Source organism: Salarias fasciatus, chromosome 6 (genome assembly GCF_902148845.1).
Source record: "Salarias fasciatus chromosome 6, fSalaFa1.1, whole genome shotgun sequence".
NCBI lineage: Eukaryota > Metazoa > Chordata > Actinopteri > Blenniiformes > Blenniidae > Salarias > Salarias fasciatus.
In genome coordinates this window covers 6,821,578-6,882,525 of record NC_043750.1, presented here as the reverse complement: position 1 = coordinate 6,882,525, position 60,948 = coordinate 6,821,578, and the positions used below count along the sequence as shown (strand labels likewise).

General features: G+C 42.4%; 1 protein-coding gene and 1 long non-coding RNA gene across 2 annotated transcripts; one reads left to right on the top strand and one right to left on the bottom strand.

Annotated features, from left to right (window-relative positions):
• The first annotated feature begins 2,000 nt into the window (after nt 1-2,000).
• Nucleotides 2,001-14,843, top strand: LOC115390132 (uncharacterized). Its single transcript, XR_003931647.1, has 3 exons — nt 2,001-2,013; nt 8,605-8,607; nt 14,750-14,843. It is a non-coding gene; the product is annotated as an uncharacterized LOC115390132 (long non-coding RNA).
• A 7,403-nt stretch (nt 14,844-22,246) lies between these two features.
• Nucleotides 22,247-28,713, bottom strand: LOC115390131 (protein phosphatase 1 regulatory subunit 29-like). The gene is made up of 4 exons (XM_030093841.1): nt 28,226-28,713; nt 26,739-26,888; nt 25,245-26,239; nt 22,247-24,798 (listed from the first exon to the last, which is right to left on the bottom strand). Exons 1-4 carry the CDS (start codon nt 28,427-28,429, stop codon nt 23,175-23,177), a joined length of 2,973 nt encoding a protein of 990 aa, XP_029949701.1. The 5' UTR covers nt 28,430-28,713; the 3' UTR covers nt 22,247-23,174.
• Between the last annotated feature and the right edge of the window lie 32,235 nt (nt 28,714-60,948).

Sequence of the window (60,948 nt, the reverse complement as noted above, 5' to 3'; positions counted from 1 at the left end):
CTGTGTTCTGGTAAATCAACTGGATGTGCTGCATCATTTTGTGATGTTCGGCCATGATGCGGAAGGTTCCAGCAATTTTATCAGTGACGTTCACAGCAAAATTCACCCGCCAAATGACCTGCACATGAAGTTACATATATCAGTTATATTAGCTGTAATTATACCAAACACACTGCTGCTCCATCATTGAAATTTCAGATTTCTGTAATGACCTCCACCATCATCCCACACAGAGACGCATTTCCACCACCGCCGGGGTGATTAAATGTTCCCCCTCTTTACGCCGGACTGACACTCCGTTTCCTCTGACAGGACAAACGTAAGGTGATGCTTTTTATCTGCTGCTAATTTTCTCCAATAGAGCTTTCCAACCTCACATTTAACTCCCGAGAACTTCACCTAATCATTGTGTAGACGTCTGCTTGTCTCTGTGAGAGGAAAAGAACCCGGATGAATGCTGGGCTATTTATGGAACACAATACATAGAAGTTTCTTATTCCCAGAGGGAATTTCTTTAAACGAGAACTTGATGTCAATGTAAAAACAGAAAGGCAGTAAACAATGTAGTTAGCATATCAGACAGCAAATTGGTGCGGTTGTTTGGTTTTGTAATGAAACCACACACATCCGTATGGACTTATGTAAAGAAGTGATTTAAGAAAAACAAATAAGTACATTTAAAGGTGCTGTAGGCAGGATTTTGCTAGTCAATGCTAATTTTTCTGCGTTTTCTTTGGATTAAATGTTAGAGTATCCATTGATAATCCTTTAGGAGTGTAGTATCATTGCACTACCGCGAGGGCACAGCGTTTCCATCTGTCTCTGTTCTGAGCTGAAAAGGAATCTCGACAGCTCCAGGTATCTTTGACCAATCAGAAGAGCCCATGAGGCTCTAACCGTGATTGGTCGAGGGGCGTTCATCATACGTTCTTGTGGGAGGGGCTTAACTTGCGTAAGGGCATGATGTCAGAGAAAACAGGACAGGATTGGCTGTGCTGGGTTTCAAATCGCCATCTTAGATGGGTCAAATCGCCATCTTGTTTAGGTAACCCTAAGCAAGATGGCGGAAATGTGGAATCCTGCCAACAGCACCTTTAATGTCTTTAGTCTGGATATGAGTTATCACTTTGACTGACAATAGCGGTGTTGCACATAGATGTGTAATTACAGTGTTGCTCACACAGATGGGATAAACTACCAGCATGCAGAGTGCAGTAGTGAATGTATTTAATGCAGAATAGGTGGGAAATCCTCCATGTTCCTATCAGGAGAGCAGAGTTAGTCCGACTTCTTCCTCAGTAAGCTGGACTTGAGTGGAAAAGTAAGAGCGCTGCAGGGTTAATGTGACAATTAATATTCACAGCGGCGACTGTTGCAGTTTGAGCGGTTCACATGTTGAAAAAGTCTGGGTGCAGTGCGCATTTAGCAGCCAGGAAGTTAAATGGGAATCATAATTTGTTGATATATTGGAAGGAACGCAGTGTCGATGCAGATGGCCAAGCATTTTCGACACGACACATAAAAGTCAACATTTTTAATTACACTGAGCAAACAGAGCTGGCCGCTGAGGCGACAAACTCAAGTGGCACAATCATAATTTCTGGTAAATGTTCGACAGTCGGCTGTAATTTGAGACGACCCCAATTCACAGATGATCCAAACAACTAGCAAGGTTTACTGAACTTGAGATTCAGACTTGTTCATTCAATCCTCACCAAGTCGGTTCGTGGCAGATGTTTGTGTTCAGTCCAATCCAAATTGAGCCCTTGACAACCTGACACACGATTTCTAAGTGCTCCTATTTTCAAAAACGTCAAAACAAACCCTTTTGACACCTCTCTGAAAGACAGAGTGCTTCATTTAATGCAAACTGGTGTTATCGGCGCAGTTGTTGCTCGTGGTTTGAAATTATTATTAAGGATTATTTTTCATGCCAGAATCAGAGTAACTGCATCTAACCTTACTTCCACATATTCTCAGATACGTGCTGGAGATATTACAAACACAACAAGTGTTCCTAAAAGCCAACAGGTGGCCGGTTTGGCAAGATGAGTTTTACAATATGGATGCCCGCTTTCATTTGGCTTAAAGACGACAATTTTCAAGTAAAAATGCGAAAGTTTCTTCAACACGACGACGCTTGGAGTCACTGACAGTGCCGTTTTGAACACAGCTCCCTGGGAGCAACTTTTTGAAAATGACTCGGTCTTTGTTAAAACAGGGGAAAATGCTACCTTTTGAAAATGCTCTAAATGCGGTTGTCTTCATTACAACAAAAAACAACACCCAGTTGTCTTCCTCCCTGAAAACTACACCGTTTACAGCATTACTGCCCTTTCTGTGTAAACAGACGTTTTCAAAACGTTGCTTTGTAAACACAAAACTTTCCAGAAGTGAAAACACCAAAACAACGCATTTCCCCTTGAAAGGTCACGTGAACAAGGACTGAGGGTTGGTTGCTTTAGCTTCACATACGGTCAATAATCTATTCATGCCGATAAAACTGGTTGTGAGCATCATTGTCGAGGCAGCAGCGAGATACAGGAGATACAGAAGAGCACTCGCCATGTGAAGGGAACATCAATCTTTGTCTTGATAATGGATGTCTAACATATATTGTAGGGCTCTTAATGACTTTCTTTTGCAAATGGTGAGAAATTATCTTCTTGGTTGCTGCATTTGTTTGGTCCTCATTTAAAGTTTGGGTCAATCAGCAGCAGGAGCGTGACACTGCCAGGAAATAGCAGGGAATGGTGAACGCCAGTATCTATCGCGGTCACTCACAACGGCGAAATTACTCATGAATACGAGTTGGTGGGGCAGAAGGCTCCCTTTGGACAAGCGGCAGGAAAGCAGCCGATTGGCCGGTTTGTCAAACGATCACTTCAGTGAGACTATTGTTATGCATTAATTGAGATGGGGATGATATCTCAGCGGCGTGAGAAAACGCCATGAATTTGAAATCCGCCAGTGAGCCACCTGGGGCTATTGCCATGGCAACAGCTGGAGATGTAAGTACGAAGGAGATCGATTAGGCTCATATGATTAAGGTCATGCAACAGCTCATGAAACACAATCATGGGAGAGTGTTTGGAGAATTGTTTTGTGTTGGAATGGAAGACATCTGAGGAGAAAAATCATTTAGCTCATGTGGAGCAATGTTCATTTCTCGAGACATCAGTGCTGTAAGGAGAATTCATTTTTTTTTTCCCCCCTTTTTGACTCCAAGGAGCTGAACCACCAGATTCCTGATTGTTTGTGCCGCAAAGTTATTCACGTCCATAATGCTAGGGGGCGTAGAAGGATTGGTAACAAAACTGCATGAAACTCCCTCGAAATGTTCACTTACAGGTCACAATAAATGATTTGGCTCAAAGGTCGACAGTTATGTTGCAGATTTTAGCTTCCAGTCCAACAGACTGTAGAGGTGAGCTAGCTTCCTGCAGAGTGTCAGCCATGTTGTCGGAGGTGTGCTAAGCATTTCAGACAGCTCTGCAACCTGAATTTTTTGCCCTGCCCTGGGTGGAGTGTGTTGTTCAGTCTTGAATTCATCAGCGCTTCATCAAGAAAGTGCATTTACTGCACGATCTAGTGTCTTAATATGTCCCTTCACGCCTTTGTGGTTTCCATATTACTCCATACTCCAGGATTACTATTGCAACAATACATCATCAGGAGGGTGAATCTAACGTGTCTCATGACGGCTGCTTGCTTTTTGTGCAGCGTCACACAGAACGTGACACAGCCTTCGTGTACTATTTGCATTTGGAGTAGATTCCAATTAAACTGAAGGACTGCGAGGCTGTTTCATCATGCGGAAGTTGAAAGACAACTGATTGGGGCGACTAGAGAATAGAAATCAAATTATTTCCAACAAACAGCATTGTTCCCATAATAGCAAAGATATCTGGCCCTTTAGTTCTGGCGACATTGGCTGTGTTCCACCTCCTGTCAAGTTTCTGTTGTTAAAGGAGTGAAGGAACAGGGACACACTCGCATGTTTTGAAAACACAGTGCAAGCCATCATTGTGTTTTGCGTGCATATCTTCTGGTTATTTTAACTGTCATGTCAGTAAAATGTAATTTCACACGCTGTCAGAGGCAGAGGAGCCCGAGAGAGGCCATCACGCATGGCGTGATCCCAGTGGAGAGCTGAGAGATCGCATCTTAACAAGACGTAGCTGTGACTGTGGGTAACACACTTAGTAATGACCTAGACAGCCAATTTACTTCAATTTCAGGCTGCTGTGTTTGCTCGATATGTTTGGTTTACTTCTCTTATAATAGCCTGAATGTCTCTCGTTTGTATCTTTGCAGGCTTGCTAGCTGTCCTCGGTTTTCTCTAAAGGTATCAATTTGTTTGTTAGCCACAATGCAGCCAAACATCCAATATGAAACAAAACACTTTTAGAATTTGACGACCAATTTAAAACAATTTTTTTAGCTCGATTTAACATCATTGTAAAATTTTACAGTTGTTCTCCACATTAATCTAATTTTAGAGGCATATTCCCACCTCTATCAGCCCTATGAAGCCCAAGATACAAAGGTATAATGTACTTTTCCTTATGTTTTTTTGATCACTGTCTGGTTTGATGTTGGCTCTACATAAGACATCATTGACTCACTTGCTTATCAGAAACACCAAATATACATTTTAAAGTCAAGTCTTTCTGGTGGCATTTCGCAGAAAGAGTCAGCAATGGGATCATGTTAATTCATGAAAGAATAAAGCATGCTGTGCCATGTTGACGATTTGATTTAAATGAAATGAAGTCATATGTTGAAGAGATTGGTTAGTGTGGATATGCTTTGACTGAATTCACCAAATGCACCAACCGGAGATCAAACGTTAGAGGTCATCCCAGTGCAGCACTAAAATCGAACTAAAACTGGACCCGAGCTGTGAGCTCTGCACCCTGCAGTATGATTCCGAAAGCTGCAGGATGACTGAATGTGACTTCAAGAAGTTCTCCACCTTCCATATGAAAAAACTTTGTGATTGTAATGCAATGAAACGTCTTCGGGTAGAGGCCAAATCGAACTTGTCAACTCCTTTTAGAATTCTTTCTTTGCTAATATTGATTCCTCATGACAATCATCGAAAGCCCTACATCATTGGTCAGTATTTCAATAATGGATGGAGTCATTCAATTTCAAAAAGGGTAAATTATTAAGTATTTGAAATCAGAGAGAACTCCACCAAATTTGGAAGCATTAAAACAATGAGCCGAACGACCGTAGATGGTCCGTTTTTATCTCTCCGTCTCTCAGAAACGGGAGTGAACATTTTGTTTTGAAGACATCACTCAGCACTCTCCACCTCCTGTCCCTGAACAACCTTTATTGATGGACTGGCCTGTCGTCTACAGCACGCCGCCGCCCAGCGGTACGACCAGCGTCTCCAGAGCGCCTCTGCCTCCGCCACTCTGTCTTCAAGCCAATCTAAACAAGTGGCTTTGAAAACAAGCTTTGTGTCAGGATAACGGGGCAGATCGCTGATCAACACACGAGCACTCGTAAAACAAGAGGAGAAAACTCGCAGCACAAAAACACACACGGCTTTGATGTTACACACATTAGAGGAATAACTGCTATGCTATCAATAAACAGCTCAGGGCAGTGTGTCTGTCTGGAGGCAGCCATAAATTAGCCCATGGGGATGAGCCAGTTTATATGGCTGCATAAAACCAAAGCGTATCTTTTGATATGGCTGTCCGTCCAGCTTTACAGTTCTTTATCTCCTCAGACATGCCAGAGACCTTCAGCTGAAGCTCCATAAATATCATGTAATTCCAGTATCTGGAAGAAACAAGGGATGGAAGAGAATGAGAGAGGCAGGACAGACTTTTACAAGTGGCTTAATGACTGTCCAGCAAACATATGAGGCAAATGTCATTGCATCAGAATATTTAGTCTTGTCAAAGTGTCTTGCTTTGAAAAATAATTGGAAAAAAAGAAAATCTTTACTGGCACAAAGAACTGTAATTTGAGATGTGAACAGTCAATTCATGCTGTTTCTGCCAGAAAAGTCTATGTGAAGAACTAAAAGTGAAGAACTAAAAGTGAAGAACTAAAAATGTAAATATTGGTGGTAGAGCTACTAATACTGCAGTTATATGCTATTCTTCTAGATGGCTCTGAGTGCTGGAGAGGAACGAAATGAGAAGATCGATCTCTTCATAACAGCCGCCTCTATAAGATCTGCAATATCCTCCAGACCAACAAGATCACAAACGAGGAACTGTATGAGAAGACGGATGGTATGAATACGTCTTCAGAAATGAAGGATTACAGGCCGCTTGAAGGATGTCCAATGACAGGACAAGCAAAGCTGATGAAAAGAGCGAAGGAAGAGCTGGACAATGTTGGGTCTATCGGGCAAAGTGCAAGCCGATGCTCAGTTACTACGGCCTCATGTTCACAACGGGATGAAGAGGTTGAGAGTGAGTCAAGTCTGTTAACTAGTCTGTTAAATATATATCTTTTGATATAACAACTCATCGTGGTCACGTGAGCCCGCATGAAGAAAGTTCCACTCCAGAACGGCTCACTCTGCAGAACCCTGATAACCCCCCCGTGGAGGATGCACGTCCCGTATCTCCCTAAAGGAGGAACAAGGTGGGCTGCCGGGGCTTATCTGCTGGCCTCAGCCGTCTGAGGACAATGTCTTCTGATGAAGAGACAGTTTTGGAGCGTGAGAAGCGCACCGCCCCTAAGAAGATATAAAGTCTCTTGCTCCCCGTGGGCTGCTTGCAGGCACAGAGCCACAGAACACATCTCATGTGATTCTGTAATTCTGCAATAAATGTTCTCAAACTGAAGGCAAATCTGATCAAAGCACCCAGAACGGTCAAATTCTAGACTTGGTACAGGTAAGAAATGTCCACATAGATTGGATTGTTCAAGATGTAGAAAGGCAGACTGGAATTAGAAGATGGAAGTCAATGCCAGTGCATGTGAAGCAAATAAATTGGTACCTTGAAAATGATTTGCTTAAAGCCAAATAGAGTAATTTTCCCAAACAGAAGAAAATAGCTTGGAGTCAGAATCTAATCGAAGAAAAACGAGTCCTTGTGACTGATGACAGAAATCTGCACCGGTGCTGCTGGGATCAGACGACGTCCCTCTTCTGCTCCATGTGTAACGAAATCCTGATCCGACAGAGGATGTCTTCAGTAACGCATTTCATTTAGGAGGAAAGTTACCATGAATCTTGACCTTGCATACTTTTATTTGTCCAATGCTCCACAGACTAAAGAAACGGTAAATCAGGGATTATTGTGCTTCAGCTCTGGAGCAATCAATTGTCTTGTTTCTTATTTTGCTGGGTTTTCTCTTAATAAACTTTGATTTGATCATTATTTCTCTTCATCTGCCAGAAAAGTTAATCTCAGCATTGTGCATGGCAGAAGATTTAGTCAGATAAATCACAGACTGGCTTTCAAAACCTTTGTGGCGAACAGACGGAAGAGAATGGACATTGATTTATGTGAAAATGTCACAGCTACTTGAACGTTTCAATCTCTTCAGTCATAGAAGGAGCTTAAAGGTTGGTGACAGTGCTGATGGGAGATAACAGCGGAGAAACAACCTGCCAAAGAAAAAAACAAAAAACCTGTCATTCTCACACTTTTTAAAGTTCACAGTGTGACACCAGTGGCAGACTGGGATACTCCGTTCTGCCTTGATTGCTGATTGTCACATTTCTTCATGAGAAGCTAAGACTGTCTCTCTGCTCAGGTCTAATCAGACATCCAATAAGATTCCAGATGAGTCTCACGGTCACATCTCTGAGTTCCTCGTCCCCTCCTCCACTCTGCGTTTCACACAAGCGCTGCAGATAAGCCCGTAGCTTCCTCCCTGGTGATTCTCTCACTATGCTTACAATTGCACCGGATTACTCTCTTCTCGATTCACAGTGATTCCGATGAATGTCTCTCAACAGCGTCCTGTATTTTTCTCATTTCATTTCCCCTCATCCAGTCCTTTGTAAGAAGCTCTTCATTCCTTCATCTCCCTCCCCCAACACCACTTCCCTTTCCTTCCCCTACAGGAGGCAACAGTCGCTGTTTGTTTTCTTTGATCCAAACTACAGGTCTAACAGTATACTCCTTGAATTTTCTCCTATTTGATCTGATCCGAGAAACTAGGCCTTGTAAATAAAAGTTTTAGAGCGTCATGCCGAGCCCAATCGACTTAACAAGTAAGCCTAACTCCCCTGAGAATGCCACTTCTATCCAGACGCACCTATTAATGTTTGCATCTACAAATGAGTGTAACACCATAAAGTGTTCTCCAGAGAGATTCCACCAGTGTGAGCACGGTTAGCTTCATCTGTATGATTTAAGCTCCCGAGCAGACTGAAACCTCTACTTTCCAGTCTCTGCTTTATTGGTGAGTAAAAGCCAATTGGGCAGCATTTACTCCAGAGTCGTAAACAGAACCTTTTCTTGAGTCCTTTCATTAAGCTCTCCTTTCTGTCCGTGACTTGGGGTCTAATTTCTCTCGGAGCATAAATGTTTTATGAGCATTCATTCAGTCACAAAGCAGCACTGAAGACTTCTTCTGTAATAAACGGTGTGATGGCTGGTTTGTTCCCAGCAGGTTGTTTTTAGACGGCTGTATAGTTGTTCCATTTTCCAAGAATTGAAGGCATAATGCTTTCTTCTCGCATGGTTCAGGTTTAACAGAAGACAAATGTCAACCGCTGCCGATTTGCTCTGTAAAGTCCTGTCTGGTGCAACGACAAATCCGTATTGGTTCACCTGATGAAAGCTTGAAACAAAGACTTCCTTTCAAAATGAAATGACTGCTGGCTCAAACTGTCAGCAGACCCGATGTGAAAGATGACGGTGAGGAGAAGAACCTCACTCACTACTTGGTTATCATTATAGAAGCAGTGATGCTCACATTTCATGAAGGTCAAACAGATTTTTCAAGGATGGGATTGTCCAAGGAGTTCAAAATGTTTTCCTCTTTCAGATTATGAAATCATTTGTCCAGACAGGACAAACTGCATCCACTAGAGAAACATGCTTCGTTTATTGTGTGTAAATGTTTAATTTCTTTAAATGTCAAAAAGCCCTCCTCTTTTTATCATCTCCACTCCAGCAGATTTCTTCCTCTTAATGCGTTCAGGGTATAGAACCCCCCCCCCCCCCCCCCACTGTTGCTCTCCACTCTCTTGCTCTCTATCTCTAATTCGATCCTTCCTCTCATGTGTGCACATGATAGATGCTACTATAGAAAGGTCATTAAATATTAGATCTGACTTGCCTGTAAGGAATGCATGTGCCGCGCATGGATTTGCATGAGCGCTGGAGTTCGAGGCTGCATACCACAGCAATATCCGCCGCAGCAGAAGGCAATTAACGAGCGGCTGTGTTCTTATCTGCTACCTAGCAACCTTGACTGTTCCACCCGTCGCCCCCGGCAACTGCTGCTGCAACCTGTAATCGATTGTCGGCCCGACGCCACCCTGAACCGCTGACCTGCAGCCCGCCGGGGGGCACAGAGGCAGAATGTCTCCGCTGTAATCTACATATATGATGCCTTGACTTCTTTTTTCTGTCTTACGAACAAGTTTGTTAAAAAAAAAAAAAAAAAAAAAAAAAAAAACATTCACAGGAGGCTGTCAAACATAAGGCCCACGGACTAAAACCAGCCGGTGAGAGGCTGCAGTCTGGACCCCAAACCAACAAGAACATTTCTTAAGAGTGGAAGACTCAACAAAACAATGAGACCCGAGCTGAGATATCAGGGACGCTGCCATGAAAACTGGCAAAAACTGTACCTCAAAGCCAAAATGCCTGGCTGAGTATGAAAAAACACCCACAATGCAACAGTGTTATGAGAAAGTTTTTGGACATTTCATTGTATGTTGCACCATAAGGCTACATTATAATTGCCGTTTTGTCAAAATAATTGTCATTTTTGGTTGTAATTGTGAAACTACTGATACTCAATAAACAAAATTCAACAAATAAAACTTTAAAGTTTAAATTTAAAGGTTAATATGGCACCTTTTTTTTAATTATTATTATTATTACTGGTTCGACCAACTCAAGATGAAACTGGACTGCATGTGACCCCTGAACTAAATGGTGATCCGGCGCCAGAAGTCAAAAGAGCAAGGTCCTTTTTAAGGAGGACCTGCAAGAATTTCCAACATATTTACAGCTGCAGTGGAGCTGTGGGTAAAACAAACATCATCCTCATCAGGACGCTTCTGCCGTTTAGATGTAAACGAACATCCTTTTCAAAACGCGAAATAAACAGGAAACTTCACGGAAATGCGGAAACGATGGGTTTTCACTGGAAACACTGGAGCATGAACAAAGCCTTGGCTGGTCTTGATGCTGACCTTGGTAAAAGCACAAATTAGCCAAGACAGTGTGGCTGTTTAGAGCTGAAGTGAATCGCACCAGTTTATTAATGTGGAAAATGTTGAAAATATTTCCTGTAAAAAACAGAAACACATCGCATAAAACAGGATTTTCCAGCTAATGAACTCAAGTGCAGATTCTTCTGCAGGGGGTGCAAAGTAATTCTGAGATTTGCGGGAAAATTATTGATTTTAAAAATGAAACAAAATGCAAAAACCCTGTGAAGGAAACAAGGTTATCCAAAACAGAACGCTCAGTTCTAAACATACAAAATCTGTCTGCTTCTTAACACGCAACCAGAAGAACTCCTTAGTCTTACGCTCACTTTCAGCTCTCTCTATTTTGACTCCCTGTTATTAAATTTTCTATGTCGGTTTGCCCCGGGGGGCGCCTGGAAGCGTGAACACATTTTCCTCAGATCGTGTTCTGGAGTCGGTAATTGCCAATGCGATTGTTATTTAACTGATGCACGAGGAAAAAGCTGCATGTACCTGCTGCTGTTTTCATTACAGCTGTTAATACTAAGATGTTCTGCACTTCTTTTCACCAGGACTGAACGGATCCAGTGTTATCAGACCACAGAAGAACGCTGTGGGGTTTTTTTTTTTTTTTTGTGGTACTCTGGGATATCATTAAAGGATTTGGCTGTCACTTTTTTAACAATATCTCAAGCAAATGGACTGATTCAAAGACAAAGAGGAACTCCAGGGGACAAATCAACACGGCTGTGGCTTCAGAATCTCATATTACGAACTTGGATATCTATATATCATCAGATACCCATAATTCACTTGTCTTGCTGCAGCCGTCTTGTCAGGTGTCAGTAGTGAAACCCTTAAATGACTGTACGAGCTCAAGATGTCTTAAAAGAAATGTCCTCAGATTTGACAGCATCGCTAATTGAGACAGTTTGATGTTGGTGCAGATTCATTGAGAACCTTTCCTGGTTTGTTTTAGGAATCTTGCGCTGTCGTTAGCTTTGTTCAGTTTTCATGTAGAAAACTGTAGAAACTCAAGAAAAGATTTCTTGAGAAGAACATATATTACATGTTTGTTGAAATACCATAACATTTTTAGCACCATCCTTGTCCGGACAGCATTCTTATCGGATTTCAGATTGTTTTTAATTGTGGTAGAATTGTCAAAACATGAATCAAATGTTTAATAACCGAGTGCTTCTGCTCTGTTTTCCCCCTAAATGAATGTAAAATTTTACTATTTTATTGCAGCGCTGTGAAGCTTGTGTTATAAAAGCTGCTGAATCTGCCTCTGACTTGAAAGCTGTAATTTGGAAATCCTTGTGGCGACTGGTCTGTGCGTGAAAAGCTCTATTTTTCTGCTTTCTGGTTATTTTACATTTTTGGAGATATAAATTGTCTGAAAGTATAAAAACCACTGGTAAATATGCCAGATTGTGTCATGATGAGTTTGTTTTTGTTGAATGAATGCTTTAGCTAAGTTAAAACAAGTCAAAATAAACTTGAGCAGGTTTTTTTTTTTTCGGACATTTTCACAATGCTGGCTCATAAAGTTTTCTTGTGGCGGGTGGCCACATCGGGGCGTCGCTCTGGGGAGCTGATGAGGGTCAAAGGTCTTGCTCAGGATGCTGCTCAGCTACTCTGCACCACCAATGCCACACTAACTACCATCTGCTGGCAGGTTTGGGGACACTCTGAGATGGTCAGTCGCACCTAGAACCCTCCGACTGAAATACGACTCTGGTAACGAAGTCACAGCTCAACCCAGAGCGCACACTCTCCATGTGTCACTCTGCTCACACTTAGGGGTTTAACAGATGAGCGTCTGGTCGAACACAATGCTGAAGTGCTACTTTGTGGACTTGAGTCAATTCCTCCAGGTGCAGGATCATCTTCTCTTCTTGCACTTTTTCATTGCTGTTTGTCTCCTGCTGTTTTTCGTTCCAGTGCCTCCTTTCTTTCTTTCGTTTCTTTTTTTTTTTTTTTTTTCCCCTCTTGTTGAACCTAAAGTCAGCCAGCAGCTGTGAGACAGCCTCAGTAACTCTTGGACTTAACCCAGCTCTGTGTGAGATATGACAACATTTATTTTGTTGCTGCCTCCCACCGTGCGAGTGCAAGAAGTCAGGGCAGCTGCCACGGCACTTCGGTTATGATCGTGGCGGCGAATCGGCTGTGCTAATGCTAATGAGGCACCCAGAGGCCAGAGTCTGCAGAGATGGAGGCGCTGATGGCTAGACGCTGCCCAGAGACACCTTTTCTTTAGAAACAGTCTCTGTTCTGTGGAAATCCCTCCATGGTATTTCCTTTTTGTCACATAATTTCAGTGTGATTTATGGGTTAACAATATTTGCCTCGTCACGACCCGGGATTTGGGAAGCGGTGTACGACATGCTGACTGAAAAACAAGGGAACCGAGTCCCGCCGTTTACCCTGGACTGTCTGACAGTGATCTGAGGGCCGGACTGGAACAGTGAGAGATGCCTGCCGTATGTTATCGAAGCGCGAGAGCCAACAGTCAGAGCCGGAGTGAGACATAAGTTGAGCTGATTGCTGACACTGTGAATGCAAATCTGCAAATGAAAAGTGTGTATGACACGGCATGCATGCAATTACAATCGACGTGTGTGTGCGGTAGAGCCAAGGAGCCGTGCGTGTGTGTGTGTGAGAGAGAGCCAGTGAATGAACACAGTCTTACTGGAGAACCCTGCAGAATGAAAGGCAGATTAATTAAAAATGCTTCAGATGCCCGGCCTCAGCTGTCAGTCCCGTGAGAGCCAACCTTCATAAACCAAATCGCTCAGACGTGCACACGAACACGCACGCTCCCGCTGCTATCAGGACTACCCAGTCTCGTGTTGAGAACACACTCAAGCGGAGCCGTGCCGTCAGACACAACGGGCTCGGTGAAAGCAGATAAAAACTCTAAAGCATACTGAAAACACACACGTGCAGCTGTGTGTGCCGTTTCAGGCACTTGATATATATTTAGTTAATGATCTATCATGCAGCAGCATCAGGGATTTATGTGCCTGATTCCACAGTTAATCTGGCATATGCTGAGAGTGTCAGAAAGAGCTATCTTCAATGACAAGAATAATTAGAATGAAGCAGTTGTGGAGTTACAGGTAGAGCAGGTGTTCTGAAATAGGCTGCACATATCTGACTGGCACAACTTCAATTACAGTAAATCTTCATTTACAATCTTTTTCAAGATCTTTCCCCGTGTCTCCGGAGCAAGTCAGTGTGTCTCTCAGCACAACGTCTTTCCGATTGTCTAAACACTCACTGCATTATGAGAGATCCAGCGGCTGCAAACGTATGGCCTCACAGTTTCTGCAGAGTTTCTACAGTTTCTACAGTTTCTACAGTTTCTACAGTTTCTCCAGTCCACCTGCCTTCATGCATCCAACAAGTTGGCACCACAACAAAGAACAATGTTAAAGTGTGAATTTAAAGATTACTATGGCACTATTCCACCGGTCCGGTCCAATCAAGATGTAAATGGATTGTTTGTGGTCCCTGAACTAAAATGTGTGTGACACCCCTGAGCTAACCCATCAGAACAAGGATCAGTGTGTGATCAGAACCTCATCTCCACGCTTACATGAGCTCCAGACTGAAAATACAATTTAGCTCCAACTTCAAAGCGCAGTTCAAATCAACTTACTTGGCCAATATGGTCAGAATCCTATTCAATTGATAACACACGCACGTACGTGCACGCACGGCAAAATTAATGTCAGAGTTTTAGGCAAGTTCACACCCTCAGCAGAAATGCCTCTCCATCAGCTCCTGATGTGAATCTGTCTGATCTGAACTTCACAGAGTTTCAGGTACGATAGCTTTCTGTTTTTCCAGGTTTCCATTTTACAACTTCTGTGTGTCAACAACATTATATTATAACATTAAGACTGTTTTAGGAGGATTGACGTCATGTGCTTGGTTAGCGCCTAACGGCAGGAAAATAATGATCTTCTGCTTCTAACTTTTGGCCTTTTTTTGAATGCAGTCCAGTCACAGCGCCGTCCAAACAGCATCAGCAGAGCTCGTCCAGTCTTACATTCCCAGAGTCTCCTGCCATACATGTTTTCTTTTTTCTTTCCTCTGCTTCCTCTCAACAAGGACAAGGTCTTTGGAAAGGCCAGCGGTGACAACAGCTTCAGTTTGACAGGCGTATTATCAGCTCGTCAGCACAGCTCTCCCAGGATGTGTGTGCGCGCGAGTGTGTGCTTATGTCTGCGAAGCATTAAAAAAAAAACAAAAAAAACACAAAAAGCTGAATATAAACCCTGAATATTCAGTCGCGTGTCTTTTTTGGTTGAATTAGTTGATTGAAATGAGCCATTCTGTGTCTAATTTGCGGGAGGTTTGGTTGTGGGGGAGGGATTTTGAAGTCGGACAGATCAGAGGGACCCATGAGAACTCCAAGTGTGACACTCACAAGAAGCAGTTTCATTCTACTGAATACAAACAGAGTGGAGAACAGCAAAAAAGCAAAACAAAACAAAAAAATTCTAAATAAATAAATCAGAAAAACACAAACAGCTGGGAAAAGGAATAATATGAATTATACAGAGAAGCAAATACAGCAACAGCCACAAACCAGAGAAAGACACTGAGGCTGTCAGGCCTGTAGAGACAGTGAGATCATTTCTACAGATGTTTGGTTCCAGTCCGCCCACGCAGTAACTCCGCCCATTTGGCACTTTTTAAGACCATTTGTGTCTGTAAACGTGGATAGAAATACTCAGTCCATATTGTGTGTAGGCAGGTGTGAATATGGTGTGTTGTGCCTGTGTGGGAAGGTGTCTGAGTACTTATCTGCATGTATGTATGAAGTGTGTGTGTGTGTGTGTGTGTGCGCGTGTGTGTGTCATCAATTATTGGTGAGAGATAAATGCTGCATGTGTGTTCTTACATTTCATGTCCATAAAGTGTAACTAAGCTATTCAAACACATACAGTATATTCATTGAGATTCTCTACATTAGAGTGTGTGTGTGTGTGTGTGTGTATGTGTGTGTGGTGTTTGTCACAGTTGGCCCCCGGTAGAAACTCCTCTGTTTTTGTTGTGTGTGTGTGTTCCTCGGAGGGGAACCTTCCCCTCGGTCAGTCTTTCCCGTTGGGTTGATGATGAGTCCAGAGATCGCTCACGTCAAGTCAACCCACTAGATGAATGTCGGTCTAAACCGCAGACGGACAGCGTCACACCCGAAGCTTTTAAAAATGGCAGTCCTGTTTCCTCTGTAGAGCCAGTCAGAGCTACTGCAGGGCCATGGTTGGTTCGGGGGGAACGAGGAGCTGAACTGACTGTATGGGTTGCAGTTAAATACATGTTGGGTTTCTCTAAAGGGGTAAAATGTCTTCAGACAGAACCAAGCAGCGGTGCAGCTTCACAGTGTTTACTAACTAAAATAAAGTGTTTAAGGAATTCGTTAAGCTTGTACAAAATGAAAAATAAAATTAAAGTAATGCATTCAGCGACAGAAAAGAAATTCCTCTGGATTGATGAGCACAAGGTCGATTACACAAATCCCAGCCACTCTCTATTTTTCACTTCAGAAGACAATCATTTACCTCCCAAATATTTGCCCACCACCTTGCCCTCTTTCGCTGCTCTTCAACGATTGGAAAACTTTGCCAAACAGAACCTGTGCTTGTCCAAAGAGAAATGTTTGTGCTCTGAGCTGGGCCTTTAAAGCTGTCATTTCTCCAAGTGTGAATACCGCCTCCAGAAAGCTTGGATATTTATCACATGAGATAAGTGATAAAGATTCACAACGTGGCCATGACTCGGCAAAAGCTCTCACAGTTCAGCGTTAGGACAGCCTGAGTTATAGATCTGCCACTGAGTTCACACAAAAGGCTCCCAGACCTTTGGCTCTGCCATCAATACTCACGACAAGAGATGAAAAGTCTGCAACAGCTCTCAATATGCTTGTGGAAAGACATTCATTCACCAGTTACTCACCAGAGCGGGGTCCATTTTCACAACGCAGGTTCAGCAAACTCGAAATCTCACCCTGAACTGTGAGTTGATGCACTCTGAGACACAGAACTCTGAGTTTTTGGCTCCAGAACAGCTCATTTGAGTTAGTTTGTTCAATTCGGAGTAGTTTCGCCCTCAGTGAAATGTGTGTGCCACAACTATAAAAACACAGCAGTAATGGAGCCCCGATTTGACGAGTCACCATGGCAACAGCAACGGGGGGGCTGTTAATATGTACTAATGCGTTAAAATGGCGAGTTGGTTTTAAGAAATGGTGAAATACTGCTCAGATCAATGCAAAAGTTTAAATGTAGTCCTTTGCAATCAGATTTTTACAATAATTACAATATAATATCACAATAATGCTACCTATGTTTATTCCACTTTTCTCTGAAAAACCTGCTCCGGATCAGATTAGTTCCGGAGCGTCTGTTCCTGCAGTAACGGACTGACAGATGAGAGGTGAAGCGTCCTCTCTTTGTGAAACTGGTTGTCCTTACTACTTACTCTCCTGGTTCAGTTCTCTCCCTCTATGAAACAGAAAACTCTGATTTTCCCTCATTTCAGGGTTAACAGACAGAGTTTCCACAAAACCTGCTTTGTGAAATGGATGCTTTCTATAAAACCTCATTGACACAACAACATTCCAAGTGAAAATGTGTCATTGTCCATCTACTTGCTCGCGCTGCACATGTGCAATAACAGTGTTTCCGCTGTCCACACAGAGACATTTCAGGACGTTCTCCCTTGGGAGTCCTTCTCAAAAAGCTGCATTTTCAGTGGTTCCAAGCACTGTCATGTCAACGGACACCAAAAACGCAGCTGAAGTTTGGTGTTTTCACTTGAAAATGTTGTCTTGCAAACAGGCTCTGAGATTTCAAGCAAATCTTTTGTCTAACAGGACAGAAAAGTCCTCAAAAAAAAAAAAAAAAAAGGCAGACCTGTCGATCATATCATCTTTTGTGTTTTAGCCCCTGTAGCTTCTGGATGAAGGCGAAACATTCTTTCTCAGATTTCTGCTTCAGATTCAGTCGGAGCTACAGACAGTGTGTTTCTCTTCTAGTCCCTTGATTAGGGACAACTGGCAATTGAAAATAAATTTGCACTATATTGCCAAAAGTACTGAAATCATTCACTCAAGCGTTCCAGTCACTTCCATGACCACAAGCACCACAGCATGCAGACTGTTCCATGGAGGGCTTCCATGACCGAGCAGCTGCAACACCGACACTGGACTCCAGAACAGAGGAGACATTGTTGTCTGGAATGACCAATCACCCGTCTCCGTCTGGAAATCTGATGGACGAGGCTGCATTTGGTCCTTTATATGCGTGTATGACGGCAGGCCAGCTGATACTTTTGGAAATATAGTGCATCATGTCCCCAGTGTGCAAAACCTCTAACTTCAAACAAACACTGCATGAGCTGGTTGACACTGATGGACTAGAAAAAAACCCCCAAATAAATTAGCATGTTCAACAGCTGCGGGGTTCTGTATGTGGAAGCTATTGTAAAAGCTGTAGCTCTGCTGACTGAAACCTGGCCCTGTGGAGCACTACAGTAGAAAACAGGACTGGACCACCCTGTCACAGTTCATCACAAAAAAAAAAACAACTTTTCTTCAGCTTGCACCAAACTTTTGCTTCTGAAATGTATCTGATGTAAAATGCTGGATATTTTACATGTTTACAACATAAATATATATGTCTCTGTTTAGCAGAATGCACTAATTTGCAAGTGTGCCTAAATGTGCCCAGAGCAAACTTTTGGGATTCCCATTTTCACAAATATCTAATTCCTGGAGAAAGAAGAAAATGTTAAGTTCACAGCATCGGTTCTTGTGGTCCATGGAGTTGTTGATGGTAAAGACGAGATGGGCGTAAGGGAATAGGATAAGGAATGCTTCTGGGTTTACTCCTGCTAGTGTGAACCCAGCCTCCATCCCTGCCATGTTTTAATGTTTACAGCATCACACAAAGTCAGAGTTCTGCCACTACAGACGTTTTTGATGGTGTCACAGGTTTGATTAAACAGGAGTAAAGAGATTTCACTGCCATTCCCAGGGAACCATTGCATGTCTGCAGTTTTAATGCCAAAGGTTCATATTTAGACCAGCTGTAACTCGAACGCGAGGCAATCAGGAGCTTTGCTCCATTGATTTGTGTTTTTCAATAAGCGAGTTACAAAACTTCCCAAACTGAAGTGAGAGCCCAAACTTGTTTTAGCAATAGGTCCCTGGGGTCACTGAGCAATATTGTCTCGAACAATGCAAAACCCTCATGAATTTGTTCAAGGAATATCGAAACCATCCTTCTAGTTCTGAGGTTATTACAGCATTTACTGAGCATTCAGCAGGGCTGTTCCTCTCAAGGTACTGGTTAATCAGAATGACTATAATCCTGATGTTAACAGAAATTTCTCAGTACTGAAAACAACAGGTCCAGTGGAATGGTTTCATTATTTTCTGCAGAGCGGACACTCCTGGGATCCACAGCTCTACACATAAAGGGTTTGACACCACTCCTTGGATTCTGTCACAAGTTGTGCTGTTTCAGTTGTTCCCCATCAGGCTCAAGACTGGCAGTGACTCTCTCACATTGATTAATCATCTTAGTTAATTAGCCAAACTGGAGAGAAGACACATAGACAAACCCCTTGGTATGATATCTGTACATCCGTCAGTCTCAGCTTGTGGATTTCGGCCCCTGAAGGCTTGAGCCTGACACCCTTCATCAAAATGTGCCGACTAAAAATAACATCTGCAAAGGATTCCTTATTGATGCATGATGACAGAGGAAGAGGAGCAAGGCTTGGCCAGCATGTTCGGACTGCTCAAATTGAAATTAAGATGTGCTTTTACCTTTGTAAAAGAGGAAGAAAGAATGAAAAATAAAATGATTTGAGAGAAAACAGAATGAACAGTGGACCTGTCCAGAAGAAATGAGTGATGTTCTTTAGGTATAAATAATTTGTACTGGACAAACTGTGCTTATGAATAACTGAGCCAGTGTTATTTTTTACATCTAAGGAAAAGCCCGGAGGGTTTTCACAGGTAACCTCAGCTTCATTTCCTCAGTTTCTCCAAATGAAGCCATTATTTTTTAAAAAGCCTCCACTCCTGCATAGCCTGTGGTACCAATCTGAAACTGACTGATTGGCGATTCCATGGACCTATCGCAAACGAGAGCTGCCTGTACAACTTGAACAAAAGACTAAAATTGAACACTGGGCCCTCTATAAAGATGGAGCTTGTCCAGCTGAGTGCCCAAAGGGAATCTGCATTGAATTTGTCTTTTTTTTTATGTGGTTCCACTCGCCCAAATTAAGTTCTATTGATCCAAAGGCAAAGTAATGACGGGTCTTTGACATCCTATTGTGAACACTAGTGGGTCTATTGGAATGAAAACCACAGATGAGTGGGAAAAGGTCAGAGGGAAACTCATTATGCAATACAAAACCACAATGAAATATCAATAGTGAAAACAGTAGATAGAAAGGGAAGATAAAAATGACACATTTCCATTAAAGCATAATTAAACTGTCTGCTCAGTCAAGCAAAACAATGCAGTTTCTACATTAACACGACAGGTGTTCAGCAAATTCACTGCAGTGGATTTGAATTCTCTTTCTAAAGCTCAAGGGGATTCAAATTTCAAGCTATTTAATTTGAACCAAAAATGTCTATTAAAGTTAACTTTTCAAAACGAAACGTTGTTCTTCAGGTGTTATGACCTCGAGCCGTGGCTGTAATTATAATTGAAAATAAGAAAGAGGTGGTTGAAGTAATCATGAACACATTTCTGTGCCCTTGATGGATCTTCAGGTACTGATGGCAGGGTAATAAGTCAAAGAAAGATGTGTTTGGCAGGGCAGGAAGCTGAGTGATCCATCCGTCACAGCTGTGTTCCTATGGCTATTTGCTCTTTGACACAATTCCATGTGGGGATATGTGCCATGTTCTGAATGCCAGCAGTCCTGAGGGACCAAGGATTGTGGTGGAACCTGCTCTGTGATGGAGAACCATTTCAGAAGAACTCAATAGGCTGTGAACTTGAACTAAAGTTTAGAAATCCAGGGTGGCAGATATTCCCATTCAAGGTGATTGCCCTCAAGCTCACAGGGTAGAAGAGGTCCTCCTTGTTCTGAAGTAATTATTATAATAGAAATTATGTCCACCAAGAAAATAAATTAATGAATAAATACATGTAGGTATAATGGCAGATAGACCATTTCTACAAAGGCTTTGTTCGTTATGTGATCTTTGGGTACAAAGTCCAATAGGCAAGATATTTATGTACTAAAACATAATCTTCTCTTATACACAGGAGATTTATCTCATACTGGCTGACCTTTGGAATGGAACTCATTCAGTAGAGAGAGATCTCTATAGGTCAAAGAGTAAATGCCACCCTCAGCTCTCATTTTCCACATCAAACTAACACCTCAAACAGCGGGTGAATTCAGGCGCTGTCAAAATGATGATATCAGGCTTAACCCTCAGGAGAACCTAACTGGAACACATTATTTCCAGGCCTGACAGACTGACCAGTCCAAACTAATCAGGCTCAAAAGAGAAAGACTAATGCCCAGTGGGAAGCATTCCAGTCAGGTTCACCTTGACCTGCCCAGTTGTAGCGAGGTGTAAGTCTGACTCTAGTCAGACTATTTGTCTGAAAGCAATTCCTGTCCACCATTGTTAGAGAAAATAGAATGAACATGGGTAGGAAATGTGACGAGGAAGGCACCGATAGAAAGGAAGATGGGCAAACTGAGGCAGCTGTCATTAATCTCAATCAGCCTCTCCAGTCTGGCAGAGTTAACAATATCAGCTCGCTCTTCTGACCTCAGACAATGGTAGAACATCAACCTCCTCAAATTAGCCATTAATTTACCCCATTAAGTTAGACAGAGGTTTATACACTTCCAATTGAGATGTATGGCAGCTGAAATCGAGAGGTCAGGATGACACTGGTGAGAAGAGAAAGAGTGGACAGAAAAACAAATGATTGTTCATTTTAAATGAATATTTTTACAGTATAAACACTGAAGAACATTTGTGCAGTCTGATGAAAGATTATCTTCAAAACGAGTTGTGTTTGTGTGTCCCTTAATGGGATTATGACTAAAGTCTTCAGTTTAGTCTGCAGCAGTATCAAGCCTTGCTCCCTTTTCTTTGTTAACCTAATCATTTGTAGTGGTAAATTCAAATAATACAAATTATATCATTAAAGCAGTTATGTTCTTTTTTTCTTTATGTTCTATTGCCAATGTAGGAAAAGAAATGCAATATGTAATAGAAACCTGCAAAATCATACCTCTCAAGGGCACTTTGGTCCATAGCAAGCAACCAGCTACCATCCAGGGCAAAACAGGGTCATATATAGAGTGTAGAATCATTCAGTGTGAGACAGAATATATCCCCGGGGCTTTCATTCCACTTGCCATTCATTTTATCTCAGTATGTAGTGCAGGGAGCTTTGACATTTTTCTTTTTCTTGGAATTCCTGTGCAGCCTTGCCTTGAGCTGATAAATCTACAGCTGAACCCCTTCTTGTCTCCTTAACACTAACAAATTCAAAATGAGATTCGACTACAGAAAACCTCTAACCTGCTCTCAGTCTGACTCTTCTTCGAAATGTGATTACCGGGTTTTTTAATATAGGGGCTAACACCTGTCTTGCCAACCTGCATAACCCATCCTCAAGTAATTTGTGCATCATTCACATGATTGAAATGTAAATTCCCACCTGTAAATAGGAAAGGAGCCATGGGGCAAAAAAATGGCTGCAGTTCATGAAAAAGGTTTGCTTCATGCGTGGAGATAGACAGGCGGCTTGGTAAAACCAAATATTCACATTAACAGTTTCACACTCCTCCTCTACTGGGCTGTTATCTATTTATTACCTACCCTCTCTGATACCACGGAGGAGCCTGAGAATAATGAATGACTCAGCCCCAACCCCACTCTCCCACCCACATGTAATCACTCACACCAGCGTGCACAACGTGTATATACATGTCCACACACCACTGAACAGATGTAGTTGGGTGGTTCAAATCAATACGCATGCTCACCACACAGCCTCCTCGACCTACTCTTATACTGGCTAATTGCCAGGAAGAACAATTAGCTTGATAAGTATCACTTAATGTTTCCCCTAAAGAGGAAGGTGGAGGTGGGGAACGTGTGGGGTTCAGCTATACTAAAAAAAAATAAATAAACATCTAATTCCTCATTCCACTCCCTCATTATCACCCTAAATGATGCTTCTGTAGGAGAGCAGGTACTAGCCGTGCCATGAAATGATTGTTTCGTTAAAGGCGGTTTGATGGGATTACAGAAAAGACGGACAGAGCTTAAGTCATGAACAGTGCTGCTTCTAGTGAGATAGCTGAGCTACAGTGTGCCAGTAATGAGGTAGAAGAGACTTCATCATCACAGCCTTCGCTTTACTCATTAGTGGGGATTTAATGGGCTTGGGAAGCCTGCGAGGACCAAAGTGCCCACTATGAGGCAGTCTGGTGAAAAACTTGATTCTTGGTAATTACCACTCTATATTATGATGAAAAAGCTTATATCATAAAGAACCTCCAGAAATGTTAATGAATTGTCACAGAGTAAAATGTTTAAAATCACCCAGAGAAAATACCTCTTGAACTCCAGATCCGACGGCTGAATGACTCTTGTTTGTCTCACTAGACGCTTCCAGGGAAGCATCATCATCTCACTTGCTACATTAACATCTGTCCCCATAATTAGTCTGCTGTTGGCAATCAACTCACAATCTCCCATCAGGGCTTCAAAATTTCCTTCTTCAGCTCAAAGCTTCTGCTGGGCAGAAACACCCTTCCAGTAGTCCAAAATATCATGAAGGTCCTCGTCCTTAGCAAACTGCACCTTCTTACGCAAGGCATGACCGGCTGCTATATAGGATGCTTCCTCTCTGGGGCTTTTTTTGTAGGGTCGAAATCGCTCCCAGATTCGCAGTGTGCTCTCCGATGAGTACTCTGGACTGGAGGAGTAGCCAGAGTTGTAGTTGTGGTGACGGGACGGTGAGAGCTGGGAATAAGTGGCTGTGGCATCCCTCTTGGTACGCCCCAGTGGCTTGAGGAACGAAGCCTTCTGGGCTGGTGTGGGTGACTCGTTGCCACCTTCATAGTAGAGTGCAGGAAAGGAGTGGCGGTGCTCGGAGCTGTGGTAATCTGGCTGCACCTCCAAATGGTGTTGCTGCTGTCCTTGGCCAACAACCCCGCCTCCACTACCATTACTGCATCCCATCCCACCGCCATTCAAGCTCACCCCGCCACCATTTATGTTTCCCATCCCATTCCCGTTGCATCCCCCAACTCCACCACCTCCTCCATTTCCAGTCCCTCCACCACAACCCACAGGGCTACCCTTTTCTGTTGGGTACTTCGGAGGATCGTTGCGCTGCTCAGGGATATCCACACTGTACACTCTTGTGTTCTTAACAGGTCCTGCTGGGAGTGCACCACAACGATTCTTCACCACAGCAGTGTCAGCACTCAACTGCCTCTGAAGGGGCCGTACAGCATTAGCTGGGGGAGGGTCACGATAGGGAGGGGAGAGAAACCCACCTCCGCTGATGCCAGGCCGCTCAGACAGGGGCATTACCAGGGGCACTGGGGCCATGGAGGGATGAGGCTGCTGATGTAGCTGTGGATGAGGCTGAGGGTGTGACTGAGGGTGTGGCTGGGGATGTGGCAGGGAATGTGACTGGGGATGTGGCTGTGGATGAGCCTGAGAATGCTGCTGAGGATGTGGCTGAGGGTGAGGCTTCGGATGCACTTTTGGAGAGGAGGCCATGATTTGATCACCCGGGTGACCTGGAGACAGAGGGAGGAGGTTGCGGGGAAGGGACGCGATGCAAGGAGGCTGGGAGGAGGAACCAGAGGTCGCATTCTCAGCTGTGGTCACAACATTAGCTGAAGCATCAAGTTTCAGGGCATCGATGCAGTTGTTGATGATCTGATTCACTTTGTCCACCTCCTTGGCAATGGTGGAGATCTCTGATGCTGAGCCACGGCCGTCGTCATCCGAATCCTCCCCAGCCTCTGTCCCATTCTCTGCTCCACCTCGCATATCAACAACTACTTCCCCTCCTACCCCTGCCCCTCCAGCAGCCACCACTCCCTCTCTGCCTTCCCCTGCCACTCCTGCTGTCCTCACATCCATGTAGTTCCCTTTACCACCCATCGCTTCAGAGAAGGCAGTTGCCATTTTTTCCACCTGTGGCAAGGTGGAGAGACGGGAGGAACTGGTGTTGGCCGAACCGTGGAGCATGCCTGTACTCGAGGAGGCCGAATGGGGCAGCTTGCCTCCTGCTCCTCCTGAATGGTGGTGCTGGTGATGAGCCTGCTCCTGGAGACGCTGCATGGCACCGGGGTCATTGGCTACTGCAGCAGCCGCCTCTGGGCCATACCTGAAAAAAGACAAATTCATGTTTGGACAGAAAATAAATCTGATTCTGTATCAGATACTTTCTTGTGAGCTGACTTTATTATTTGGACTCAGTGGTGCCATAGGATCACAGAATCCCTGCCGTTCTAATTAAAGTTCAAAGAAATTATGGAAATTGCATGGCCTACAGGCTGCATACAGAGTATTGCTGCGAACAATGTTTAGGTTATTGCTTGTAATTAGAATAAATGAGGCTTTTCAGACATACACATCAAAACAAAGCAATGCAGCACAATACTAATGAACTGATGCCATAGCATAAATTGTTGCAAAGAAATCAATTACACCCAAAGGCCACACATTACGGCTGTCATTTCTGTTGTGGATAAAACCACCCTTGATGCATAAAACAAGGCTGTAATGTGGCCGTAAGACTTCCATTAATGAAAATTTGAAAGTGTCTCATACCTCATTTCCAGAATGGTTTTCTTCACACTTATAGCTTTTTCCTTCTCTTCCTGGATTCGCCTCCGGCGGAGACAGTAATAGACAAATCCAAGCACGATGACCATGCCAAAGAGACATCCTAGGATGGTCATGATGTAGTGGGTGGTTGTGGATGGATTAGTTCGTGGATCCCCAGGCTCCGGTGCTCGTGTATTAAATGACAGACACGTATGATTGTAGTGCTGAGTTTTGCTTACAGAAGCCACACAATAGGTGTAGTTGGTGTGTGGGCTGAGCTTGCCCAAATGGACAGTCTCCTTTTTGTTTTTCAGAGGCCTTATGTCTTCTGTGAAACTGTGGTTGACCTTGGAGAGGACATACATCTTACTGAATGGTCGTGGTATTTGCACTACCAAAGAAGCAGTGTAGAGGGAGACAGTTTGGAGCTTCATGGAGATCTGGTGGTTGTAGTTTGGGTCAGGAGTCGAATTTATGACCGGTTGATGGTAGAGACCTTGGTCTGGGTTGTCCAAACCCATCCCGGAGCCATCTTGTTCTGGGATCTGAGAAGTCATCCCTGGAATTATTGAACCATCATGACACATGGATAAAAGAATAAAGCGGGCGTTTCTCCCATGTCCAGGCACAGGGCTCAAGAGTGGGTAGCCAGTCATTTCTGGAGGGGTCTCACACTGCAGGCGATCATAGGTGTGGGTGACATTATTGAACTCCTCCAGCCAAGTGAGGAAGCTGTATAGCTCACACACACAGTGAAACGGGTTTCCTGCTAGTTCACACACCATCAGCCTGTTCAGGGTAGTGAAGGTAGACGGGTCAAGACGGGCCAACTTATTGGATGATAAGTCCAGGCTGCTGAGGCTGGGGCACTCCCAGAAGGCATTGTTGGCAATGACCTCGATGAGGTTGTGTTGCAAGAAGAGACACTGCATCCGACCCAGGCCTCTCAACATGCCCTCTGTCAGGTTGGTGAGTTTGTTGTAGCCGAGTTGCAGAACCTGTTGCCGAGTGAGAAAAACACATCGTGAACACCAAACTGAACCATCACACACTAATTCTCACAGTCGTTTTGGATTGATGCCGGACCTGGGAGTCCTGTTTCTTTGATTGAGGAAAACAGCTCAAAATATTATTCTGCATATATTAACTATACATTCTGAATCCTGAAACTTAACAGAATTAGTGTTGTGTAATAATAGACAGTGATTTAGAAAATGTGTTTTTCACAATGGAAAATTGATTTTATTCACATATTCTTCTGTATGAAATTTTTTAGAATGGTTCAATAAAATGGTATCTTTATGGCAATTTAACATCGCCAGAAAACAACTTAACCATAGAAAGTAAAAAAAAAAAAAAAAAATCTCGCCAATTTCATTTTTTGAGAAGCTTTAGAGAAGCTTTTTACCCTTTTCCGCTGCTAACCAATCAAACTAGAATAACTAAAACTTTAAATGAAGAGCAAACAGAAACTGAGTTCTGTTCTTGGTTGCGAACCTGCAGGTTGGCCTGTCCAGCAAAAGCCCCATCCTCGATGTAACTGATCTCGTTCTTGGTAAGATTGAGGTCAGTAAGGTTTGTGAAGCGGTACATGGAGGTGAAGAGCACCGCCTTAATTTTGTTCTCATTCAGCCTCAGATCGTGAACCTGGGGAGAGAAAAGAGAGAGGATCACACTCAGCCTGAGAGAATGAGCTGAACTCTTGGCTGAAAACAGCTGCCAAGAGCACATTGCAGGTTTGCAGTTTAATGAGTTATCACCCCAATTAAACATCAGACATAAATTATCTGGCAGTTAATCACAGGCACTCTGAAACTAGTTGTACATCCCTCTTGGGATGGCTGTCAGAGGAATATGGTCCCGTAACATTACCAGTAAGTATTACTTTCACCCTGCATTCATCAATTTTAATCATGTGTAATACTCAGATTTGTGTTTAAATGTGATTGTAATTAAAATGATTTTATACAAGCCAATTATTAAAGCTTCAACAAAGACGTATGTGTATGAATATCATGACAAGAAGTGTGTGGCCACAGTGTTTATAACAGTGGTAAGATAAATGATGATGGTACCATGTTGCTCAGGACCAGCAGACGGTTACGTTAATGAATTATCAAGAAGATCATTATGCAAGGAGAAAAACGTCATGAACTAGTTTAAAGGCAAAAGGTGATTCCCACAAATAAAAACGTTTGAAGTCTTTTTTTTTTTGAAAAACCTATCCAAGTACTTTTGTTGCCTGAATCTAAACATACAGCAGGAATCAAGACATTCAGGCCCCATTTAGACCACAGCATCTCAAGTGAAAACCTGTTTCAGGTTTACAGCAAGTCTGTTTCGATGAGAAAAATGCCAAAAATGATGGCGTTAGCAAGTCGGACCATAGCTTGGTACAGGTGGTTGTTTTTGAAATTAAACCACAGACACGAAGAAAAAAAAACCTCAGAATATCTTGGAGGTTGCTGTTAAACTTATGGAATTTCACAATGAAACATCTTGTATTTTGTATATGCAATAAAAAGCCTTAACCCTCTCGTCCATGGGTGTCAAACACATTTCAGCTCAGGACACACACATCTCAATCCCATCTTCAGTGGGTCGGACCAGGGAAATAGTTCCATGGTAACCTTTAAATTTACAATCTGCTTGGTGGTTTGTCAAGCTGGATTAGTCTCTTTTTGGCTGGTTTTGGCCCACAGACTTTATGTTTGACACCCCTGCCCTCTTCAGAGGCTTTGACCTTAGTAGTAGAATTCAGATAATTAGATTGCTTTTCTATTTTTAACAGAATCTATTAACTGTTTAGCTGTTTTTCCCGATTAGTTGGAACAAATGAACTAATATAACTCTTGACCTCCCTCAAACATGCTGAGAGTGGAATAATCACTGGCATGCTTTCAAACTAGCGCCGCCATTGCACAGGATGTATCCTGGGTAACAGGTGTGGCAGGGTTGGTATTTTAAAGCCTGCAGATACTGACCGTGCTGTTGATGTGCTGGGGGATGGTTTCATACGGAGGCTGGTTCTGACTGCAGATAGCCAGCCAGACGTAGCCTTTATCCCCCTCTATCAGCCAGCAGTCGCCTTTCACCATGCCGGGCAGGCGGAGAAGCAACAGAGCAGGAAGCAGGAGGGAGAGGGGAAGGGAGTGAGGCGGGGAGGACGAGCGGAGTCTGCCGGCCATGCTTTCGGATTAGGAAGGAGCGTTTGGGGTCGCCTAAGTGGACAGGGGCAAAAAAAGGAAGAAGAGGAAGAAGAAAAAAAAGAGGAGCAGAAGGTAGAATGGAGCAGTTCAAATTCAAAGCTGAAAGGTCGCCCCCGGCCGAGGGCGAGCTGGCCAAATCGGAGTTGAGCGAAAGGTGAGCAGAAAAAAAAAGGTTCCTCTTGACAATTAGAGCTGAGCTTGCAGCGTGGCGCCAAATCTCGGCCCCGTTCTAGGCGTTCCACGTGAGAGGACTTCGGAGACGTCGACCCAGCCGGTACTCATGACTTCTGACAGTCGGATGTCCTGGAAACGCAGACCTCGAGGAGGGGGAGGGGCCGAGGGGGGGCACCACCTACACAACACAGGCAAAGAGACAGGAAGGGACGGGGGCATCAGCATCAACGGCAGTTATCACAAAATTATAATGCCGTTAACACATCGTCTTATTTCCAAAAGCAGTCGAAAAGAAAGGTATGAATCTAATATCCATGCTACCCAATCCCTTCAAGGTAATGCACCGCAGTAATAAATCCATTAGCCGCCGTGATTACTCCATTAAGTCTTAATAAAGCCTTGGAGGAATGTATTTTGCCTTCTCAAATGAAACCAGGCTTTTTTATGCTCATTATTCATAATTGTGAACATTGCCGCTCTTCCAGTCAGACATGATGCACCAATAAAAATGTAAATCACCCCGACTGTGAAAACAACGCCCGCTCATCTTTGTCGCCGTCGTCATTGTTTACAAGGTTCGCCGTCTTTCTGCCACAGTCCTGTTATTATTTTAACTTTGAGGCGCATAATGAAACAATAAAATTTTAATAGCTGCAGTTACATCGGGGTGAAAATGTGCTATATGGGCTAAGTGGGGAAACAGAGAAGGGATGTTGTAATTTGCATGTTTTAACAGGATAGTCACTGACATTTAGCTATTTACCTTTCTCGGGGGATTAACCACGGATTAAGCTCTAATCCGGCGTAAAATATTATGTATCTCATCACCACAGCACCCACTCTTTTAATTTGTTTCCAAAGTTTGGATTCCACCTCCCAGGGAAAAGTTATCTAGCCAAGACATGAATGACAGCAAATTGATAGTGGCCATGAGTGAGAACCGGAGTCCCTCGCTCTCCTCTTCGTTTCCTCTCCAGTCACAATAAATTGCCCTCCACACTTATTGAGCAGATCAAGAGACAACAACCTGTTGCGAGCAATGAGGCAATAACACGAGGAAACTGAGGAGTGACTGGAGCTCCTGGTTCGACCCTTCGCTCACAGCTTCAGTTCAATGTAATGTTATTTCTACAACATCAAATGCAAAACATGGATTTCAAGGCGTTTTAACAGACCAAAATCCAACAATTTGACATGAGCAAGCAGAGGAGATGGTGGAAAGGAGAAACTTTGAACATACAGAAACCTGCAGAACCAGACTGGACAGAGAGACAGACGGATTATAGGGAGGGATTCAGACCCTGGTTCGGGTTGTTCCTTCGCGTTTTCCTCCTCCTTCACTCCACTCCCAGTATGTCGTTCTGCACATACTGGTTAGCCTCATGGTTCTCGTTTTCTGCAGCGACTCCCCTCAGACAGCACCTCGTCTTGTTTCCACTGACAGATATTGACGGCTGAATTTCTCCCTCTCTACCTGCGTTTGACTCAGCACAGCTGCTGCTTCCAAGGAAAAGATCTTCAGCGACCATCTGAGCGACTCGTAGCTCGCAGTTATGAAAGTCCTTCATGAATCATTTGTGACATATTTCGACTTTGATTTTGCTGCCATGCATGGAGCACGCATGTGTGAATAGTTCATGGCACTTCGTGAAGAAAAGAGGCGAGCAAGTTGAATTATTTATCAAAACAAGGATTTTGGACATTGATCATAAAGCCGCGCTCGCTCTGACACAGATTCCTTCTCTTTCATCCCATTCCTTGAATCCCTTCCCTTTCTTGCTCTTTGAAGATGCCTGGGAGGCTCTCAGCACGACACGGCGACACCGTCCACCCGACCCCCCCTTTGCAGTGTGAGTTGAGCTTTCGGGGCGCATGCCACCGAAGTTGCAGGCACACTTGTGCAATTTAGGACGATTTCTTAGGCGACAAAAAAACCCGCCTGTGTCATGCCTGTAATTACCGGCAAGCCGTACCTCTTCTCTCTGTCTGACACCACAAGACTGCCGGCTCAACGTGGTTTTTACTGCGTTCTGAGGATATGAAAGACGCTTCAGAACACATAAAAGCTGGTTGTTTACAGCCGAGTCCAGTCAAAACAACTGGTTGTGGTTTGTTGTTGATAGTGCTGTGATGATCCTGGCCACACCGTCTCTGTTCTCACTCATCTTCTGGGTCAGTCTCCCGTCTTTCCTGCTCTCCACATCTCTGTCGACATCTATATTCCTTTTTATCTGACTGGCTGGCTTCATCTCTCCCTTCTATTCCGTCCGTATCGTTCCCCAGTCCGCATTGTTTTAAGCCTACTTATCTTCGCAGCCTTTCAACTAGAAACACAAACGAATGTGCTTCATCGCCAAAACACAACCTGACACCCGGTGCGAGCTCTCACATCTCCTCCTCGGTGCTTTCATCATATTCCTGCCATTGGTTTGATTATGACAAGGAGCCAGGAGAAAAGACAGCCTTGTTTCCGTCTTCTTTTCTTCTTCTTCAAACCACGCTCTCTTTTGTGTTTAATTATTGTCTCTGATAGTGTTTTAATTAAAGCTCTACATCTGACAAAAATGCTAATGATGTGAGGTCTGGAAGCAAATAGAGAGTAACAGAAGTAACAATGCAATGTGTGCCGGGTCCTTGAGAGTAGGTTTATGGCTGCCGTTTGGCTTCATACTGTGAAAATTATCATCTGACAATGTCTCTGATAGAAACTACGCACTAACTTGCACAAAAACTACAATATCATCCATCAAAATTTATTCAAACCCAACTAAAAAAAAATGTATACATATATATATATATATATATATATATATATATATATATATATATATATATATATATATATATATATATATATATACATATGATTGCTTTATTTTATGGAGGACAATTCCAGTGAAAGGTTCAATTCTTTGTCATATTATCACTAATTCAGATTGACAAATAGTATTGGTAATCCGAAAAAGATCCTTGGGATAAAATAATGCAAATGCATTCTATGGAGAACAAAAACCCTGCAAAGACTTATGTGTCAATACCATTCTTGGTCATTAAGATCTTCCTTTCTCCTTTCTTATCCACACTTGCACTTGTCACCGTTTTAGTTTATGGCAAACAGAAGGAGCAAAATGTGCCCAGCAGACATAAGGCATTAGCACTGTGAAAGCAAGCGTTTGTACAGCAAATGGAAATGAGGAGGAAAACACTTCCTGCTACCACTATATGTGGCTGTTTTTCAGACGGTGTGAGCGAACAGAAAGACATGGTTTGAGAGGTGAGAGTTGCAGGAGGCTGGTGCTGAACAAAACTCACTCTGGAAAACATACCACCAGCCTATCACTAGCAGGCCAGATTTCCAAAGCAAATGTTAAATCAACGATTGTTGAACCACTGTCAACGTACCATAACGTTTTCAAGTAAAAAGTTCTGAATATTTTGGTGGTTCATTACCATGACGCTGGTGTTTTGGGGCCACTGAAAACACAACTGACAAAGGCTCTGAACGTGGAATCAACAAGTGGATGAACAACAACAACACTGGCAAAATCCAGAGCAGCATGACTCCCAAACCAGATTCTTCTAGGACTTGGTAGCTTTATACTTGAGAGTTAGCATACTGTCCTCTGCATGCATGTGTGTGTTTTCATGATAAAAACAAGAGACAGCGTCACCTCATGGCCTGGCATGAACACTACACTCACTGTTTCTGCCACCGCCGTGGAAACGGAGATTACACTCAAAACGTTGACATTACATTCAAAACATATCTGAAATGATGCCTGAAATGATGAACAGACAAGAATTGAGACCGGAAATTTATCACGAGTCGTCACGCTGGAAACGTCCAGGGACAGACGACATGGTCGTCAGACGAGCTGAGCTGGACTAGTGCCACACCTTAAACAAGACACGGCTGCACCACCAGTCCACTTAAATATCATCACTTTCTTTTGGAATAAAAAATTTTGACGGCCTTGAAAACTACAATAATTTAATGAATTCAGTTGTGTCCCTCAAGATTTTGGTCATCTCTCCAGAATTTCAGTTTGGAATGTTAATCGCCAGCAGCGTTTTGCATTCCTGCCGCGATCACACCGATGTGTTGCCATTCGCATTACAACTGACCCTTGCCTACTGAGAAGGGCAACGGCATCACACTAAATATCAACGTGGGTGTGTAACCCTGGTTTGACAACAGTCTGAAAGGTCAATATTTAAAGCATAAGGTTAATGCAAGCCACAGGGTAAAGACTGCAAGTCAATATGAGGTCTTACCATCCTGGAAATGCTTGTTGTGAGCAGGAGCTGAGTAGAGGACAGCCGCTATTTCGAAAGGCAAAAAGGGAAAGCGCAGCTGACCAGGACACCAGATAAAGGTTTTAACCCCCGATTTCAGCAGAGAACCAGAGAAGCATCAGTTCTACACCATTAAAATTGCTCGTCAGCGGATAAGTTTGTCAAAAACCCAGAGATCAGTCAGTCACCATCTTCGTTCATCGAGCCAAATCAGTCTAAATCAGCAGACTCAGCGACGAGCCAATCAGAGATCAGCCAGTCGTCCATCAGCAGGGTCAGGTAAGTAAGGAGAACAAACAGCATACAGAACTGTGAATTACACCCATTAACACTATCTGTGAGACGCAGCCTGCTTTACCTTCGAAGCTGCTGCCGTCTTCCTTCTTTGAAAAGTCATTTTTGTCTCTTCTTTCTGCTCACTGTTTCTTTCACGGCACTGCTCTTTTTAATGTGCTTTCTTTCTATTTCCAAGTCTGTTTCTGTCAGATTCCACTTTTTCTCTGTTGGTCAAATGCTTGATTTTTTTTCTCTGAAGAGTTTGGACATTAATTGTCCACCATAGTGTAAATGGTTCTGTATGGGTGAAAATGAAAATATGATTACGTGGGAATATCTGGTTGTCACTCTCCCTTGAATAATTATTCCAAATAAAAATGAGGGATTTCTTCTATTTAATGCTGGTATTTCTATAGTAATTGAAGAAAATGCCACCTTTATTCACTTGCGATGTGACTTAGCCTTCCTCCATCCAGCATTTCAGTCCAGCCAACTCTGGCTCTCTTCCTCTCACTAATCCCTCCTCGTACATTGAAATCACTTCCTTTTTGTTTCGAGTGTATGCAGCATCTGTTGCTGGTTACCCAGATAAAATCCTGCGGGGAAAGCATTCCAGAGAGGAAGATTTCAGTTGCTGAGTGCTTTCAGCTTCTTGCTGCCTTCTCTTAGAGCTTTATGGATTTTACCACCATAAGATGTTGAGCAGGTGGAGAATTACAGGCTGTCAGATGTTGAGAGGCAGAGCAGCTGTACATTAAAACAACGACTGGTTAAGATATGGCACTGATGGGCTTTATTTTTTACAGCAGTGGAGAGAGTCTAATTTACTGTATGTCTTTATGCTGCTTAGACCAAAGTGCTGAAGCGAAAATGCATCAAGTTTGCATTTTAGTTTCACAAAAGTTTTGCATTTACTCATCAGCCTTTTGAAAACAATGTCCGCTGACACAATGAAAGCTATGTCATTTTCCTGTCAGTCACAAGTGGTGCTGTTTTGTTTTGTTTTTTTTTTTAATGAAACCACAGACTTTATAAAAATGGTGAGTACAGACATCCATCTCGACCTTAGTCAAGTTCTACTATATTTAAGTGAAATACTCATTTCCTCATGTCATGAAAGACTTAGATTTCATCGCCATCGGTGTGATAAGCTTCACTTAACCCTTCTCCCTTCCAGCTCGCCAGTCTGTTCAGAAAGTGTAATTCTAGCTGGTTTTCACCTAAATGTTGAAAAAAATCACAAAAAAACCGAGTTGGGCGTTTTTTGGGTTTCTGGGCTGTGTAGGTTGTCAGGGAAATAATAGAGACATGCATGTGTCCATATTATCTTACAACCACCCTTATACAAAAGGCCAAGCAGTAATGAAAAAAGAGAATAAAACTGAATTTAGAGGGATTGATTCAGACAAGCTCCAACTCATTCGGACATTGGGACTAAATGACGTTTAGCTAATTGATAAACTCATATAAAGGTTGTTACAGAGGTCAAGCTAAGCTGGTCAGGGCCCAGGGTCCAGTCCAGTAGCCTGCCAGTTTACTCATCACAAGTCACAGCAACAACTCTCTGACCTGATTTCGAAATCAGACTCGCAAACCCTCTCATGAACTAAATATATCCTTGTCTCATGATTAACATTTTTTTTTTATTTTTTTTATGACCAGAGGATAAAATAACTTTTGCCACTACAGGTTCATCCAACCTCCCAAAAAGCCACGGCTCATTCTGCTCTTCATATCAGATACTAGACCATCAGCACCACTTTTCATGCTTGAGCCGCTCAGCCACTAACACGGGCACATTTCTCTTGTTAAACAGGAACCTGAGATCAAATCGCCTCCTCTATTGTATCAGCGCCATATGATCGTCACATCACAACACAAAACCCCGGAGCTCGGAGGGCTGAACTGCTGCGAACAGTTGAATAAGCGATGAAGCGTCTGCAGCAGATGTTAAAACATAATGAAGTTAAAATAATAGGAGCAGGTTGAGAGGAGTTTCACCGATATGAGGTGTGAATTTAAATACAGAGTAATTTCCACGTCAAGCCATTCACTTCACAAAGTGACAGTATAATAATGAAACTGAGTTTTTTTTTTCTGCCATCACCTTTCAATTGAAACTTCAGTCACCGTTGGATGTACCTGGATATAAAAACCACAGAGGAAACCTTTTTTTTTTTATTATTTACGTTTTTCATGTCCAACAAAATAAATGTCTTTCAGTCGTTCTCCTGATGCTTCCTAAAGGTAGGGACTCCCGTTTTCAGTATTCATTAGCAGCTTGACGTGATATTGGACACACCTACAGATGCTTCTTTTGGTCGATTTGTACTGACAAAGTAAATTAAAGTGTGAAGATGTGCGTTTGGACGACACATCCTCAGCAGACTGACACTCAACAGACTCAATGGGTGCAAACAGTTTCTAACTGGGCATTAACCAAAACAGCTGATCCATTGATTGACTGAGACATGCCGGACCCAGCGGGTGCTGGAGGTTCCTTAACCGCGGGCTCCTACCATGTGGAACCGGCTCCCAGTTCTCTTTCACTTCCCTTGTTTCTTTCATGTCATGTTTTATAACTACATGTCATTGACCATTGTTTCTCTAGTAGACAATGAACTCTCTGTTTATACATGAAATGTATGTCTGTCCTATCTCCTTCTCTTTCTGCCCCCCCCCCACCCCAACCGGAAAAACAGCGAGCCGCCACCTCTGAACCTGCTTCTGCAGGTTTCTTCCTTTTAAAAGGGAGTTTTTCCTTTCCACAGTCGCTTATGCTTGCTCATGGATCTGTTGGCTTTTCTCTGTAAAAATGTCTAGAAATGAATATGTTGTAATTGGCACTTTATAAAAAGAAAAGAGAGAAAAAAAAAGGAGTTCTCCTCTGTTACACAATAAGAGGCTTTAAAGAGCTATCAGAACCCCGTCAGTTCAGCTCCGTTTACATGACAAGTGAGAAATGCTCAACTTCTGTTGCGTGTTGGGGGTCTGCTCAGACAACGGCGGTGCCTGGAGCCACTGAAATTTCCTGAAAATGGCTCAGAAGGCGGAGCTTTTTGAAAATGACCCACCTCCATCTCTGTGGAAACAAGGGAAAACACAACTCTCTGAAAGAACTCTGCCTCTGTGTAAATCTCTAACCAATCTCCATGTAAACTGGCTTCTTCCACAACATGTTCCAAGGTGGAACTTTTTGAAAACTTTGAAAATGGGGGAAAACACACCAGCTCCATGTAAACGCAAGAAAACACAACTTTCCCGAAACACTGCTCGTGCACATGTACACCATGGCTGTAGCAATCCTAGGTCGTCTGTCCACGAGGTTTACAGCAGACTGTTCTCAACCACCAGCGCCCCCTCATGCCCTGGCATGCTCACTGCAGTGTCTTCAGTGTTTCTGCTGTTTTTGTGCAAATGGACATCGTTTTTAAAGCGCTGCTGGGAAAACGTGAACCTTTTCTAAAGCAAAAACAATGCGTCAAAAGGGGCCTTAATCTGTGAAGCAGAATAAACTTGACTGCTATTTTGTCAGCATAAAACCAAATTGAAAAGTCACAAATTGGAAAACAAGCACCTTACACTTGCTAAATAGCAAATGGTAAATGGTAAATGGTAAATGGTCTACACTTATATAGCGCTTTTTTACACTGCATTGACAGAGCCCAAAGCGCTTTACACTGCATTAACACATTCACCCATTCACAAATCATCTTTCAATCAAGGACAAAATCAAATGTCAAACACAAATTCTAATGATCATTATTATAACAGTTATGTGGCTATTGTGCATCCCAATGAGCAGGAAAACAAAGACATGCTGTCACTTCTGGGTCAATTGATTCAATGATGTGAACTTAAAGCTGCTGTAGGCAGGATTTTGCTAGTCAATGCTAATTTTTCTGTGTTTTCTTTGGATTAAATGTTAGAGTATCCTTTGATAATCCTTTAGGAGTGTAGCATAACTGCACTACCGCGAGGGCGCAGCGTTTCCATCTGTCTCTGTTCTGAGCTGAAAAGGAATCTCAACCGCTCCCGGTATCTTTGACCAATCAGAAGAGGCCCTGAGGCTCTAACCGTGATTGGTCGAGGGGCGTTCGTCACACATTCTTGTGGGAGGGGCTTAACTTGCGTAAGGGCGTGATGTCAGAGAAAACAGGACAGGATTGGCTGTGCTGGGTTTCAAATCGCCATCTTAGATGGGTCAAATCGCCATCTTACTTAGCATCTTACCCTAAGCAAGATGACGGACATGCCGAATCCTGCCTACAGCACCTTTAACAAGAATTCCATGAACAGACTGACGAAAACACAAATACATGTTTTCTAAAGCATTCTTGTATTTTTTCCTCATTAAGTCTCAAACTAAATTGAGAAATCTTTTCACTGGGACTAATTTGAGGCTTCTACTCTGTAGGTCTGCCCTGCAGGTATGCACATATTGCATGTGCAGAGTGTAGCTTACCGAGGGGAGAGAAAAGGGGTATTAAGTCCAGTCAGCCTCCAGTAACCAAAGCGTTTCATTACTGCTGCCCTCCGTGTTCAGCCGTACATTCTGTACCCTGTTTCATGGGCACGCCTGCTATACCTCTGTGTCTTAATTATTTCAAAAGCCATGCAGCTCAGCAGGTATGCTGAAGTAACAGCCCTCTGTGGGAGCTTCCCTTCCCAGCTTGGGAGGGAGCGAGACAGCAGGAGGAAGAAACGAGTGAATCGAAGGAGGAACGAGGGAAAGAACTGCTGCACGTCTTCCTCTTTCCTGCAGCTTTGTTTCCTTTACATGGAAATAAGAGGTGAGACGGCGGAACATGCTGAAAGAAACACGAACAAAGCCTTTAATGATGCAAGTTCGGAAACACTACAGACTGAGTCAAGACGTTTCGTGGGAAGTTTGAGCATATTCCCTTTAAGATCGGTCGCTAATATATTCTAACTCATGACTTGGGTTTGCATTCTTGTAGCAACACCAGAAGGCGGATCGGCTGCACATATGCAGACATTCACACATGGATGCTGGCCAGTGGAAGTGCCATCCTCTCGTATTTGGCAGGCGGCTCGGCGGCCCGCTGCCTGCCGAGGAGTCCCGTATTTCAGAGTACATTGAAATGTTGCACAATTTGGTAGTAACACAGGCTGAAAACTGACTCTCTTTTTTTTTTCTCTCATGCCAATTTCAAGGCTCAGTTCACCTGAATCAGAAACACCAATTACAACTGTCAGCCCAGTGGCATGAGGGACTCCTCATGGGAAAAATCACCACTGCCGCCTTTATTGTGAATATATACTGCAGTGTCTTTTTTTTTTTCTCGAGAGAGGCAAATGCTTGTCTTAGCATGAGTTTCATTGAGGAATTAGGATGGGAGCAGTTTGTTTTGAACCTCAAAGCTTTGTACCTGAACTCTGCTATAAATTGTAAAGTCCGACAGTGACCGAGTCTATTAACCTGCTGACAATCATCGAGCGTTCATTGATAGCTAATGCTGTTCTGTCATGAAGACTGTTCTGTGAAAGTGTTTTGCATGTTGGAGCCAGGTCTAATTTCTTTTGCAAATTCTCTAAAAGCAGAATAGCAGTAAGAGATTCCTGTGGGAAGGAAAGTTTAATCTATGCTTTCGTGGTTAACACACAAGCAAAATACATGGTCATTTTGTTATAATGCTTTTGTCCCAAACTTAATGTGCAGTCCTGACTGTGTAACTCACCAAAGAATCAAATAAGAATTTTCACTTTAAAATTGTGATCATCACATTAAGGCTTGTACAACAAGCACATTTTACATAATTGAAGGTGTCCCTAATCCTCCTATTCATGAATGATGGAAGACTTACGTATACTCGATCCAACTTTTTGGGAAAACTCAGACTCTCTTTTGACTTTAAGAAAAACAAAACTTTTGTGAAATGCATTCTCATGTAGCCATGGTGAATAGTGCTCCTGCTCATGTGCGGGTGGATGGATGACCATAACGTCAGACTACAGAGCAGTGTGACTCTCAGGGCTGAAGGACATGAAGGACTAGCGTAGCTGTGATTGGTTACAAATAATAAAATGTCTGGCCCACACAGTGGCATGAGTTTTCGAAAATCATATGATTAGAGGTTTGTCTGTGACCCTGAATTGCCTGTATTTGTGAGAGTGTGTCTGTCTGCGTCCGCCCTGTGGACTGGCGAACTGTCCAGAATGTACGCTGCCTTCCGATAGATGGATGGGTCATAAAAAGCTACCCAGCTGAAATTCCAAACTCTGAAACATAATAGAAAATATCCTCAGCGACAAATCCCCTTACCACCATCCCACTACCCTTACATTGGTATAGTTACATGGAACACAGTTATTGCGGGTGTTAAGAGACCCTCAGTATTTAAACTTCTTCAAAAGCATCATCGAAGGAAAATGTGGAGACAAAATACTCAATACGGTCTTTGTTGTCAGCTCCATTGTCATTTGCCTACCTGCTGAGTAAGTGCAGCATTCTGTCAATAGCAAGCAATCACCTGTAAGCCAAAGCACCGCTCTGACTGCAAATGAGTAGCTTCAGCTGAAGGAGCTGGCGTCGTCGACAAATTGTCACAAATCAAGCCGTTCGGGGGACACGTGAAGAGTGCCAACACGTAATCAAGGCAACAGCTCCGTGCACAGTCGGGTAGATATGCAGCCGCACTCCGTCACAGACGGAGCACGATGCAGGGAAAGAGGGAAAACAGGCAGAGGAAGATTTACTGCGAGGCTCTTCCTCACACTCAGACACGATGGGGTGCATGTTGAGAGTCATCAGTCATTGTAATTGCATTTAAACAGGCCGAGGTGTTCTGTCTTGTCCTGCTAAATGCATGACACCGACGAATGCAAACACATCATTCTTCACAACGCTGCATCTGTCTGAGAGGAGAGGAGGACGAGAAACAATGAAGCAATCATTATAGAGAGGACGTTCAGATCACAAGCATATGTGACTTTGACGCGTTCATTTATTCTACTGATGAGTAACAAATTAACCCCTCAAAAGCTGGAGAGATACTGATTTGACACATTGAAGCATCTACAGGGAGAATGTGAGTCAGTCAGTGTATTCAGGATCTATATGTGATGTTATGCATTCTGATTGAAGTCCAGCTTACACAATGTTGTCAGGGAAAATTAATAGTTTTAGCTTATTTGTTCCAGAAAATGAACAAACACATTTGTAATGTGAAGGTCACTAGTTGGTGCTGTTTACTGTTTGAACATACAAGCATCCAGAGAACAAAACACTATATGCATTAACAATGGTGAGAACAAAGACAATCGTATGGACAGATGAACAAGTTGGATTGTTATTATGGCGACTGTCAACAAACTTCAAGTCTACATTTACAGTCAGCATTGCTCGAATTTCTATGGGTCACTTTTAGAATTAAGATTGTCATGACCTACTTTTTGAAAATGAAGGAAGATCCTTCACATCAATAAGTCATCCTTTAAGTTCCAAAGTGATCAAAAATAGATTCTCCGTGTGCAATGAAGCTCTTCGAGAAATGTGTGGCGGCCCCACATCCTGTGTTTTTAATGAGAAATCCTTGTCGTGGTTGATTCAGCCTACAGCGGTAGGGACTGACCCGGGTCCACACACTTCGCCAAAACACAGCTTTTACACAGGGATCTGGAGAAAACAGCAGGGATTTCTGTTTTGACCTGCACTACACCGACAATATTATGTTCTGTTCACACAATTCTTGACCTTGAACAAGGCAACACCTGTGCTGAAGAAGGTGGCTAACCTCTCCAATGCTTGGACCTGCATGAAAAGAGGAACTTCTGAGCTCAGCTGAATTTTCACAGAACCAGTTTAACGAAGGACAAGAAGATGCAATAAGCAGAGAATGAAAATGAGAGAAATGGGATACAAAACATGTTGCAGCTCTTGATTTCATTCCATTCATTCGGTAAAACGGTGTGTGAATGTGTGATTGTGTATTAGAGATAAACAGAGCAAAGGAAGAAGATCAAGTTCAATCACTGAAAATCAGCAATCAAACAAAATGAAAAAGGAAACTGCTCAGAGAGAACAACGACGTGTGTCCAGAAGAACCTATGCTGCAGGTCTTGGGCTTAACTTTTAAAGTGAAAACGAAACATTTTAGCTGCGTTTTGGGATTCTGTTCACACAATAACGGTGCTCCCAGCCACTAGAATGAAATCATCACATCACATGCTACACATGCTAATACACACCAATCAACAATAATAGGTAACCTGACTCCGCTGAAGGCTGCTGGTTAGACATAGGGCCATTGTGTATCTCTGGTTGGAATGTAATGAAGATAAACAGGATGTTTAAGCAGCACTGAGCCACTGGAGTCGAATCTTCGACAGTACAATAATGACATAGGTCGTGTTTAACTGGAGGCTAAGCACACTGGCAGCTCCACTGTGTTACTGATTGCAGGTCTTTTCACAATTCGCAGGTTTTTTTCTTCCTCCTCCTTCTTCTTGAACCTAATGCCAATTTAGTGGCTTTGAAGTGAGGTGAATTTAATTGGGAGAGCAACTGCAGGAGAGAAAGGTACAGAGGGAGAGAGACAAAGAGAGCGAGGCAGGGTGTTTGCATGTGTCAGAGAGCCAAATTTAAAGCCAACACAAACTGACTTTTAAGACCAGTTAGCAAGCTAAAATAATTAAAGCTGCCGGCAAGTAGACTGCATTTATTTGAAGATTAGAAATTAAAGTGGTGAAGTAACAGATGGACAGCACGAGATAGAAGGAGCTGACAGGCAAGGGAGTACATGTCAAACTTTTTAATGAAGCAGATCTGAATGGGAGTTTCCTCCCGATTCATAAACAAGTGCAGAGGAAGACATCTCAAACAACTACAGATTCCTTTAGTGCTCAGAGTGCCTCTGGGGACGGCGCACACTGCGACTCACACCTCTGGTCATGAGTGAGTGACGGCTCGTCGAGAAAGCAGACTGACTGAACGGTGCCCTCCTGAGGCTGAGTTCACTTCTAATAAGCTTTGGTCAAAGTGGAACCATTTATATCTGCCATCCTCTTTTAATCAATACAAATCCAAATCATTTCACTTCTCTTGGTCCAGAAACAAACATGTATACCTTCAATTCAGTAAGAGGCAACTAGAAAACCATCCAAGACATGAGCTTTAGCTTCATGATGGCCGCACGTCCCTTTAACCTTTCCACAAACCTCTTTGTTTTATTTCTTGCCATATGACGCTACTTTGAGTTAAAGGGAAAGCTGATAACATTCTACTGAACGAGGGTTTGAATCCTTTCTCTCCATCTGTCTGCCTGTCCTATCCTGTTCTCTCTATCTATCCCCGAAATCCAACTGGAACTGAAAGTCTCCTCTGAGTCTGGTTCTGCAGGTTTCTTCCTGTTAAAAGAGACGTTTTGCTTTCCACCATCTCCTCGCTTGCTCATGTGGAATTGAGTTAATCTCTGTAAAAGCGAGTTGAATTAACTGTGTTGTACTTCACACTGTAGAAATAAAACTGAATCATTATTACGAGGAAACAAATCTAATACGATTCAAACCAAGGCTGCAAATAAAAGGTCGACCAGAGACCCCTACCCAGAGATGAGCAAGGGAAATTACAAACTCTTCACTTTCAACTTTTAGTAGAAGTAACTAAGAGTGTCAGTTATAAAGAAAAGCAAGTTCTCTTATTACTCTCAGACAGTATTAGCATACCACAAGCCCTGAAAACAATAACAGCAACATTATTATAAAAACAAGATAACTGTGACAGTATTTTACCATCCTGGGTGATAAAGTCTGTAGTAATTGTAAATATACCACAGATTGTGTTATTGCACAGAATAAATAAATGCATAATGTATTTTACACACAGTGAGCAGTAACGAGCAGATATTTAGCATTTTAGTAAATAAAGAATTTCCCTCTAGAAATATCTATTGTATTTGGACAATTTAATGAGGAAATAAGATTCATTTCACAAATAGAGGGAAGAGTTTTGGTCATTTGACTACAAGAAAGATTAATTAAAGTTTAAAAATATTGAGGTTTAACCTTTTTTCTTTGTCTCATTAAGCTTTTTCAGTTACTGTCATGCAATCTTGCATTGAACTTTTATGTCCTGGTGCTTCTTTCGAAGTATAAAGACATGGAAAACAAAGGAACGGCGTTGAAGATGTGGTTGATTGCAGAGTATCATGCTGCCAACTGGAGATCAGGTTTGACTGTGTCTATGTTAACCTTCATTACATCAATCTGAGGAAACGTTTCAAACGTCATGAAAATGGATATATTTAGCTCTCTCTTGAACGTGTTGGTGTTTCGCTACATTAATACTGGAGCTCAAGATGGAGTCGTTTGTCTTTTGCAGTGATCAAAGTCATCCTGGCCTGAAGATTTTTTGTTTCTTCTCTTTTTTCCCTACTCTGCAGCTTCCGTAATGACCCCACCACATCTTCTTTTCAGTCAGTAATCAAGACATTTCTCTTTTTCTTTGACTCCCGCAGTTTCACCCCGGTCTCTACTTCGCCGCCCACTCACTCCTCCTCCTTGTTTTCCTCATTGTTGTGGCGCCTCCCTCTCTTCTCACACCTTGACCCCATGAATCACAACACCTCAACTTCTTTCCTCATTCCTATTCTCTCCTTTCATTGCGCTACAGTTTCTGTGAAAGCCTCTTCCCTCGCTCTCCTTTCCCTGAGAGTCGTGAGACCTTCTCATTGTTCGGTCCCTTCTCAAAATCCTCTTCACCCCTTTCACTCCGTTTACCCGAAAAGAACTCTGTTCTTGTTGTCATTGCTTCAAGATACGCCGTCTGGCTTTCTTCCTTTTTCATCTCAACTTCTATTTGGACATCACTAGCTGAGGTGCTTTGCTGTCAAATAACCTGTGGCTCTATTTGTTCCTTCAGTCGTTGGTCCGTTTTCCACAAGTGAAACTTTTGGTTTTTAAGACGCACTTTTGGTTTAACTTTTTACCTGAATATCACACAAACTGCTCTCTGCTTCTTTGAAGCACATTTTGGATGCAATGAGAGTGTTTTTACTCCCTGAAACATTGAAACCCTATGCGAAAGACAATGGTACCCAAAGCCACTGAAAACACAATTTTTCAAGGATGACTCCATATGGGTGGAACTTGTCAAAAATGCTCAAACTCAGTGTAAACGCATGAAGACACTGCTTTTCAGAAACACTACCACGGTGCATGAGCACCAAGGCCGTAGTAAGAAGTTCTTCTACCCACTGAGTGTCAGGACTCCTTCAGTCTGTCTTTTTCAAGTCAAACTCTCAGTAAGATGTCACTTCCTGTTTTATTTTACCTTTGGTGTCTCTCGTGCACTTCCCCTTCTGGCCACTCCTTCGGTGCGTCTAATTTGTCTGATGTACTTCGCCAGTTCCCTCAGTGTGTCACTGCCAGATTGCCTTCGTCTGTCGAACCGCTACAGTCCCCCTCCCTCCCCTCCGTCTTCCCTCGTTTCTCAGACCTGTTTGGACTTATCTTTTTGTTTTGGACTTTGTCTTTTCACAAATAAACTCAAACGGTGTCTTCGAGTCTGCTTTCGGGTTCCACCAGTCCCTGACACATATTCTCCTGGCACTTGGTTCTTCAACGTTTGAGAGTCACCTGGCGATCCACCTTTGTCATCTGACCATATGAATGTCCGTATTATTAGTATTAGTATTTATTGGGCCACCTCCATGAATACACCAACACATGTTTGTCAGGAACTGGTCTTTTCCCTTCATCTTTGGTCTTGGAGAGTTTTTGCTCCTCCTCTGCACCTCACCAACCTTCGCACTTTGTTTATATTTCCTGTTTCTTGTGACCAGTGTTTGCCAGCTGACCAATTCAAAACTTAAATGACAAAGAAGAACATATTTTCAATTCAGATATAAAGAAGAGTGGAACAACGTGAATATGTGAACTCATTCTATGACATTTTCTACAGAGAGATGCCAATACTCGTCAAACGCAAATGGTGAAGCTACGCACGTGGTGAGAGAGATCACAGATGGTAATATTGATAACAATGTTCCATCCCTTGTGTTTCCTACAGGAAAACTGTCAGGACTTTTTCCCTCCATTGATACTCCTTTGGTACCTCTCCTGCAGAATTTGGCACATAAGTAATTTTTTTTCTAACACCACTTCCCTCATCCTCATCTTCTCTTCCCTCCAGGGTTAAACTCGATGGCCCAGGTGTGTATGAAAAAGCCTTATCTGTCAAAGCAAAGCTGGCGAGAGTGTGAGGGGTTGTTAGGTAGGCCAGCAGACTTTTGTGAGAGCAGTTCCCAGTCTTCAGAGCAGCCTCAGATGTGGAAAGAGAGGTGCGAATGGCCTGGGAATTCACTTAGAGTAACAGAAGACTTTCTGAAACTGATCTTTATGGGAGAAAATGACTCCTCTCACTGTTACACAGAGGAAATACCCAAAAATTCTGGCCTTCAGCAACTTCAGTCAACGGATCCCATTTAAACAGATTCGTTTCTTGGTACTACTTGCACAGCCAGCTTCTCTCTGAGAAGTGAAATCAACCTGAGCAATGAGGATCCCAACTGCGTGTGAATAGCCACAGGTCAGACTGAGCGAGGGAAACAGACCTTGAACTGGACCGGTTTAATTTTTATACCCTAAGTTCCATTTTTTAAAATCCAAGTCTTCTGGAATCTAAACCGTCATGTGACAGAATCTGGAGGCATTTCTCACATTGGACGTTTCTCATGGTTTAAATGAGATTTCAGTTTCTGTGTTCATGTGTCTTCCCTCTTTGGAGCGTTCCGGCTCCACATCGATGCTCCATGACTCTTTTCAAAAGCTTCTGTTAAAAAAACATAGATTTAAACTTGTTGATCATCACTCAATGCACTCCATCAAACCCCTTTTTGTACTGTTATCATTAAGATTTGATGATCTTATCTCGTCTTTAATCTTTTGCAGTCATTGGAAGTCTGTTAATCACACTGTCTTCCTCTAAGTGGTGCATTAATTCTTCAGGAGCTTTTTCCCGACCTCTCACACTGATAGTACTTTAAAAAAAAAGTGATTATTTGGTGAAAAACTATAAATCACACCTATAATTAATGTTCAGATTAATTTTTCTGTAGTTTTTTTTTTTTTAATCTTGCGCTATAATTGACGCAGGCAAAGGTTAATTTGTATGAAAATAGTCATCTGCCAGTTACTGAGACTGAATTAATGTCCAATTTGGAATGCTCATTATGGAATTGTGCTTGACAGGGTTCGCTCTTTACACGCATTTTTTTTTAGATAAATTGGTTTTGAGTTTACAACACATGCATTACACCCTATTGTGACTGTTTTTTCCGCTGCATTTTTTAACACTAGTAATCATCATTTTAATGATCACATTAATCGAGCTAGCGTCAGATTTTAATTTAATACAACCACTGTTCAGAAAATGCAAACACAACACAAATTCATTAAAAAATCTCAACATTACACATGGGTTCTGTTGCAACCCGTACATGTTTTTCTGCACGATTTTCATTTGGAGTTGGATTCAAAAAGTTTTGAAAGCAATTTACTGATGTGTTTTCTGAATCTGAAGGATGTCAGCGTTCGGTCCTTTGGGTTGTTTTTTCTTCGTTTGACAACAAAGCCTGAGAGTCCCTGGCTGTATCGCTCTGGGGAATCACGCTCTGGATGAGCAATGTGACGGCATCCCAGAGCTTCTTTTGACATTCCTGAAACAAATTTAACAGCAAGAAAGTTCTTGTTTCAGAACTGCTGGTCGATGCTTGAGTGGGTGTCCTGTGGGTTCTGGCTTTGTCTTTACAATCAGATGAATATTACCTTATCGGTGACTGAAGTAGGTGTGTGTGTGTGTGTGTGTGTGTGTGTGTGTGTGTGTGTGTGTGTGTGTGTGTGTGTGTGTGTCTTAGTGATGGACTGGTGACCTGTTGAGGGTGAATTTCAACCTGGATGAAGGGGTGGAAGCATTCCGTTTCAGATACTCTCCTTAGGTGAAACAATCCAGTAATTAAAGAAAAGCATTTACCGGTCAGATAAAATTTATTCCAAAAAATCTTATGTAACATACGTCAACCATTCCATTTGAGTTGATCACAAAGACAGCGTCCCTATAAAGGGAGAAATCTCCTGTCAGTCTTCCTTTTGAGAAGATGGTAACAGTGTTATCTACAGTGGGCTGTCGTCAAGACCACTTAACATGAGACTGAGTCAAGACCAAGACCAGAGCATCCCAAGACCCTGACGAGACCAAGACCAGAGCATCCCAAGACCCTGACGAGACCAAGACCAGAGCATCCCAAGACCCAGACAAGACCAAGACTAGACCATCCCAAGACCCAGACAAGACCTTGGGAAAAAAAAGGCTGCTCTCGAGAACAACAGCACTTACAGAGTTATACAGTTTGGTGTAAAACAATAGGAGGGAACCACTTGGTATAGTTTTCTGTGTTTTTTCAAGATACCACTTGAGACAGTTTGGATTTATTTCAGGTGGGTGGAAATCTAGTTTTTGCTCAAAGCAGTAAGAGATTGAGGGTCAGGAGGTCGATGTTCATGTTCATGAAGGTAGTGCTGGCTGTCCATCACGTTGCAGAGATCACACTTCATGATATGAGCAGGAACAAATGGATTTTGAAAGGTTTCTTGGGGATAAAGGCAGACTTTTATCAGATTCTGGCTTGGTAAATGGTAAATGGTAAATGGTAAATGGACTACACTTGTATAGCGCTTTTCACCCTGCATAACAGAGCCCAAAGCACTTCACACTGCAATATCACATTAACCCATTCACACCATACTGGGTGGCTTGGTGGGCATCTGAATTCATCTGTTTGTTTGTTTTTTTCTGAATCCATCTGAAACAGCTCAAAATATTAATTTCATCACAGATGTCACTGAAATAAAGTTTGTTTGGTAGTTAGAAGTGTGTCAACAAGTCTTAGAGTCAGGTTCGGTTTTGTGCAATGACAACGTCAAGACAACATGAACATGAAACATGCTGAATGTACACAAATCCTGTAATATATTCTAGTTCTGTACTTCAAAGATTGTAGCTGCAGGGAGCTGGCCAAGCCAACAGCAATCATATGGCAGGGTTGGTGGAGATGGGAAAGGCGGCTATTCCACCACCGGACAAACACAAAGAGATTAGCAGGCACTGAAATCCACATTGGTAGGTGTGCGGTCACTTCAGAATCACAGATTAACCTCAATCATTATATTGAGAGAAGAACCGACAGAAAAACTTTACACAAAAAGGGAATATTTGAAATCCAACATGGTCTTGCAGCAGATTGAAGCAGGAAAGTTTCTCATTGTGAGCCAGCAGTGTCATCCAACCACTAATGTCTTCATTAGCACGCAGGCGTACACGAATGACCGCTGTGGCTGGAGCAGCGTCGAGTTTATCAGCAACGGGGTTCTCTGTGGAAGAGAAAACACTCAGACGAGCCAAGAAGAGACAGCAGACAGTATGTCTGAGAGTGAGAGCGACGACTGGACGACTGCGCGACAGGAAGTGAGCGACAGAAGGAGATGACAGCAAACAAGTGGAGCTGAAAAGCTGTGAAGTGCTCCTGAAGTCTACTTGCGTTGACAGCGCTCCACTTTTCCCGCTCGCTCATGTTCTGGATCGCACTGCGTTCGCCTGATCCTTTTTTCACCCCCCATTCTCACATCCCCTCTTCCCTTCCATCCAAATTAATACTTGTTTGGTTTTTGAAAATTCTCTGTGTGTCTCTCTCTCTGCTTCCCTCCAGCTTTTGACGTTGACTTTGTAGCATAGCCCAGTTAAATAAACCAGTTCACCCAACTGTGACGCCAATAAATAAAGCAGACTGTGTACTGTAAATTATGTATTCTGTGTCTGTGATTGTGTTTCATGCATGCAATATCTATATTAGTACACGCCTGGCAGGTTTCAAGCAGTCTACGACCAAATCCATGTTTTTTTCTGTATGCAAATATTTCTGTGACAGCTGAAAAAATCTTAGAAAGTAAGTTACACTCTAGGAAAAAAGAAATGGGACACAGTGTAAAAAACCACAAAAACCCCAATGAGATGATTTTGAAAAACACCAACGAAAATAAAAGGCACAAAGTTGAACTGAGCCAACAAATGTCTGTAAAACTTGCCTATTAAAAAAGAAAAAAAGCACATTCCCAGCGCTGGTAAATAAAATCAAAAAGGTCCAAATCAAGCTTGAGAAATGGTCTTGCTGGATACATTAATATCGACTAACTGAGGAAATCACTGAGACCTTGAGTCTGTTCATGCAACGTTTCATGTGGAAACACGATAAAAAACTTTTTTGTTGTCATATTTTATTTTGAGAAAGATTTAGTGTTTACATGGAAACATCTTGTAAACACTGCCTGTTTACACAGAAATGGCAGAAACACTAAACAAGCTGTAGTTAGCAAGCCAGGCCATGAGTTGGTGCTGCAGTTTGTTCTTGTAATAAAACTACACACAAATGTGTGCAGAGAAATAAACACTATCCATATAAACAATGCTGAGTAAATGAATGACGCGATGGACAGACAGCGAAGTTGGGCTGATCTTCTAGTTGAAACCCTTTTCACTTTTCTGTAAATGCAAAGATATTTTACGTCTGAAATAATCAAACCCAAACCAGAATAACTAATATTTGAAATGGTATCGTCCGATGTTTGACATGTGGTTTGATAAACCAGAATTCAACAACTTCTCTTGAAACACTTCAGTCGTGGAGGAGGTTTTCTCTGAGGCAGACACGAGGCCTCCTCCAGCTGGGTATCGGCTCACAGTTCAAGCGCTGGCATCAGTGACACCAATGTGCATGAGTGTACACGACATGTGTGACTTGCACATCTGTGAAGTCTCCAGTAATGCTGAATAATGCATCCGTGTATTGGTGCAGCATATGGCGCCGTGCATGTGATGCATTTTACATGGAAGAGCTCGCTTATCTGAGCAAGGAAAAAACAAATGTTTTGCAGCAGCTTGTCTGAGTGCAAAAAGCATGTAAAGTCATGCAAGTGGATGATTAGATGGCATTTGAAACCACTTAGATCAGCAACAAAAACACCTACACAGATATGCAAATATTTTCTGTACATGTTAGTGTTTGTTTTTTTTTATTGTAAATATGATCTACTGTTTGTAGAATATGAGAAAAAAAAACTGTAGTTAAAATAAACAGAACAAACTCAAACTTCTTTATGAAACAAGCAAACAACAACAACAATTTGACTTAACCTCATTGAACCAATAAAAAAAAACATCTTGAAATAAGCATCGATAACAAATGACGAAAACTAAAATTTCAAGAAGTTATGTCCTGCATTACCGCTATATCCTTCAGCATGAAACAATCAAATGTTTCCAGATGTTCATGTATGGCTTGTTTTGAGTGTGTATTGCTATGTTTTCCATCTTTCTGAATGATACTGCTGGACCCACAGAAGCCACTGAGCCACACACACAAACACATGGACAGAAATGAAATGAGCTCTCCGGACTGTTAAAGTGAGACCCGCTGCATCCAGATCAGGTGTGAATGTTATGAAGAGGACAGACATTTATTGCTGTTCCAGCTGATCTGGTCTCACTCTCCTTTCCTCACAGAAATAAGGTGTGACCTTGAAAGACATTGCACAAAATATTGAAACACAGTTCTGTTTAATGTTCTCAAAAATCTGTCCAGTCGTCAGATGTGTCTGAAATCTTCCACTGATTAGGGTAAAATTACTTTTAGATGATAAATAATATTTTGAAGATGATAAAAGAAGACCAGATCAATAAAGAATTCTGTATCAGGGCATCAACTCTGTCCTCAAACTAAGCTCATAAATTGGGTTTAGCTCATGATTATTACTGATGGTGTTTTTCTACCAAAGACTGAACTGACTATGGAGCAGTAGAAAAGCCTGAAAGTTCATTTTTTAAAGGATGCACCAGTATATCACTGTATTGAAGGACAAGTATAAGCAGTAACCTTTAGCTACTTGTCGATACGAGGCCTTAATAGATGCCATAAAACTCTGTGCGGTATCAGACCTGATACCTGTATCGGTGCATCTGAAACATTTCATCTACAGCAGTATAACGTGGGAAAAACAAATAGCAAATGGATTCCATTTTAATATTGTTTCTTCACTGTTTGTCAGGCGTGCAAAGTGGTTACAGCGTTAATCCCATTCACACATTCACACAACAGCAAAAAGCAAAGACATTCTGGAAATACTGGACATCTAAATGTAACTGCTGTCTGCAGAAGGAAGCTTCCAGCAGCCGGTTTTCAGGGCGTCACTTCTTCAAAAACCAGCAAACAGAGGCAGCCATCTTCCTTTCATTCCCACACTAAAACATCTACATGAAAGCAACGCGGTGTCTCCACCTGCTGAGAAAACGAAGCGCTTTTCACTTCAGCAAGGACGTTTGAGCGCTCGTCGACAGAGTCGGCACTCAGTGACTCATCAGCTCAACCTTGCATCCAGGAACAACCTTCCCTCAATATGTGCTGCACTAAAGTTCCCTGCATGATATATTCTATCAAAATGACTCACTGGCTCCTCAACAGATCATCAAATGTCCAGTTTCACACAGATTCAATGCGAGAGAGACGCCAAAAGATCAAACCTGTCAAGAAAAAGACGAGACCAGAGAGAATAGGCTCCTGAATGTGAAGTCTGCAGGCGCAAGGCGAAAAGGAGACGGCTCTGAGCAGCAGCACAATATTGATCTACGGCCGCTTTTAAGAGAAATGTTAGTCAACTTGATGATCAGAAACAGCTGGTAGAAAAATAAAAAATGTGTCCTCTTCTCTACAAGGTATTAAAACTGAATGTGGACCTCCATATTTGATAACTAAAGCTGCCTGCATGGTGCCTGGCACTGGGTGGTGGGTGGACATTAGACGATATAACAATCCATAGCTGGTTTTGTTTTGTTTTTGCAGATATCTTTCTTTTGGCGTGACCTCTAGTGTTCATTTTGAAAATGACAGCAGCAAAGTCTGGATAGGAAAAGCGTCACATGAAGAATCAAACAACACTTTTACCCTGAAGGCCAGTGTTTGTGTTTTATACGGTGTGAAGTGGACAAAACTGAGAGTCGCTTATTTCGTTTATGATTATTACAAAACAGACAAGCTGACAGTTTTCATGGTTTTCACAGTATCTTAGGTCCTTTCCAAGTGAAAACCAAAAGCTTTTGTTTCCATGAAAGCAGATTTAATTTTCAAAATGTTGCCGTGTAAAAGCGAAACATTTCTAAAATGAAAAATGACGCAGCTTCACTTGAAAGGTTGTCATGAACATGATGCTTCAGATCAGCTGATCTCAGCTCCAGCACTCTGTGGACCATCGGTGTGTGTACAGTGTGTGTGATTTTCCGCCTGTTTCCTCCGCTGCTGATGCTAACTCCCGCACAGCCGCTTTCTCCTCTGCGTCCACCGGTACTGTCCAGACAGGCACTTGTAACCTGTAGCATTGCCTTTGCGTCATGAGCAAGTCCAGGTCTGTTTCGGTGAACTGAAATTCGGTGTTTGGCTGAAAGGGTCGGATTGCCCAGGGTGCACTTCCTCTCTACAAGCCGCACATCCAAATGTCAGAGCACGAGGGGAAGATTTTTCCAGCACACATCTTATTACTGAAAATACCACTGCTGAAGGGAACGCTGGCAGTGCACTTTGGCACAGGAGGCGTGGAATCTGCCGGGGTTATATTTCCACAACAGGCCATGCTCATACATGACTTCCTATCTGGTATCCCGGAGCGACGTGCAGCTTAGCAGTAAGACCAAGGAGCAAATATGGAGGATGAAATCCATTCATTGGGATTTCTGAGTAGCTAATTTTAAAATGACACTTTTCATTGAAATTAAGCTTCGAGTCGGGTTCTAAACCTGTGGCTCTGGATCCCCGAAGATGGCAATGAAATAAACACGTTAGTAAATGAACACGTTTATCTGATGTTGATGTTCTCTGTAACAGTATCCTGACTTTAAAGGGCTGAAGAAAAGGATAAAACAGTTAAAAGTAGATTGGTTAAAATAAAATATAGAAAAGACTAAAATGAGTGAAACATGGAAAAATTGTTAGAAACTTATAAAAAATATATCTTGTATGATGTAAACTATAAAAAAGAAAGAATTAAAATAGTTCGAATCACTAAAGGACCAGAGCGGGTCCAACCCAATGTGGCGCCCAACACACTTGCGCGGGAAGAGCAGCCCCCCCTGGTGGCAGCTGCAAGCTGTAGCACCTTACATTAACGTTGACTGTAACTTGACCGCAACACACCAGAATGCCAGGCCACGTTTGGTGCCGTATAAATCAAGGGAAAATTTATTTTAATCATAATTACTCTCATTGTGTACATATACTGTTTGCTTTTAAATTTCAGTCACTTTTTATGTGTGTGACTGAGATCCTGCATGTACGTACATGCACCTTGAGAGCGAGTGTGTGCGTGAGGCTATATAAGAAAAAATTAATCACTGAAGTGGTGGTGACCATACTGAAAATTGCAAAAAATCTATTGCATTTCTCTGAGCCACTCGTTACGATGAGATAATTTATTCGTTGTGGAAAAAGGTAACATGATGTGTTTTTATCAATTAAACAATCTGTGCCTCCTTTAATTCATTTGGATTACATAAGGAATGTAATAGTAGCTGCAGCAGCAACAGCTTGGGTTGCTGACAACGGTCTGTGTTGTTTTTATTTTCAGACATTGAAAGTTTTTGGCCATGGTGTTCGCTGTGGAAATTCTGCTTTTCTGTCGCCGTTTGCCGCTGGCTGTTCCATATGTTCATCTGTTCGTCACTTGCTGTTGGTGTGCGGAACTAGTGTTCATCTGTTGATGTGTTTTTAATCTATCCTTACTACCTGTCATGTCAAAGGAAGTGAGTTTTGGAGTATAGACCCACCTGACCGTTTTTTTTGTTTTGTTTTGTTTTGTTTTTTTTTTTTTTGCATCTTCAGCACCAAGGACAGCGCTTAAAATGGCAGCGATTCACTGCTTGTGAATGAGTTTTTGTTATCTTCTGTTCTTGTTATATAGTGAATTGCTACAGACCTCCTTATAGAGAAAAAGATGTAATAAAATGTGAATTTGTTAGAACTTCTTAATGTTTATTTGTGTGTATCTAATAACTTCCAGCCAGTAACTTGAGTGGCGATGCGCTGTACAGCAGGGGGGAAAATACAGTGACGTCACTCCTTCATTCATTCAGTTGCCAGCCCCCTCTGTTTAAAAACACCTTCCCATACACCTGTCCCAACACCAGACTTTATATGGCGCCCTTCTCCATCAGCAATTTACATGAGCTTACAAAAGAATAATGAAACATAGAGGCTATAATCACAATAACATAACTGCAAGAGCTACAGAAAAAAGCTATGCAGTGTGTGAGTTTTTCCAGTGAAATTTCATTCATAACATTCAGCAGCTAGATTATGTTGTGTTGACAATGAAAGTGCTATTCTATCCCAGTCTATAAAAAATCGACACAACTGTGGAAAACTACATATAAAAAAGGAATTTTACTTAAGCAAGTGGTTCACAATGTTTCCAGACTGTCAGTTTTTCCCTAACCAATCCGTAATCACATTTTGAAAAGAGTAGACTGACAGTACAGCGTTTTTCAGTGCAAGCTATCCTTCTTTTTGAAATGCATTAATATTAATCGGCATTGGTTTATATTTAAATCAATGAGATTTTTCATTTTAAGAGTTCATAGTAATAACTAGTCTGAATATAATTATATTGCAGCGGAATTTACTGGCTCGTGATGTGTCGTGTCTGTTGAACATCACATCATGGCTTCAAAGGTCTGCTTCTGTATGCAGGTGCTGTGTTGTTTGCAGAAGGCATTCTTTTCCCACACTACAGACTCTTAATGTGTCTTGAGGTAATCTCAGTTTCCAAAGCCTCGGACAGAGCGCCGGGTGAATGCACGATGAGGATTCCTGCCTCTCAGCGGACGAGCAGGGAGCCGGAGCCGAGCTGGAGTGGAACGATTCCACGAAGCAACGTCATTAGCATGACAGTGATTCACCGCGCACGTGTGTGTACGTGCGTGTGCATGTGCATGTGTGTGTGTGTGTGCACACTACAGAATGAAGCCTGAGCCCCGTGACAGACGATCACCATGTTTGATCTGAGAAGAGAACATATACTCCACAAATGTGTTCATCACAGACACACACACACACACACACACACACACACACACACACACAGACCACTGATGCTGCAGCGTGGACCTGGCAGCCCACGAACACAGACAAACACGTTTGCCCCGGAGATCTGACGGTGAATCAGAGACGGAACAGTCGCAGATGTGAAATTCATTCCAGCCACCATGAAATCTTCAAAGTCGACCTGCTGCCGGAGCCGCGAACAAACCGCTCATATCAAACGCCACCCGAGGCTAAAGCTGGACGATACTGTGGATTCATTCACGCCGGCAGTGAACAAGGGTATTTCTGGTATTCATCAAAGGATCATTTGACGGTGTAAAGGGCGTTTCTTTTCACTGAATCATTATTCATCTCATCAAATAAATACTCCAGCAAGAAAAAGAAAAAAAAAAACCACCCTACCAGGCAGGTCTATCACGCATCCAGAGTCGGAGATCTGTGGCTGTAAAGACAGAATCTGATACCTTTGGCTTCCATGATAATCTCTGCAATCAGTGGGGTTTTTTTTCCTCTTTTTATTTCAGCTCAGGTAAAGCTGTTATGAAGCTGTCACACTTGAAAGAAAAGCCAATGAGCACGCTGCCTATCAATAATCCAAGCGCTCAAGGATACAGGACGACGGCGTTCAATATTCATGCGGCCGTGATGAATATTCTCAGAGCAGTAAACAGGCAGGAGCTCAAACGGAGCTCATTAGAGGGCATCAGAATCCAAACCGAGCCTCATCAGAGCCGATCGACAAAAGGCTGACGGCAGTGACGGGAGGCCGAGAGCTGAAGTCCAAACACACTGAACCGTCTTTTAATGGCGTTTCCTACCGCAGCCAAGACGACTGTGAGCCTGAAATGAGACAACGTCACGGAAATTTAATGAAATGAAAAGACAAAAAAAAAAAACTTTACAGTTTGATAAAAATAGAAACACTGACCTGAGGATCGTTCTCGGGGAGGAGGAGTAACTAAGCATGGAAGAAATAAATCACCATGGAAACTACATTACACAGAGTCAATGTTTAGACACCAAATCGTCTTGGAAATGCAACTTTTTTGAAATGCTACTATTGCTCACGTGCACCACGGCTGCAGAACACAGTTCTTCTCCACGTGCACAAGTGCACGGACAGTAACGACCATGACCTCCACAGTGTCACGGCTCTCAGTCCATTTTCTCCTGGACTTGGTAGTTTCAGAGATGAGCATCGCCTTTAATATCAATCAAATGTTTCATATGAATGTCTGTGTTCTCGCTATTGTTAAAGACAAAACTGTGTGTCGTTTCATTACAATACAAACCAGAAACGATGCAATTTCACTTGAAAAGTTGCATACATGTAGCTTTTGTATACACTGTTTTCTGGCTACAAAAGGAGTCTCTAAATGTTAATATGCACAAATGATGTTGATAACATCAAATGATGTCTTTATATAAATTCAGTCTTAATTTGGATAAAATGAATCATGATAGCGGTTGTCATTTTTTGGTAGGTTCTTGTGAGGCTGATGTGAACATTTCCAGCTATGATGTAGGAGTTTCTGATTAAAATCATAAAAAATTGATGATTTTAATTTTGAACTCATGAAAAGAGTAATTAAAATGATCAAATGACACACGAAGCATGATATGCATATTTTCATCCACTTACCAAGCAAAACTGATAATAAAAGTATCTGAAAGCTCTATTTAAGCAAGATTCTCCAAGATGTTTTACATGGTTTTGAACCAGTGTCTCAGTATTTTAAGGACTCTTTAAAGCAAAGACCTTTCAGCTGAAAGAAGGTTGAGGTTTCCTTGCATGTTCTACCTCTTTCAAATCTGTCCCCCAGACATTTCAATGGGATTTCAATGTGCTTTTTTTTCTTCTTTTTTCTGGCTTGGCCATTTCATAACCCTGCAGTTCTTCATTTTGATCTTTCTAAATCCCTTGCCAGTCTCATCGCCATCCACTGGCTTTTTTTCTCTCAGAAGGTTTTAGAGAGCCCGTCAGATCTCGGCATGACGACACCACACACACTTCAACAGCAATACGGCAGGTTTCGCTTCGTCTCCCTCAACCACATTATGATCATTTCTACCTGATGTGGATCCTCTCATTTAATTCTAATAGATCTGAAGATGTGATGAATCAAAGATCATCAAGGTTATTTAGTTGATTTTCTTATTTGTATTGTAAAAATAAATCAAATACCAACAATGTCCTGGATTCTGTCTTTTGAGATGAGAAAAAGAGAAATGAGTACTAATTTCTCCAGTTGGTTACGTTTCATCGACATTCTGACATTCATCTTGTTCTCCAAGCAGATTTTAAACTTTAACTAACCGTAATGTTCTTCGGATTTCAAGTCATTTGTAATATCTGTTCGCTTTTGTGAAGCTGAAAAACAATGAGAAACCAAAAAAAAAATGTTTTACCTTAATGGATGCATCTTTATGGAGATGAGCTACTTTTCATTGCTAATATCTGTAACAAAATAATAGACAGAGTGAAAATGTATAATGTGACTCAATGGCATACCACAATGATAAAGTCTATTAATCATATATTTCACATTCAATAAATATCATACCCAAAAGCCCATGCATTCATCAACCTTCAAAAGGTCTCTTTTAATTATCAGAGGATCTATAATCTGTTTCAGCTGATATTATACATTGATATTATGATATTGACAGAACCTGGACAGGCGCCAGTCTTTCACATGGTTCAAACACGCCACGCGTTTCCATCTAGCTGCTCACACCGATCCAGACCCATCAAACATGAACGGTTTCTGGTGCCACAGTAAAATGAAAAAGTGACTTTACAAACTGATTGTTACAGAATTATCAAACTCACCCCAGTGGTTGGCACTGAGCCAGATGATTCATTAATGATATGACAATGTAACCCCCTCAATGCGACTTGAAAGCAGCGATTATCTGAGATATAGCGTCTCAGCTGGCCCTGCCTGATAATATTCATTCCAGGGCCTATTGATGGCAATGAACATCATTCCAGTGGTACAGCCATGTCATTAAACTGTCAGCCTTTCACCACTCGGTATCTTGAGATCTCAGACTGGCCTTGAACAGCTCCATCTTAAACTTGGCCCCAGCTGATTCCCCTCATCACCTTTCTACAAATCCCCCCGGGTGTGGCCCGCCTTCAGCAGATTGAGATTGACTTCTCAACGCTCCACCAGTCACGGTCATCACCATCGCGTCGAACAAATAGAAAGACCCACAGAGGGAGAGAAAAGAAAGTACGGAGGGAGAAGGAGAGAACGGCTAAAAGTGTTATAAAAGAAGAGGTTGAGACAAGCAATCAAACGGCAGCAGAGGGCGAAGAGGAAGTACAGTGAAGAGACTGACGGAGGAAACGAGAAGCACAGAGAAAACACTGGATTAGTCTTAGAGAAATAAAGAGAATGAACAGAATATTCAGCATCAGCGCTTGATGGAGAGAGCAGCTGACAAACGACGCACCATCAATGAGGTTGATGAAAGAAAGAAGCAAACGCCAAGTTCACCCACTGAGAAGAATCAGAGGTATAAAGCACTGTTCTATTATTAAACATCTGGATCTGACTTCAGAAGGTGTGGCATCCACTTGGGTGAAAGAGAGAGATGAGAGCCACAGTAATGAATACTCCAAGAAAAAAAAATTGGAGGAGAGGGAGACCAGTGGGAAAACGAGACCCAGCTTCAGTCTCCAGCTTTGGCTTGGTTCGTGACAGTACTCCCCTTTCTCATTATCGGTCAAGACGAATGAGGCTGGCTGACCGAGGGGTGAGAGTCTGAGGCTCTGTCAGTTACAGCTGATGGATTTCTTTTGTCAATAAAGAATGGACAGACAAAGAAAAGCCTCAAAGTTTTCCAAAACAAAGGGGAATGTAAGATTCCCCAAACCTGGAGGACTGGCAAAGCCGAGCAGTTTGATTAATTTAGCTGCAACAATGAATGTCAGTCGCTTCAGGGCTCAGCGTGTCCCACTGCTTCCCTCTGACTGCTTCACAGGTCGGGCCTTCTGGACGTTCGCCAGTCGGCTGTGGACACTGCGTAGCTCGTCATTTAAATGTACTTAACGCAGCTCTAATACGTGGATGAAACGACACATACAGTGAACACAAGCGTTTTGCATCTACATGACTGAAGGTCCCTCACACCACTGAGACACACCGGTTTAGATCCAGTCAGTTGCTTGGAACTAACTTCACCAATGTCGGCATTTCTGAAAACTTGGGACAAATTTGAATAGAATCACTCCGAAGCCTTTTTGGGTGGCTGAACCAATTCTTAGAGCAGGTCAGAGTCTGACCTGGAGTGACTGCAGTAACAAACAGGAACTAAGGAGGAAATGAGGATAGTGAAAAGTAGGAATGGTAACCGGTTGGATACCCACTGACCTTCACCACGGGGACATTTGTTTGGATCGTGGTCACAGCAGAAGTCAAGTGAATAATACTGGTAAATGGAGTGCACTTAGAAAGAGCATTTTCACCTGAGTGGTTTCAAAGTACTTTACAATTTCAATCACTTTCACACTTCAACAGTGACGAAGCTGCTGAAGCATGATCGTCTCCAACCCTCAGGAGCCAAAGATCCAGTGATCCTACGATGACCTGTAGGAAACAGGAAGTAGTTCTAGAACACGAAGTAGTTCTAGTAACTCCAGTCTAAACTCCAGTCTAACCTAGTGACCCAAAACAGCATCAGTGCCAATATTTGGGCCAAACTGCTCAGTCTGACCAGAAAATGAACACGACCAGTTTTCACAATCTCCATCTCTTTCCTCTCCAGCACTGATAATTCAGGGTGTCTTGCTTTCAGGCATATTTTGGAGCCTTTGCATACAATAATTAGGACTAAATTGTTATTTTGATTTGGCTATCAAGCTAATTAGGACAATGGCTCCTCCAGTAAGAGTGCTCATCACCATCTTGCAGCTCAATTACAAACTGAAAGGAGGAATTCGAGTGCTTGTCGCTTTGTGTGCTCATTGATTTTTATTTACACATCCATGCATATTCATCTGATGAAAACCGCATGTCCTTCCTCTGCTATCAGTCCGATCATTCTGCCCTCGTCACACCTTCGACCTGATTCTGTTTTAACAGAGGCCTCTCAGATGTTGTAATGCTGAGTAAGTCAAAACTTTATGAAGCACAAGTTGGTTAAATACAAACAACAGACAAGACAAAGCAGTTGACAAACAGCTGTTGTTTTCACTGATGAAAGGTTGAAAAAGAGCCGTTCTGAGAAACCATATGTCCGCTGAAGTTTTACTTTGGACAACAAAGACTTGGTTTCTCTTTGTGACCAATATGCAGGTCGGATCAGTTCAATCTCTTTCTGTCTGCTGATCAGTGGATTTGAAAGTGTTGTTTCAACTCTTACCGACTGAAGATCAGGAAAGCTACATTTTCAAACTCAAAGTTAGACTTTTGCCCTTTATTGCAAATAATTCTCAAAATGTGAAAACCATGAGTGAGTCAGAGAGCTTCGGTTGGAGGAGTTTGCTCAGCATGACGTTGTTCTCTTCACTTTTGAAAAATAAATGCTCATGTGAGAAAACAATGAAAAACTGTCGTTTCACTTGGTGAAAACACTTTTTTTATA

What these genes read in the sequence shown, in the direction of transcription:
- LOC115390131 (XM_030093841.1), bottom strand. Translation starts at nt 28,429, where the DNA reads ATGGCCGGCAGACTCCGCTCGTCCTCCCCGCCTCACTCCCTTCCCCTC. An exon ending in CCCAGCACATCAACAGCACG is followed by an intron (nt 26,889 to 28,225) that starts GTCAGTATCTGC and finishes TTCTCTCCCCAG; the next exon opens with GTTCACGATCTGAGGCTGAA. An exon ending in CTGGACAGGCCAACCTGCAG is followed by an intron (nt 26,240 to 26,738) that starts GTTCGCAACCAA and finishes ACTCGGCAACAG; the next exon opens with GTTCTGCAACTCGGCTACAA.